Genomic DNA, 72,089 nt, shown 5'->3' on the forward strand with positions numbered 1-72,089 from the left:
CCTCTTTGTCATAATGTTGTCTATCATCACCTTAGGTTTGGGTGAATGGACATCACCAGACAATTGCAGTGACAGGAAATTATTTTAAATTATTGGATTTTGAGATTGCTCCAGTACTGTAAAATGATTTAATGTGTAAACAGCATGGGCCACTTTGCTTTGTGTGACTTCACCACACATTCCCTCTTTCAGTTTTTCTAACATACGTTTAAAGTGCCATGTGCCCTTTCTACAATGGCCTGTCCAGTTGCTTCTCAGGGAATACCAGTTTGGTGGGCCACACCCCAGAACTGTAAAAATTGTTTCATTTTATGTGATGTGTATGCAGGTCCATTATCTGTTTTTATATCACGAGGGATACCCAAAGCAGCAAAGGCTAATTGCTAATGTGCAATGGCATCCCGACCTTTCTCTCCTGAATGTCCTGATGCCCATACGGCAGAAGGAAAGGTATCAATTGATGCATGCATATATTTTAATTTTCAGAATTTTTGAATATGTGTGACATCAGTTTGCCATATTTGTAGTACTTTTAATCCTCAGGGATTAACCCTCATCTGTAATGGAGCAGTGTGACCCTGGCAATCAGCATATGTGTTTACTATGCTGTGAGCCTCTGTGGTGAAAAGCAGAAATTGTCTCTGTAGGGCTTGAATGCCTTGGTGGAAGAAGGCATCTGATGCCTTTGCCTGAGCCAGCATCTGGCCATGGTGCTGTCCAGACAGGCCCAGACAGATGGTCTGCTCTTGCATTGTCCTCTGTAATAGAACCTGGGAGATAGGTATGACTTCTGATATGGACGATGTAATAAGGACAAGATCTGTTGTGGCACACTATTGAATAGTGTGCCACAACATTTTAGCAAGCCAAATAATGGTGTGTTGTTAACTTCCTTTAATAGAGCTCCGTCCATTTTTTTGCGTTGTATCTGGTAGCCAATGGTAGCGTTGCTAGGTGATGCAGGCGAAGGAGAACACACTGCCCCTTCTTGGGTGCAGTGTTCCATGAGTTGAGCAAACACACCCATAAACAATAATTGGCTTGGTGGACCAGTCAGACCTGGATTTTCAGAACAGGATCTTTTCCTTTCCCCGGTGGTCTTGCTTTCATGATGATCAAGAGGCAAAATATGAGGGAAGTTTCAGACAGACACTCACAACAGGATAAGCTTAAATGAGATAACCAATTCTGGTTTTCTCAGGGATAGTCATGGGTGGAGTGGGGGTGGAAACCATAGCATACATTTGTCCCATAAAGTCTGAGTCAATAACACCAGGGTTCACATAGATACCTTGCATCGTAGCAGGAGACCTTCCAATCAATTAAGCGCACTTAATCTTTTCCCAATAGGTCCTCGAGGTTCAAGAGGACTCTTATGCACCTTTGGGTTGCATATGGTTACTGTGTTGGATGTGAATACATCCACTCCAGCTGCTCCTCAAGTTCTTAGTGTGTGCTGGTCATATAAGCCTGCACAGGAAGGCAATGAGAAGCTTTTGTTTTTGCACTGAGTCTTTTGTTTCCCTGGTCTTTGGAAGAATATCCGTTTTAGCATTAAATTTTTATCTCCATTGTTTAGCCACATGACCACATTTTCCACACTGATTGCAATTTATATTTATATTCCTGTGTCTGGGAATTGTCCCTGTTGAGATGGTTTTACAGGAACAATTTGATTTCAAATGGGCTTATGGTTCATATCTACAATACTGAAGTGACACTTACAGCAGCTGCTATTGAATTGCCTAATAAGGTCATACCGTAGGAATAAGAACCTACTTTAGCACAGGCATTTATTAATTCATTTAGTGATGGATTTCCATTGGTTAGTAGTTCTGATTTTTCTTCAGTCCTCGCTGGCGTTATCTTTTACCGCTTGTAAAATTAGGTGATTTCCGATCTTTACATTAACAATTTGTTTCTCCATTGCATCTTGCAAACTCTCAATAAACTGCAGATATGGTTCGTTAACTCTCTTCTTAATCTTTGAATATGTTTGGGTTGGATTTGCCATATTTGCTACTTTAAATAAAGTACTCAATTCCTTGACCTGTGCTAGAACCAGTTGCTGCAGCCTAGCCTGGAGTCATGGATCACCCACTGGTGGCAGCTTAGAAGTTGTGAGATCCCTGCCTCATAAGGTAGATCTTCAGTACGGAAATCTAGATTTTTCAAATGCTGTTTTTCCACTCTGCTTTTCCATGCCAATTCAAAAACCATATATTGGATCTTTGAAAACATTAATTTCACGAGCTGCTTTATATCAAATATATATCTGTTGTTAAGAAATGTACCATATTAGCAATAGCAGGTGATCCTAAACTGTGTTTGGTAATGAGCTGGTGCAGCTCAGCAAGAACTGGCCACTGGAAAGGGGTGTATTTGTTTAGAGCAGTTCTGCTGCCTCTTATTATGAGGAAAACTGCTAATCTCCCATACTCCATTTCCTAGCCCCTGGACACAGGCACGTCAATGAGTTCTGCCCCTTCAAAGTCCCTGTTGACAATAGGATTGAGGAAGGTTTTTGGCAGTAAGACAAGGGTGGTGTTATCATGGTGTCTCACAGAGGACACTTTGTAAGCATCCCTTGCTGGTGTACATTCAAGGGGCCAGCTCCAGCTCCAGTGAACTCTTGGCAGCAGCAGCATCAATTTGGGGGTTGCCAGACTCCAGCTCCAGTGAACTCTTGGCAGTGGCAGCATCAGTTTGGGGGTTGCCAGACTCTCTGCTGCTTCCAGGCATGACATTTGTTTGGGACTCGGTATTAGGTTCTGTTTTGTCGGGCCAGGGTTTTATGAGCCTTCAAAAGGGAATCTAATACACCCAAGGATAGCTTAGCTATTACCTTTGGAGGCGCAGAATGAGCAGGATGGCTTCTGCTGCAGTGTTTGAAACAGAAAGGTTTAATAAAAGGCAAAATAATAAACAGAAAATCCGAGCCAGGTACAGAGGTCTGCTCCTGCTAGAAAACATGTTCACAAAAGCCTCATGGTCCTTTTGTTCTCTTCTTTTCTACCTTATGGCTCAGGCGGGACTTTTTGGCTTCTATCCAATTAGATGACCTCAAGGTTTTAGTGAAGTCTCTGGGGTCCTATAAGGTGGTTTTTCACCTGATCGTTGGGAGAAACTTCTGGGCTTCTTTCCTTTTTTGGGGGGACAAAGGCTAGCTTTGCCACTCTGTCATTAGGGGGCATTCTCCTACATTCCTACAACTCGGGTCTGGGAGGAAGCAGTTCTGGTGTACTCGGGGTCTGTGCAGGCACTGTTAGAACTGTAAAGTGCTCCATCACCATGGGAATCGTGTGGCCAGCACAACCAAGTGCTGCCTCAGAATCCCCACTTGTGACAGCCACAGAGCATGGCTCAGCGGCAGGCAGGGCTTGGTGGCAGTCACACACCTGGCAACAGCCAGTGACAGGCACCGTGTCGCCGCAGTTGATAGCAGGGCATGGAACGGCAGATACGGCTTGATTGTAGCCAGGCATCCTGCAGCAGCGAGGGGTCTCACTGGCAACAGAGAGACTTGGGCAGATTTATAGTGGCCAAGAATAGTTCCACAGCCAGGCAGGGCAGGGTCCCACAGTTCCACAGGGGCGGGGCAGGGTCTTGCTGCGGCTAGGTACAGATGTAGGGGTGTTTTCAGGCACAGCAAAGCACGGAGAGGTAGCTCTGCCACAGGCAGAGACAGATACAGGGATTTTAACCAGTGCATCATGGTACAGAGGAGCTGGAATCTTGCAGGGGCCAGGCACCGTTTCTGTTATCTCAGCCAAGGCAGCAGGGCATGGCAGAGCGGCAGCAACCCCTGCTTTGCGGCCAGGCACAATCCCACAGAGACAAGGCATCTTGCAGTGGTGGTGGTTAGGTGCCCTGCAGTGGCTGCAGCAGTGATGAACCTCCCCGCCGCTACCAAGCACCACTTCTGGGGTCAGCAGGGTACAGCAGAGTGGCAGAGTGCCTGTTCAACAGGGCTTTGTAGCATGGCATCTCTATGCCCTCTGAATTGGCAGCCACGCACTCTGCTGACAACACGCACTGCTCTTTGGTGGTTATGAAGGTTTCTGCCAGCACAGCAGAACAAGGGGCAGTAGTGCACAGTGTGGGAAAGTGGCCAGTTGTTTCAGAGGTCTTGGCAGCTCCAGCAGGGCACCTAGCGGCTGTAGAATGCCCATTTAACACAGCATGGATGCTTGGGGCGGTTCCACTGACAGCCCCAGGGATCCTGGTCCTGGAGGGATCCTGCTCCCTGGGTATGTCACCCTCACTTGGGGAGGCGCCATGGCTCTGCCCGTAGGCCTACTGGCACGTTGTGCTTTCTGGACCCACCCTTTTCTTTTGTTCACCCAGCACAGCATCTGCCTACCCCACTGCCTTCCTCAGTGCCCTGCTTTTGCCATTTGCCTCGGTGGACAGTGCCAGCTGAAACCCCTCTGTCGTCCTCACCACCCATTCGGTCCGCAACAGTTTTATCATGTTCATTACGAGTCTCCAAGGTTTAATAACATAAATGGCAGAGTCATCTCCTGTAGAGGCAGCTGTGAGGACATGTTGGCCAGCCTGCTCCAAAGTTTATAAATTTAGAGCGGCCTGTTCTGACATGTCCAGTCCCTGGCTCTCACACCATGTCATTAGGGCTAATAAAGCCCGTTCCTCTTACTTTTCAAATATTTTCTTTAAAATAGGAGTCCATGCCTTCAGGAGGGGGTCCTCTGGTGTTGAAACCCCTGCTCCCATGCTGGTGGTGTCTTCCACTTACAAAGAGAAAAAAGTGAAAGAAAAAATAAAGGGAGGTCCTGACCAATCATGGCTCTATATGCCATTCTTTGCAGCCCAAAGGCTGTGGGCAACTCTTCTTGGTTGCCCCACAGTGCTGTGAGCGCGGCTCTTTGCAGCTCGAAGGCTGTGGGCAACTCTTCCTTGTTGCCCCGTCTGTCTCCCCACTCCATTGGTGGCAGCTGTTGTGATCATGTTGGGGTCCACCAATTGTCACAGTTTTGGAGACAGATACATGACAAGACACACTGTGTTCATGTGTGGGAGGTGGCAACGGGGAGGACAGAGATAGAATGCCATGGGAAGATATCATTGTGTAGACTAGGGTGAGAGATTCCCCATGATCCTTTTTTTGCCCATGTAAATGTATGTCTAGCAATTGGTTGCTGTTCCTCCGCTGGTTCCAGAAACTTCTACCCCTCCTGTTCCCCCATTGGCCCTCCCCAAGATACCACTCCCCTCCCCTCCCTCATTGGTTGTCATTGGGTCACCCCATCCCAGCTCCTCCCTTCTTCCCCCAATCCCATTGGCTCGTTTGTACCCTAACTCCTCCTACCTTCCCCCAGTTATATGCCCTGGCTCCTCCCCTGTTCCTGGCTTCCCGCCTTGGTTGCCTTCAGCAGAGGTTCTGCTCCTGTCTGCTCTCCTCACCCTTACCCCATCCAGATCCTCAGAGATTCCTTCAATAAACCCTGCTGGACCTACCAAGTGAAGAGTCTTCCTGTCTGTCTGGTCAGGCTTTATTTACATCCGGGCTCGAGTGCTAGGTGGGCTGAGGGAGCTGGTCATCTGGATCTAGAGGGGATCGCTCTTGGGAAGGTGGTCACCCCAACAACACCTGCCCAGGGGTTCCCACATGCATGCAGCAACAGCTCACTTTATTGAGATCTTACTTCCTTATATGCCTAAGAAACCCATGAGGTTAATCCTCTTTGGCTGAGCCAGTTACATCCTTGTCAACCTGAGTCCCCAACAGCTTGGTCCTGCTCTTACCAGTTGAATTATATAAGTAAGGTAATAATGTAATTGATCACACATTTCCATTATAAATTTGTAATTATTTACAGTTTGAGGCCTACAGGCCAGCTGTAGGCCACCACAACAGCTAGCTAATCAAAATACAGAAAAGAACTAAAAGAGAAATCTTCTGTCCATGGAGAACCAGTCAATCATACATCCAGAGGTCTGTTAACTTACTTTCCCTGATTGGCCTGTCACACAGGGGATCATCAAGTGTGGACTCTGAGTGTCAAAGCTGTGGGTAACTTTGGTATTGTTCATCTCATAAAGGAAGAGCTGACTCTCAGCACTGAGACCCTTTAAGGAGCAGGCAGAATAATATACAAATTAAACAGGTGGTGTGTTGTCGGGACCCAGGACATCTCTGGATGCCCTGGATGTCTCAAAGCCCTGGCAGGGGCTCGGAGACCCTGGCAGGAAGCCAAAGACACCTGGAAATTCGATCTTAATTCATGGAGCAAATTGCCAACCTTACATGAAGAACTACAGGTCACAAAAGTTTAAGTAGCATAGTAATAGGAATCACAGGGTGAAGGGAAAAATTTTGGAGCACTGTACAGAGGGGTTTTGTATGTTGTACAGGGGGGTTTGCAATTCTGTACATGGGGGTCAGGAGTTCTAAGATGGAGGAATTTGGGCATGCCCTGTCCTTCTTCTTTCTTCTCCTTGGCATCCATGTTCAGGATGATGTTGGCATGTGTGCATTGGTTCATAGAGAAAGTGCACTTGCCAACAAGGGCAGAAAGTATTGGAAATTAAAGGTAAATATCTAATATGTAGTTTTCACTATAAAAGAGACAACCGCCCCCTGGGCGGGGGAGAGTGCCCTTGGCTGTCTTGCTGATCAGACCTCGGCTGGACAGACAGAAAAACTTTGTAGATAAGAAACAATAAACTTAACTGAAGACCGAAAAGCAAGAGTCCAGACTCCTTCTCCAGAACCACTTTTTCCCGTGCTGGGGCAGAGACAAGTAACAGCCGACCCTGGCAGTGTGTGGGCATCATTATGGTTTGCCCAAACATCAGGAATTATCAAGTGAGCAGTGGATTGCTGTTAGTTGTAGTGTTAGTTCCAACTCCTCCCATAGTAAATAATGGGGAGCCTTCTATCGCCATTGCTTCAAAGTAATATTCGGCTTATGCTAGCAAAGGCTCTTTTAGTATTACTTCTTCCTCTTGTTACTTCTACTTGGCATGTTAATCAGCCAAAACCAAATATATGGATAACTTTAGCCCATTTAACAAGACAAGATACTTTATACTTGGCTATGGCCACTCCCAAAAACCCATTTTCTACTTGTCTTGTTGGGTTAACTTTAGATACATGGCCACATATCCCTTCAGCTCATGTTCTTAATTTTAAAAATCATGCCAATGCCTGGGATCAATGCATTCCATATCTCCCTCACGCAACCTTTGAGCCCTATGAATTAGAATTTTTGGGATCTGTAAAAATGGACTTCTGTCTTAAATTTAATTATTCTGGGGCCAACCAATCTAAAGAATGGGATGTTTCTTTGAGGCAACCCATACTCAGAAATAAAACTGACTGGTATAATTACACTTCCACCACCATCTCTCACTCTACTAATGATCCATTATCATTACCAGAAGCGGTGGTTTTTATTTCTGGAGACAGAGCACGGGCTGGTATTCTGTTGCCTATTAAGGGAGGCCCCTGCAGTCTAGGATGACTCTCGCTGTTAGTACCCAACACATCCATGATTTCACAACATACACTTCCACAGAGAGAGAAATACAGTATTCATGTATTTACCCCTGATTTCAATAATAACCTCTGACTTTTGTCAGAGTGACTTTCGGTCCCTAACGTGGTGTTGGGCTGCCTCCTTCTTTGTTCCAGAAGTAGTATCCAGAAAGGCACTGGGATTGTTAAACAGACTAGGCTGCTGGTTAGCTCACCAATCTAATGTTACTTCACCAAGATTCCACCAATCAGTGAGTGGATCCAAATCCCACCAATCCTGGACCTAAAAGATGTTATAAAAAGGGGAGTTTTACAGTTGGGCGGGGTTCTTTCTCTTCCATGGGCAGTGGGATCAGTTTGCGGGAGACAGAACCGAGTGTGTTTGTAACATGTTGATATCTTTGAGCTGTTGTGAGGGGGTTCAAGCTTATCTTGGACCCTCCGTTCCTTACGGCTTATTTCTAAATAAACAAGAGCCTTTTTCATTTTTCTTCAAAATCTGGCCTTGTTCATTCTTAACATCTTTTGGGGCCTCAGCTGGGATAGGCCACACCCCGAAACAGTCAGGGGTAGCCCAGAAGAGAGAGACATGACCAGTCACCTTTTTGGCTGCCAGAGATTTGACTACGTCGGACCGTGGAAGGCAACGCGCCTATTCCTGAAGCCGGAAGGAACTCAACAGCTCAAAAAGGTAAGCCCTCAGGGATTGCGTTATCCCTGAGTAACGCAAATGGTGTTTAAGGCATAAGGCTTGCAAAGTGAGTGTGAATGAGATGGGAGCTGTAAATACAGATCCCTAAAGTGAGTGCGGACCTCCCAGTACTCCCAGGTTCCGGACGTCTGCGAGGGGGCCGGCCGGGAATGGAGGGAAGTGCATGTTGTTACTGAGTGAGTGTACGTCTATGGACCCCTGGGAGTAGGGAAGACAGGGAGTACCCTACCTATAGCTGCCCTTACCCGCGCAAGCTCCCGCTCCTCCAGAGATTGGAGGCTCCTAGGGGTGCTTTAGTCATTGGCCCGAGCTGTTCCCCCTCAAACTAGGACTCCAGTTGAAGGGGGTCATAGAGGGGGGCACATCCGATACCCCAAGCTAGGATCCCAGCAGAAGGGGGTTGTAGGAGTATCTGGGGGTGTTAGTGGGGCGGACTTGCCCACTGAGGGGTAGAGCTCTGACTGCTAGCTAAAACCACCTGGAGGGCTGTTACTCAGGGATAGACTGAGGGTAGTCTAACCCCTGGGAAACTAGGACCTTGGGGGGTGGGAGAAAATACTCTCACATGGAGATCACTTGGTAGGGTGGCCACCGTGTGGGGGAGTTCCCCCTTTTCGAGGCTGGAGAAAGGGAGGGTGCCAACCCAAGGGGAGTAGGGCCCCCTCGAACTAGGACCCCAGTTGACCCTCCTAGTTGACCCCTGGAAGGGGGTCATAGATGGGAAGTAGGCTCACCCTGAGCTAGAATGCCAGCTAAAGGGGGTCATAGGGGTAGCTGAAAAGTCTTCGCAGCAGCGGTGACCCACAGAGGGGAGGTGGGCTGGCAGCTGTGGAAGGGCCCGTCCAGTCACTAGGACTGGAAGGGAGGTTAGAACCAGCCCAAGTTAGGGTGGATTTTTCTTTTTGTCAGTTGACATCAGATCATCTAGGGCATGAGGTTCGGGGGTGAGGGCGAACCAAAAGTCCCCCGACCGCTCCTTAGACATTTTGTGTTATAGGCCGAATGGTTGCCACTTTGAGGTTTTGTTGTGTGGCGCTTTGAGTGACAGGCCAAGTGGCAGCCATTTTGAGTTTTTGTGGTGTGGTGCTTTGAGTGACAGGCTGTGGAGCAGCCATTTTAGTGACAAATCATTATTATTATTATTACTATTATCATTAGTTGCGGTAAAAAGTGTCTTAGTTCTTGTAATCGCCATCTTTAGTTAAACTCTTAATCGCTAATCCCCTATCCTTAATACTCTTTAATATTTAATTTCTCCTTGAACAAACTATTTTATTTCTTTACTTAATTTTTTTTATTTAGTTTTCCACATTATGTAAAAGCTTAAATATTTTTAATCTGACATATTTATTTTATTCTTCCATCTCCACCATTTTTTTATTACTTTAAATCCATAATCTTTATTTCTTGAAATCCACCATCTTTATTCCATTTCCCGCAACCCAACATACTTACTTTATTTCTTTAAAAATTCGCCATCTTTATTTCAATTCCCACATTCCGCCATTTTAATTTATCACTTTACATCCACCATCTTTACCTTGTTTCCCACACACTGCCATATTTATTTTATTTCTTTAAAATCTGCCATCTTTGCTCTGATTCCCATGCTCTGCCATATATAATTTCTTTAAAGTAAGTACTTTTGTTTTTGTTTCTCACACTATTTCTTTGAGATAAGTCATATTAATTTCATTAAATTTCCATCTCTATCCTGTTTTATAATACTTACTTTTATTGATTAATATTATTTAGGCAATTCCACTCCTATAACAGTATTAGTTGAATTTGAAGAAAGTAAATTGCTTCTTAATATCTGAAAATATGGGAAAGTGTGCCAGAAAGAATACTATTAAGAAGGGGAAAGGAAAGGAAACTTTTAAGAGAATACCACTTAGCAGCCCAACATTAGGAAAAATGTTGGATAATTGGGATGCTAATGAGGACATAAAGAATTTGGATAAAATAAAGATTATAATGAGATTATAAGAGATATGGCCCAAAGGGAGTATAGCAGAGGGACCTGTCTATTGGCCTTGGTATGGAACAGAAGAAAGATGCTTATGGGTAGCCTTAAACAGAGATGCTAATGCCAGAGTAGAACCTTGTGAACAAGAAATTAAATATGCTAAATGTTGGTTAGAGAAAGTAAAACAGGAAGAGAAAATAAAAGTATATGAAGTTTCTAAAGAAAGAGAGAAAGAAGTAAATAAGTTACCAGAGAGGAGGTGGGATGTGGTGTTGAGTGTTTTAAAAGTATAGTTGATGTTATTATGAAAATTAGTTATTCTTTGTTAGTATAAGAAATGGTTTGTCCCTTTTTCCCCCCATGTAAACCCCTCATGATGGTTTGTCCCAAAGTTGTTTTTCCCCTGTTTTTCCTCCCACTGGTCTACCCATCAAAATGAGTAGTCCCTTGTTCCTCCCCTCATGCCCTTATATGGTTATGTCAATCCCCATGGTGCTGCCTCCTGCCTCGGTCTGTCATGGTAACCCCCCCTCCTTTTTTTGAGAGACTTCCATGTCAGTCATCCCCAATCTAGCTGCTGATTTGTCCTTAAGGCTTCCTCCCCCCTCCATGTAACTCTCATTGGTCCCTTTGTATTATGCAATTCTCCCTCTGCCTTCACCTATTGGTTCCCTCATGTCTCCACCCCCCCATGCCCACTCTCTTCAGAAGAGCTGGCCAGACTCTTCTCCCCTGACACTTGTCCCTAGACCCTCCTCGGAATGAAGTTTCCTTGGAACCTACACACACTTCCGTCTTGCATTCCTTTGTCTTGTGACCTCATACCCCATGCCAGCCTGCGTCACCCACATCGCAGCTGTCACCGCTACCTGGGCAGTCTCGGTGAGAGCCCGGGAGTGGACAGTCTTGTAGCACTCCTCTGTGATCATCCAGGGAGCAGCTAGCCGCCGCCCCTTCGCTCCAAGTGACCGCAGCGTGAGAGAGCTACAGTGGGATCCATTAGAACACCTTCCTCCTCCTCCCCCTCCAGATCCTATAGACTGTCTTCCATAGCCTCCTCCTCTAACTCCTCCCACAAATGGTCTACCTCTTCCTCCTCCAGAATTGTACCCCAAAATACTGATACTAGATGAGGGCGTAAGATAAACTACAACATCAATTCCCATATGGGTGACAAGATCGCCTCAACCCTTGGATGCAAGTTATCATGTCATTGTTATGCCTTCCTCTGTGTCATCTCCCCTCCCACTAATATCCGAATCTACGCACTCAAGTTCTCCTTCAGTTTTACAAAGTGCCTCTAGTTCTACGAGTACCGTAACACCAGCCACCAGCATTGCTCAAAGTATCCCTACCCCAATTATGGCTCCTAAAACTTTTCAATATCTCCCTCTTTATTTTTCCCCCATATTTCAACCCATACCTCCAAATACCTCTTCCCCTGTTTTTGGTCCCAGAACAATAGAAAATATTCCCTTTTATTCCCAATATCCTAAAAATCAGATACAGGAGGAACATTTAACAACAAGGGGCCGAGAAGATAAGACAGTTTGCTGCTGCAAAAATAAGGAGGAAAATAAATTAAAGTAAGAAAATGAACATGCAAAGGGTCACACTTATAACACCAGGTTTCAGGCAAAGAAAATTCAAGAAAATCTTGAAAAGACTGAAAGGTTATTTCCTCTGAGAGAAGTACCTGTGGGGGGAGCTAGGGGAGGCATTGGATTTGTAAATGCACCATTAACAGCATCTGAAGTTAGAAATTTTAAAAAAGAAATTAAACCCCAATTAGAAGATCCCATAGGTATCTCACAACAGCTGGATCAATTCCTAGGACCCAATATCTATATGTGGGAAGAATTAAACTCAATCCTAGAAATAGTGTTTTCCTCAGAGAAGATACAAATTATTAGAGCAGCAGGGATGAAGATCTGGGAGGGGGAGAATCGAGGTGGCCCTAGGGGAGAAGACAAAATGCCACTTAATATGCCTAACTGGAATCCAAATCAGGAAGAAGGAAGGAAAAGTATGAAGCAGTACAGAACTTTGATAATAAGAGGAATACAAGAAGCAGTACCCAGAACAAACAATGCAAGATTAGCATTTGATAGCCAACAAGAAAGAGAGGAGTCACTGAGCGCTTGGCTGAAAAGGTTAAAAAGGAACTTTCAATTATATTCAAGTGTGGATCTGGACAGTCCAGATTGACAGGTGTTAGTTAAAATACAATTTGTAACAAAAGCATGGGTTGACATCCGGAGGAAGTTAGAAAAGTTAGACAACTGGCAGGAAAAAGGAATGAACTAATTATTAAGAAAGGCACAAAAAGTATATTTAAGGAGGGGTGAAGAAAAGACAAGGACAAAAGCGAAAATCATGGTGGCAGTAACAAGGGAAAGTGCAGGATTTGGAAGTAACGAATCAACTGGAGGAGGAAGAGACAGGTATAATGGGCCAAGAGGAAGTGAATTCAGAGGGGCGGGAACAAGAGAAAGTGCAGGATTTGGAAGTAATTAATTAACTGGAGGGAAAAGATAGATATGTTGGACCTAGAGGAAATGAATTTAAAAGTCATTTATTGGAAACAGCGATCATACTATAGACAGTAGAACATCGTGGATGGAAGGAAGACCACCTTGGGCGGAGATTACATGTTTTTATTGTGGAGAGAAGGGACACACAAGAAATTTCTGTAAAAAGAGAAAGATAGATGAAACTATATCACAGGAACAAGACACACTAGAAAGAAGATTAAAAGGGGATGATTAGGGGTGTTGGGGGCTCTATGCTCTGAGGGACGGAATAGGTCATCAAAAAGAGCCCTGGTAAACTTAGAAATTGGCCCTCAGAGCGAAGAAACTGAATTTTTAGTAGATACTGGGGCAGACCGATCAAGTGTTGCAAAAATCCCTAAAGGATGTAAATTGAGTAATAGGACCTGCAAAGTGAGAGGTGCTGGAAATAAACCCTTTGAAGTACCTATTATTGAAGATGTAACAATAAAAGGAAGTTTCAGGGAAGGCTGTACTGATTTACTACATATGCCAGAACTAGATTCTAATCTTCTAGGTTGGGACTTACAAGTTCAACTAAAAATAGGAGTAGCACCCGAAGGAAAACATATAGTGGCAAAAATGATGGTGTTGAGAGAAGAAGATGAGAGAGGAATTGATCCAAAGGTGTGGGCAGAGGAAGGAGGACATGGATTGTTAGACATTACACCTATTGAAATTAAAATGAAACCAGACCTTTCTCCAATTAGGGCAAAGCAATATCCAATTTCAGTAAAAGGAAAACAAGGACTAAAACCAGTCATTAAAAATCTGATAAAGGAAGGCATATTAGAACCATGTATGTCTCCAAACACTCCTATCTTACCTATTAAGAAACCAGATGGTACATATCGTTTGGTTCAAGAGCTACAAGAAGTAAACAAGTAGACATGATATCCAGTAGTTGCCAACCCATACAATTTATTGAGTAAGGTACCATCAAGACATGCATGGTTTAGCGTCATAGATTTAAAAGATGCGTTTTGGTCATGCCCACTGAGAAAGAAAGTAGAAAATGGTTTGCTTTTGAGTGGGAAGATGAGGAGACTGGGAGGAAACAACAACTACAATGGACAAGGTTGCCACAAGGATTTACAGAGTCACCAAATTTATTTGGACAAACCCTAGAAGAGATAATGAAACAATTTAAACCCGAAGGTACTTCCCAAGTTCTACAGTCTGTAGATGATATGTTAATCTCTGGAGAACAAAAAGAGGAGGTACAGAAAACAACAGTTAACTTGTTAGACTTCCTGGGAGAAAAAGGGTTAAAAGTATCGAAGAGAAAATCACAATTTGTTGAATCTGAAGTAAAATATTTAAGACACTTAATTGGAAAAGGATACAAAAAATTAGACGCTGATCAAATTCAAGAGATACTATCATTACCAGCACCTAAAACAAAAACTGACGTGAGAAAATTACTTGGACTGATTGGATACTGTAAATTATGGATAGATGGTCACACAAAACTGGTCAAATTTCTATATAATAAATTGGTTGAGGATCAGCTTATCAATTGGAGTAAAGATGATAGGAAAGTAGAGGAACTAAAAGAGAAATTGGCCAGCGCTCCAGTTCTAAGTTTGCCAGACTTAAACAGACTGTTTGAATTGTTTGTGAATGTTGAGGATGGGATAGCTTATGGAGTTATAGTACAAGACCGGTGTGGAGTGCGAAAACCCATTGCCTGTATTTCAAAACTACTCGACCCAGTTGTCAGAGGTTGGCCTACCTGTCTCCAGGTGGTAGCTGCAACGGTAATTCTTGTTGAAGAAGGCTACAAGTTAACCTTAGGTAACAAGATTAAAGTGTATACCCCCCATGATTTAAAAAGTATATTAAGCAAAAGAGCATGCCAGTGGATCTCAGACAGCAGACTTTTAAAGTATGAACTAATTTTAAACAATAGCGAAAATATAGAACTGTCTACAACAAGAATACAAAACCCTGCTCAGTTTTTGTATGGGGAACCAAAGGAGGAACTGGAACATCACTGCCTTGAGACTATAGATTTGCAAATGAAAGTCAGAGAGGACTTACTAGAACAACCTTTACTAGAAGGTGATGTACTTTTTATAGACAGATCATCTTGAGTGATTGATGGGAAATGAGCATCAGGGTATGCTGTGGTAGATGGTCGTACAATGACAGTTGTAGAAAAAGGAAAACTTCCTATAAACTGGTCTGCATAGTGCTGTGAGATTTATGCATTATTGAAAGGATTAAAGTGGCTTGACAAGAAAAGTGGAACCATCTATACAGACTCAAAATATGCTTATGGGGTAGTCCACACTTTTGGTAGAATCTGGGCAGACAGAGGATTTGTTAATTCAAAGGGAAAAACCTTGATTAATGAAGGCTTTATAAGAGCAGTCTTAGAAGCTTTAAGAGGATCTAAGGAAATTGCCATTGTACATATAAAAGGACATCAAAAAGGGGACAGTAAAGAAATAAAAGGAAATAATTTGGCTGATCTTACAGCAAAAAGAACTGCTTTGGAAGACCCAGAAAAGATCTTTAAGTTAAATGAAATAGGAGATGGGAAGGAGGAGGATAAAGAAATGGAAGAAATTTCTATATTTGATGAAAAATAGCAAGAGGAGCTACAAAAATATGCAGCAATCCAAAATGAAACAGGAAAATGGGAAATGCCAGATGGTAGACAAGTACTAAAGAGGGCATTAACCAGAAAGATACTGGGAGACCTACATGCCTCAACTCATTGGGGCTCAAGCTTTGCATGACCATTTTATTAGAACCTATGTATGTATTGGAGTATGGGAAATTGCAAGAATAATAACTAGATATTGCATGATATGTCAAAGAATAAATAGAAAAGTAATGAGGAGACTGCCTCAAGGGGGAAGGGGGTTACCAAAAAGACCATTCCAATGTAGACAAATAGATTTTACAGAACTGCCACAAGTACAGAGATACAAGTATATATTAGTAATAACAGACCATCTGACCCACTGGGTAGAGGCATATCCAACAACAAGAGAAACTGCAGAGACTGTAAGCAAGATTATATTAAAACAAATCATACCCAGATATGGAATAATTGATAATATTGATTCAGACAGAGGTCCTCATTTTACAGCTAAAATAATGCAACAACTAGTAGATGCCTTAAATATCACCTGGAAATTTCATACACCCTGGAGACCCCAAAGCTCTGGAAGGGTGGAAAGAATGAATCAAACGCTTAATAATACACTCACAAAATTAACAGAAGAAACAAAAATGAATTGGCTGAAATGTCTCCCTCTGGCACTATTGAGAAAAAGAACTAGACCAAGAGCAGACGTAGGAGTTTCAACATATGAGATGATGTTTGGCTTACCGTTTTTAACAACTTTGGGAAATGCAGGAACATTTGAAGAAGGAGAAATGGTTGTGAGAAAATACATAAAGACCATCACCAGCACTTTAGAAGAATTAAGAATTAAGGGATACCTTCCTCAAACTACTCCTATTGATTTCAAAATTCATAAATTCCAGCCCGGTGACTGGGTATTAATCAAAGCCTGGAAAGAACAACCCTTGATCCCAAAATGGGAGGGTCCTTTTCAAGTGTTATTGACCACCAAGACTGCCATATGAACACAAGAATGAGGGTGGACACATGTAACCTGAGTAAAACGGCCGGTTTCTGCACCTAAGGAACTATCTCCAACTTTAGCTAAATCAAAGAAGACCTCAGACATATCATCGGAAGACACATAAGTTATAAGTCCTGGAATTGTTATGTAAATATTTAAGTGAAAGTCATTAATATGCTTTCAATGAAATTAACATTTGGTGGGGAAAAATGTAAATTGTAGAAATATATGTTATTCTCTGGTATCTCTTGTTACAGATCTGAAGATCCAAGAAAAAGATAGAGCATTCTCCCACGCATCTAGCAATCTGGCCCTAAAAAGGACAGAAGAAATGAGTTGATACAAAAGAGAAAGTAAACTCCTGTAACAGTAACTGGTAAGAATAACATGTTGATAAATAAGAGAGGAAAAAGAGGGAGGCAAGACCGGATCAAGTTAGTTACACTCTTGCCACAAAGACTCGCTGATTCTCTACAGAAAGGAGACATGATTGGGAGAGTGGCCTGTACCAGACCCTCATTCATATGTATCCTCCTACTTATGATCATCGATAAAGGAGAGATGATACTGTGTGAAAAGTGTTATTACCCATTATATGCAGGAGAATCTCAGACTGCCGTCCTCAGAACACACACTAACCTGAGTCCTAATTGTATCAACTTTTTGTCAGTAACAACTTGTATGGAGGATGGAAAAACATATTGGCTATTCGAAAATATAGGAAATTTTAAACAGAAATTGTTGGGAAAATGCCCTATGAAGGAGAAGTGGATCTGTTCTGAAAGAAAACCTATTGAAGGACAAGTAAAACATGAGACTTATGAAACAGATTTCATAAAAGAAAAAGAGATAAAGGGAATAATTAAAAAGGGACCAAAATTCCCAACCCTGGGAGGGAAAAACCTGTTGCTTGATTTAGCACAGAAAATGAGTAATGAATTTAACATCTCTAATTGTTGGATTTGTGGGAACCCTCGTAAGACTGAAATCTGGCCATGGGAGGGGATTCCTATGAGTCGACAGGATATACTCAGGATTTTAGATAAAGAAGGATCCAAATGGGACAACAGACCTGAGGAAGAAGTATGGAACCTGAGGTCCGAGATGATCAGTGAGGAATGTCTTTGGAGAACATTCAGAATATATCATGTATTTGGGTGAGATCCATTGCAAAAATTATTTAGTTTTAAATAGCACACATCAGTAGTGGATCCCTACGTGTCCACATTTATATTGGTCGAGGTCCAAAAGATCACAGTGCTCATATATAGAGAGAGAAAAATTGTATGAGTGTCCCACATGAGAGCCCAATCCATTCCAGGATAAACCCCAAACTGCGAAATTTTGGAATAAAACCAACTATAAATTAGAAAGCCAACCTCAATTTTGGAGAGCCCCAAAAAGTATATATTGGCTGTGCGGAAAAATGGCATATCTAGTTCTGCCGAGAGGATGGACTGGGAGTTGTACCTTAGGCATAATAAGACTATCTTTTTTCCTCCTCCCCAGGATAGAACGGTACCATTTGGGAGTGCCGCTTTATAATGAGTTGGTTCGGAGAAAGACAGACATATCTATAGGGGGCACTCAACAATGGGGAGAGGAGGAGTGGCCACCACAATGTATTATTGCCACTTATGGTCCAGCCACTTGGGCCCAAGGTGGGTCATGGGGATATAGGACACCAATTTATATGCTAAATATAATCATCAGATTACAAGCTCTATTAGAGATTATTTCTAACCAATCTACATTAACAATAGATCTCCTTAATGCACAATCAAGAGATTGTGCAAATGAGAACAATGATTTACCGGCTAGCCTTAGACTATCTCTTAGCTGAAGAAGGAGGAGTATGTGGAAAATTTAACTCATCAGAATGCTGCACAGAAATAGATGACCATAGCAAAGTGATCACGAATATAACAACCAACATCAGAAAATTAACCCATGTCCCTGTTCAAAGATGGACCTCAGTATTACAAACTGATTGGGGAAATTGTTGGAATAATCTCCTGAAGGGTGATTGGTGGAAGAAAGAATTAATTATCTTAGGTGGTACTCTAATAAGTATTGTTTTTCTTCCCTGTATGATCCCATGCCTCATCAGGGTCGTCACGAGAACTGTAATCAACTCCCTCAAGCTCAGTCTTAAAACTGGAGGAAAGGATAGAAACGCTAAGGGCATTTTATTACTACAAGAGCAAGAAGTTGAAGCAAACCAAGAGATACAGACTGCTGAATCAGCTATAGAAACGTACAAGAGATACCAAAAATTAAGACAATTATATACGGTTGAAGAAGAAACTGTTTAAAGATGGTTTAAAGGACTGAAGAAGAAAACTGTTAAAAGACTGTTTGAAAACTAAAGACTGAATGTGTTGATGTGGGCTAAAGCCCAATCAAAGTTTTAGAGGGGGGAGTTGTCATGAGTTTGGTCCTATTAGTTCTGGGGAGAATGGGGAGTTACTTGTTGTAAAGGGAAAGGGCGTCCAGGACTTGGTGAAGACACGAGATAAAAGAGGTGAGGAGTGATTGGGCTAGGGCACCAACCAATCATTCGACGCCCTGAAGGAATGACTGGCCCAGAATGAACCTCGCTAAAGACCAATCAGAGCACCTAGATTCCACCAGTCAGTGCGTGGATCCAAACCCCACCAATCCTGGACCAAAGGGAGTTATAAAAAGGGGGCTTTTCAGTCAGGCGGGCTTCTTCTTTCTGTTTCGTGAATGGTGGGATCGGTTCACAAGGAAGAGAACCCAATGTGTTCGTAGCACGTTGCTATTTTTGAGCTGTCGTGAGGAGGTTTAAGCTTATCTTGGATCCTCCATTCCTTTCATCTTGTTTTTAAATAAACGAGAGCCTTTTTCAATTTTTCTTGAAATCTGGCCTCATTCATTCATCACACAGGTCAAGTTGACAGCAACTGAAAGAGGGTGTCACTTCACGCTTCCTGCCCTTTCTTCCCTGGTTTCCAGCACTTCTCCCTTAATCATATTCAGACAAACAGCCTGGTACCATCTGTACCAGGAAGAGACAGCCCATCTGTCAGCAATACAGTCAGCAGCACTCCTGCACAAACAAGGGTCCAATGTACCTGCAAGCTGCCTCCTCTGACAGCAGCAGCCAGAAGCTGACAGCTTCTGCAACAGACAGCAACAGCCACCTACTGCTTGTTCAAACTGCTCAGGGCATCCACATTGAGCAGGGTACAGCTACAGATGTTCAGAGCTGCAGGAGTGCACCACACCACCATGAAGCCTGTGTTGCAGGTGTGAAGGACAAGAACGAGATCCCTATGCATGACATCCCTCACAAGAACTACATATGGAACCAGAGAACTGGCCGGAATCCAGCAGAACAGTGCAACTGGGCAGACAGCATGGCTTCATCAGCTTCCCTGGGCAGAGATGCAGGGACATGGCACTGGACAGAGCAATATTGTTAAATGCAACCTCAATAGCAGGTCTCTGCTGGCGCACCACAAGACTGCAAAGGATCTGAGCGTTGTGTCCAAGAGAGAGCCTTCACAGGACATTTTTCACACTTTCCCCTTCATAATTCTTGCACTTCACTCCTTTTTCTCACACCTTTGCCTTAGTGTTTCTCATGCTTTCCCCCTACTTTTTTCACACCTTCCCTCTCACATTTCTTACACTTCCCCCATCACATTTCATTGCCCTTTTCTGTCCTCAGTTTCCCATTCTTTCCTCTCTCACATTTCCAACACTTTCCTCTCACGTTGTCTCACTTTGCCCTTCACACTGGCAGCCCTTTTTCTGCCTTCACCACCCTTTCTCCTTGTATTTCTCACACACTTCCGCTCATCTTTCTTTCCTGTGACTTTCCGTGTCACATTTCTTGCCATTTCCTCTCCTAAGGCTTCCCATCCTTTCCCACTTTACATTGTCCAGCCTTTCCCTTCACCCTTCTCCCACTCTGCCCGTCACATTTCCTACCCTCTTTTTCCCTCATGTTTCCCACATTTGTCCCCTCACACTTCTCAAAATTTCCCCAAGTTTCTCATACTTTTTTCATCGTGTTTCATGCTCTTTTCCTCTCCCATTTCCTGACCTTCTTGTCCTCCCATGTTTCTTACTCTTTCCTCATGTTTCCTGCCCTTTTCTCCCCTCATGCTTTCCTCCCTTTTTTCACTCCTGTGTCCTGCCTTGTCCTGTCCCCCTCACACTTCCTCCTTTTTAAATAAGTGCCAGATGACGTTACAAATTGCCTTGTGTTTCTCTGTGTATACAGAACAAAGCTGCAACACTGCATTAATGAACCTATTATCTATTAATCATTTAAACATACAACAACACTGCTCCAGGGCAGAAAGACACAGGGTCTTGGGCAGGATGGCCCCAGGGTGGTTCTGGGGACAGCAACCCCAGGAGGCTGAGGCCAGGACAGCAGCAGCTGCAAGGAGCACTGGGAGGCACCGCCTCTCTGGGACAGCATCCAGGCTGGCATAGCATCAGCCCCTGTATGGCAGGTCTCACACTGGTCCTGGTGGCTGTAAGTGGGGACATCTTGCCCAGGTGGGGCTGACACAAATACTCCAAAGTCATATTGCTTACAGTACCTCAGCTGGATCAAGAAAAACTGAGTTGCATTGTTTAAACTTTTAAAAACCGTAAACAAGTTGCCTAACCAAGGCAAGAGGCAGGGCAAGCCAGTAGGGCAGGAGACAATGCTTGAGTCCTGTTCTCAGGTAATGTGATGGTGAATGGAAAAAGTAAGGTCGGGGAAATTCCCCAAACCAGACCATTTCCCAAACTGCATGTGCATGCTCCACTTTAAGGTGTACAGCTCTGCATATGTAAATGGCTTCTGAGAAGCAGAGAATTCTGGGAATTTAAATATCATGTATGCTTTGTAACCAATAATTTTGGAACTTCGCATGTGTTGTAAGCTCAGGAGCAGTGTCCACCACAACTGACACCTGCTTCCTAATACTCAAATTACAGTGTTAGAGAGTTTTATTCTTCCTGGCATTTTAGTGACATGACAGGTCGTTTCTCACGTTTTGGTTTCCCAGACTGGGATTTGGAAATGTTTCTTTGCTGTATTACACTGCTTCTTCCTTGTACATAACATGAGTTGCCATCTTATTCATTTTATTCTAAGAAATGGGAATAAGAGTGTTCAGATGAGCATTCAGATGTTCTGTTGGTATCATCCTACAGAGATGCCAAGCCTCAGGCAGCAGACACAGTGAAGTGGGGAAGGGCCTGTTTGTTGGGGGACTCCAAGGTGACAAGCTGACACTATGGCAGGAACTGGTTCCTGAATGGGTCATGACCTTTGCAGCCTCTCCATCTGACCCAGCCTGGGGTTGCCTGAGGAAAACTGGCCAGTCACGGCTGCTACTGCACATGGCACTGGCTGGGCATTTCCTGGACAAGATCACAAGGGTTGTGGAGCCATGGGACCACTATCCCCTCAGGAGCTTCCCAGCCAGAGCCTGTACTGTGGTAAAGTAAGATAGAAAACATCTCATGGGTCAGGATGGTGGCAGTTTTTTAAAAGAAATGCAAAGGTCACGTGTGCAAAGAAGAAAACCACTGCCAAAAGGGCTGATGTCCCTGTGAGTCCCAATACTCCCTCCAACCCCACTGGGACACTGGGAACATGGGAGACAAGGGCAGTGTTTGGAACATGGGGATCAGGAGTCCTGGTGGGTCCCTATGAGGACACAGGGACAAGGGAGCTGGTGGATCCCCATGGAGACAAAGAACTAGGGGGGTTGGTTGGTCCTTCATGAGGATGTAGGGACAAGGATGGCTGGTGGATCCCCGTGGGGACATGGAACTGGGGGCAGAAGGGCAGGATGCCTGTGTGAGGAATGGTGCCCCTAGCCATTGGGAGGCTTCACCCCAGAGATTTTTCTGTAATGTCACAATCACGGCTATAAGCCCTGTTTTGAGGCATGAAAAAACAGAAGAGCAGCATGCCTAGGTGTTGGGCACATGTATCTTGGTCTTTGAGCTGAATAGAGTTGTTTCTGAGCTCAGGAGCACCTGAGCATCAGCTCCAAGCCTCACCAGGACTTGGCAGTCTTCAGCAGGCACCAGATGAGGAGGGGCCAGTGCAAGGAGCATCTGAGGGAAATTTAAACAGCTCCAGGAAGTCCGAGTGACCTGAAGTGAGGTGAACAGGAGTGCATAACCCAGAGCATGGCATGGAATGGCAGTGAGGGCCTGGCATGGCAGCTTGCACAGCAGTTCACCTAGGCAGGGCAGGCAGTGCGGCAAGCAGGAAGGATTCCTCTGTGATCATCTGAGAGCAGCCAATAGAGTCAGCAACAGACTCAGTGGGTGGTAAGGAAGAGCACGAAGATATCCTTTCATCCCCAATCTTACTAGCATACCAGTTATGGTACTGACATACCAATCCTCTGTGGATTCCTTCCAACTCAGAATATTTTGTGATTCTGCATGTCACCACATGCGGATGGATGGCATCAGGGACTGCAATGGGCTGCGGGGAGATCTGATAGCATACAAGGGGGACCCTATGGGACTGACAGTGGCTGTGAAGCTTGGAAGTCTGTATGTGGCTCAAATATGGGGTGCCAGCTGAGTTTGGGGAGACACAGGGGACCAGGGGAGCCATATAAGAGCAAGGGGACATATGCCGGGGCTAGCAATGACCTTTGGGTTCAGTGTATCCCCTCGAGTCACCACATCCTCCACACCTCCGATGCCATCAAAGCCATTTCCTTGTTTAACTTAATTTTCAGGAGTGTGACTCCATATTGATCCATCATCAACTGATGGGAGCTCAGCCACAAGGCCAGGTGTGGGGTATCCCACCAGCAGCTGTCACCCCAATTCTGTTTAAGCGCTATGGGCAAGGATTAAAGTTCAGGAGCAGACAGGGAAGAGCATGGGGGGTGTCCCAAAATAGGAATTGTGGAGCTTCCAGGGTGAGTAGGAGACTCAGTGGGTGGCAGGAGTGTTGGACTGGCGGTGTGCCCAGGTTGAGTAGTAGGTGTGTCTGAGGTTTCTGCAGTGGTAGAGGCATTTTCTAATGCATCTCTGCACTGCAATGCATGCAGTGTGGGGTGCATTAGATGGCACTCCATGGACTGTGGAGTAGGGCATCATTCCGCTCATGAAGACTGAGGCACGATTCAGAACACTGCATGTGTGAGGTTTCTGGTGCTGAGGATGCTGGGACATTTGGAGTGCCTGGGAGCTAAGGGCTGGGGCCTAGGCGCCTGCTGGGTCCAGAGATGGGTGATGGGAGCTGACTGGGTCCTGATGGGAGCTAAAGGGAGCTGAAAGAAGCACCAGGGTCCAGGGTTGCATGACAGAAGCCGGGCAGGTCCAGGACTGTTGGTGGATGCTGGCAATATCCTAGGCTGAGTGATAGCTGGAGGGTCTGGGGCTGCAGTGAAGTCCAGAGTTGGTGATGGGACCTGAAGTGGGAAGTTCACATTTTATGACCCTTCTTCAGTCATATTTTCACTTTTCTCTTCATATTCTCCACAATTTTCCCCTATGTTTCTCACAATTTTCTTCTCACATATCCCAACCTTTTCCCCCTACATTTTCTAGGCCTTTTTCTTTCCTCATGTTTCTCACAATTTGCTCCTCCTGTTTCCTGCCCTCTTCTTCCTTCACATTTCCCTCCCTTTTTTACCTCATGTTTCCTGTCCTTTTCCTCACACATTCCCCACTTTTTAAATAACCTGACAGATTGCAGAAGCAGCAGCCTGCTTGGGCCATCCTGACCTTGATTAACAGCTCTTCTTCCATGGGACAGTACATACCAAAGGATCAAATACAGCCATAAATACCTGCACTTTGACATACAGCTCTGAAAACTGGGCTGTGAATGTCTGTGGGATGAATTTTAAGAGCTAGAAACATCAGCTCTACTCTTCTTTATCTTGTGTGGTTCCTTTCTCTCTCCTACCAGCTTACTGTGTAATTGATCCTAAAACTAGTACACAAAAGAAACATATAAATACTCAAGTGTGTTTAATAAAGACAATTCTGCTTGATGACAAAGTGGTGGTCTGTTATTCTCAATTGCTACACAAACAAAGTTAAAAACTGGCTTTGGTATCTTTGTACATACTGGGCATCATGAAGCCATCTCAGGGCTCTGCCTCTGGCCAAGGCAGCCACTTCCATCCCATGCTTCCACCTTCCTACAGGTGGACCTGAGGCAGATGCAGTTGAACCACAGGCAGAAGCAAGCAACACTGCAAGGCACCAATAGCCAGGTTTTATCTCTCTGTGGGGGCAGGGTGCCAGGGAGCATCACATCGATGTATGGATACCGAGGGAAATAGGACTGAACATCTTCCCACCCCAAGGAACTGCTGACAGGCAGGCAGGAGGAGCAAGCAGGAGCAAGGGCCACAGTCCGGCAGCCTCTCTCCTCAGATTCTCTTGCAAATGAACAGCCTAGTGCAGTGTGTCACTGCCTTGTCCTGGAGTGACACTGGAAGAGACAGCCCATCTGCCAGCAATACAGGTGGCAGCACTTCTGTACACACAAGCTGCCTCCTCTGACAGCAGAATCCAGTAGCTGACTGCTTCTGCCAGGGGCAGGAGAACAGCCATCACCATGACCAGCAACAGCCATCTATTTGTCTCCATTGCCCAGGGCATCCACACTGAGCAGAGCACAACCACAGATAATTCAGAGATTGAGGGCTGCACCATACCATTACTGCAACAGCCTATGCCGCAGGTGCGAACGACAAGAACCGGATCCCTATGCATGACATCCCTCACAAGAAATGCATGTGGAGCCAGAGACAGAGAGACAAAGCAGAATGGTGAAACTGGGCACACAGCATGGCTTCATCAGCTTCCCTGGGCAGAGATGCACTGCACAGAGCAGCATCTGTCTCTGCTGGTATACCACAAGACTGCAAAGGATCTGAGCATTGTGTTCAAGACAGAGCCTTCACAGGAAGTGAAGATGAGAAGCCCAGTCTGTGCAGGGCACAGACTGCCTCTGCTCAGGAAAGCCAGACAAATTTTCCAAGATTTTGAAAAAATCATGTCATAAGAGGGTGCTAGAGCTTCTGGAACCAAATTTTCCAATCATGCCACCTTATCTGAGGAAGAGAAATAGTGGGAAAATTATGGATAGAAAAAGCTGTGCCAAGTGAAGACATCAAGGACAAAGAACTGTCTCAAAATGAAGGCAAAAGACCAAGAACTGGCTGAAAGGCAAGAAAACAATGAGAAAGATCTGTCTCAAGGTGAATACAGGAGATGATGAGTTGGCAACGTGAGAAAACTACAGTGATAAAGAACTGTCATAATGGGAACACAACAATGACAAAAACATGTCCCAAGAGAAAGATGGGAATGACAGATATCCCAAGGCAAACACAGGAGAGACAAAGACCTGTCCAAAAGGGAAGAGGACAATGACAAAAAAATTTACCGAGCAGGAAGATAACAAAGACATGTCCCAAGATGAAGGTCATTTTGACAAAGGCATGCCCTAGTAGGAAAATGAGAATGACAAAGAGGTCTCCCATGGGAAAGACGATGTCCTAACAGGAACAGGAGAAAGACCAAGACCTGTCTCAATAGGAAGGCAGCAATGACAAAGAGCTCTCCCAAAGGGAAGATGACAATGAAAAAAAAACTGTCTCATTGACAAAACAAGAAAGACCAAGATCTTTCCAAATCAAAAGATGATGTCAGCTACAGCACCTGGGACAACTCCTTGGGCCCAGTGAACAATAAGGACCCTCACACTGCTACCCAGAGGTCTCGCTGTCTCAGCAGCATGGTCACAGAGGTAGCAGGAGGCAGCTAGTGACCTGAGCACCTCTTTCCCCAGTGGGTGCCACAGCTGCTGAGCCAGTTCTGGTGAGAGCTCCTGAGGAAGGGGAGCACCATGCACCTCTTGCTGCTGAGGCAGAAGAGGCAGCAATAACAGCTTCTCTGGCCTTCAGTGTGCAGGTGACAGGTGCAGAGCCAGGCAGCTGCACTGCACAGCCCCTACTGCTCACCCAGTCTTTCACCTCACTTGTTGGAAGCCCATGCTCCCAGCAGGCAGTGGGCAGGGACAGTTGGAGAAATCAGTCCTGTTAGTGCCAAAGACCAAGGATGGAGCCTTTGCTAAGGAGGAGGAAGAGTGGAAAGACTGCATCAACTGAGATCTGTCCCTACAGGAAATCTACAGTGTCTAGGGTCTGTCCCAAGTGATAAAAGGTATCCCAAGAGAACAAGACCATGTACTTCTACAGAAAAGGGACTCTCTAATCCTGTCCCCTAGAGGCACAGGCATTTTGCTTGCATAGCCACATACCATTCCAAGCTTTGCCTTGCCAGATGGAAGCCTATGCCCTCAGCAAGCAGTGTGCTCTTTGCTGGCAACAGTCATCCCACTTCAGAAGGGCATTCCAGGCTCTGCACAGACTGTTCAATGGCTCTGTATGGTAGCACAAGGAGAGGACAGAGGATTAGCACCCTACTGCCAGGGCCAGGCTAGTCTCCAGAGATATAGGTGGCCCAGGACCTGTGCAGCATCCTGAGGGAGCCACACAGGCTAATTTTGCTGTGGGTATTTTGATAAAAGTTGATGACTTTGCAACCCAATTTCCTCCCATGTTTCCTGCCCACTCCCCCTCATATTTGCCATACTTCCCCCACACATACTTCTTGCATTTTGCCCATACTGTTTCCTTGCCCTTTCTTCTCCTCAGATATCCTGACATTTTTCCCCTCATGCTTCTCAATTTTCCCCTCACGATTTCTGTCCTAATTCCAGTCATGTTTCCCACTCTGCCTGTCACGTTTCCTGCCCTTTCTCCTCTCATGCTTTGCTCCAACCACATCACCCTCACATTTCCTGCTTCTTTAAATAGCTGGTAAACGGGGGTACAAACTGTCTTGTTTCTTCCCGTGCACAGAGCAAAGCTGCAATACTGCATTAATGGACTAATCTTCTATTAACAGTCATCTAAACATATACCTCACAGTGGAGACCCCCGCCTGCCCCGCGCTGCTCCGGCCCAGAGAGACACCGTGCCTCGGATAGGCCAGCCCCAGGACGCCCAGGAGAGGTGTCGGGAACAGCAGGCACGGCCGGCCAGGGCTTTGGCCGGAAAGTCCGCGGGGAGCGGCGGGAGGCACCACCTCCTCGGAGCAACGGCCTCGGCCGCCATCTTCTGCCTGGCGCCAGCCGTTGCGGCGCGGACCCGCTCAGTCCCGACCGCTGCTCCTGGGTGCGCGCTTTCTGGGAGAAGCAGACGCTCTTTTCTGTCTCCGTAGGGATCTGGCTGCTAGCGGGGACCACCCCCGCTAGCAGCCAGCCGGCAGCAGAGACGTCCCCACTCTTGCAGCCCCCACTCCTTGTCTCCCTCCCTCACGGGATAGCCGTGCCTTCCACGCCCGTTCCGGTTTGGCGGCGCACGGGGATTGGCTTTGCAATCCCGGCGACCGGAAGCGGGACATTTGAACGGTAACGGACTCTCTCGGCTGCTCCGCTGTGGCGTCTCTGCCTCGGGAAGGAGAAACACTCGGGACGGCTCCTGCCGGCAGCGCCCCAAGAAACGGGGTGGGATTCGAGGGTCTTCTGGCCGCTGCGATTCGGGATCGCGGCGCTCCCGCGCCTTTCGCCGGGGAGCCGTGACAGGTCTGTAGGAACAGCAGCCGCTCCGCCTTCCCCGGGGGCTGCTGCTGAGTCGGTTCTTGTGCCCGAAAGCATGCATGAGCGCAATCTGCGGTCTCCCCTTGCAGGTGCTGAGAAGAGCTGCCGGCGTCCTACGAGTTGCAGAATGGCCGGAGATGACTATGAGGAAATTCTCAAGTACTATGAATTACACGGAACAGTCGGCACAGGTGGGCTCAGTCTGTGAATGTAAACAAGTGTATGTGATGTGTCCACTCACCTCTATGTTTATCTGAGAGATTAACTGTTATTTCAGAGGCCGTGGCTCATGTTTTCTCGGTGTATTTTGCGGGCCACAACTGTGGAAATGTAACTGGAAGGCAGCAATTGGTTCTTCCTCTAGCAATGATGCAACATGCTGTGCATATGGTATTTGCTTCAGGGCGACTGAGATCACGGTGAGAAAGCTTGTCACCATGCAAAGATTTATACATTTCTGTTTCAAATTCTAGGTGGGTTTGCAAAGGTAAAACTTGCACGACATCGTCTCACTGGTGAAAAAGTTGCAATAAAAATCATGGACAAGCTTGCTTTACAGGTAATCAAAAGATACTTCAGAGGTGGTAATGTGCTGCTCTTATGGAGCTCTCAGGAGCACGGGTGCAACCTCTCAATGTCGGGTGGTGGTAGATGCTGTAAACTTGAAAGAATTTTAATGGCACCACAAATCCTGTGCCCTCGTGTGGAGAAGGCAATATTCTCTGCCTGTAAAACTGAGGCATATATTAAGTAACTAAATAAACTGCTGTGAGTCAAACAGAGTACTGATGAGAACAGTAGCAATGTATATCTGCCTCTTTGGGTTTTACTGACCAGTGTGTGAGGAGAGCAGGTGAGCTGTGACAGAGCTGGTGCTGGTTTGAGTTTGGGCAGTTCTGATGTGTGGGCTTACTTTGAGGTACAAGCTGTCAAACTACTTGGCACTTTCATACCTTGCTGTTTTGATCTTTTAGGATGACTTGCCTCGTGTTAAATTAGAAATCGATGCCATGAAGGACTTGAGTCACCAGCACATTTGCCGGTTGTATCATGTGATTGAGACACCCAAGAAAATATTCATGGTTTTAGAGGTAAGGAATGGTGTTTCTGCTAAGGCAGAAATCTCTGGGTTTAGCCATAGCAGTAGATGGCAGAGTCCAAATGAAACAATTCTTAGAAAATCATCTGAATGATAAGTGTGTCCGAGGTGCTGTAGCTTTAAAATTAAGCTGATCATGTGTTCTGTCTCTTTGTATGAGCCAATTTCACTATTTGCATTAAACAAACTGACTAAGTCCCACCTCACACTCCAAAAAACAGCACCAGCAGGATATGTGGGACCTGAGAAGTGCCACCGAGTTGTCACGTCTTGGGCAGCTTCTGTCACCTGTGCTGGTAGTGTGATACGGCTGTGGCAAGCATCAGGCAAGAGTTGGGCTCTTGGTCTTGTTGGATCTGTTGCACTGGCCTGGGGCATGCCTGGGTACTGCTGGGATTAAGCAGAGGGAAGGAAAGAAAACAGTGCCTTCCTGCTGTCCAGTGCCTTTGTTCATGTTTACATTTCATGACTGTATCCCAAATGTACTCTTTTTTTTCCTGCTTTCATGCAGTACTGTCCTGGAGGAGAGCTGTTTGATTACATAATTTCTAAGGACCACCTTTCCGAGGAGGAAGCTCGTGTATTTTTTCGGCAGATCGTTTCAGCAATTGCATATGTGCACAGTCAGGGATATGCCCACAGAGATCTCAAACCAGTAAGTCTGAACAGTAGTTGAATTTGCAAAAATAATAATGAACACCCACTTTTATTTCTCTGAATGGAGCTGGTGTGAGTTGTCTTCTCTGTTCTCCTGTGCTTAGAGCTCTTTAGTTAACATTTGCTGAAAGAGCATTATTTCTACTTATTGCTTTGTTCCTCAACTGAGCTTGATGTAGCTGTATCTGGGGAAGGAGCTTTCTCTGGAAGAGAAGCAGAATAGTGCACTCTAGTTGAGAGTGCAGCAGAGACAGATTTGATTTTGACTGCTGGTTAGGCATTTTCGCTATCCCTTTTATTCCAGCCCATACCCAGGGAGAGTTATGGTTTGTGTCTATTGTGCAAACTGTTCTGTTCTGACATTCAAAGGAAAATGTTACTCCCCCAGTGTAAACAAGTAAGGATGGAGGAGGGATGTGCCACAAAACTGATCCTGTGGCTTTGCTATCACCACAAGAATTAAGCATGGGCTTAGGGAATGGAAGCCTTGAGACTATGTCTCCTAGAAGGGGTTAGAAGTTTGCATGTTCAGAGACACTGATAACTGAGAAAAACAAATTCTTTGGGTGCAACTCTTTTACTACACAGCTCATTAAATCCTTGTCTCCAAAGAGCTTCTCTCCAAGCAAAGCCTTCTGTGTCCCTCTTGGTAAGATTAGAATTGTAGCTGGAGACATGATGGATTCATAGGATTGTGAGATAACTTGGTTAGGAATTGACTTCTAGTGGCTTCTGCTTTTATCTCCTGTTTAAAACAGTGTCAGACCAAACTTCTTCATCCAGGCACATCTTGGACCTTTCCCTAGGATGAGGCACCGTAATCTTACTGGGAAACGTCTTAGGCTCTTCACTTACTTTTTTATGAGAGGCATTTTCTTAGTACCAGTCTGAATGTCTCCTGAAGCTTGTTGACTGTCATCCCACCTTGTGCTTCTCTGGAGGGGCTGGTGCTGTCTCTATGCCCCCTTTGTAGGAACGAAAAGGCTGCCGTGAGGTCTCCACTGAAGCTTTGTCACCTACAGGCTGAAAAACTATCTCTCTCTCAGCGTCCTCATGGAAAAAGTGCTCCAGCACCTTGGACAAGCTGGTTTCCATCCACAGACTTTACCTCAGTTTGCTGTCTTTCCTGTGCTAGAGGGTGGGCAGAAACTGAATATGCTGTTCTCAGTGTGATGAACAGAGGGCAAGTGGCTTCCCCCACTTTGCCAGCTCTGCTTCTTTTCACACCATCTGGGATATCTGGCTGCATTTTCTGACAGGGCAGGCTGCTGCCTCACAGTTTTTGCTTTCTGTGTAGCAGTCCCCTAGGCCTCTCTGAGCAGGTAGGAGCTTGTATTCCCTATCTGGGATATAGGATATATTCATTAGTAACAGACCAAAATCTCCAGAGGAGAGCTTCAAGTAAATTATGGCTGGTAATGGCAAGAAGAAATAGGGTGAAAGAAAGTGTGGTTTCTTGGATACCTGGCATTATGTAAGAATTCATTACCACTTTCTCTTTTACTAGGAAAATTTGCTGATTGACGAGGAACATAACCTGAAGCTGATAGACTTTGGACTTTGCGCAAAACCAAAGGTAAGGGTGTCAGTTGCTATCACAGCAGAGCTTAATCAGCTACAATGCATACATAAAAGTTGGAGGCGTGACTTCAGGGTGCAGTGCAGAGCCTTGCCCTGAATTCGAACTGTTGGTATAGTTGTCCCGCTGCTAATTGCTTAGTAGAGCCACGCCAGTGTGAGAGTTTTTTTGTGCAGAATATCAGTTTTCCTCCTCTTGCACTTCAACTTTCATCCCAATATAAGGAACAGATTGCCTTGTGTGTAGAGCATCTACTCCCACAAAGGCTTGCACTGTAAAGCTTATGTAGGTGTCCATTTGCCCCTGATAATTTTCAATGGCACTTGTCATTTTCATACAATTTGTTCATGTGTGGAGATTGTGGATCAAATCAGATAGGTTCCCCTTACTCTTACAAAGCCTGTGGATCCACATGATGGTACTAAGTTAACAAGTTTAAAGTTCATTTCTGTGTTGCTGCTCTGTTTGTCATCTTCGCATATGAGATGGGTGCTGGGAAAAAGGAACTTCATGGAAAGAAGATCTTACTGATCCAAAGTCTGCAGATTGCTTTAGCAATCAAGTTAAAGCACCTTGCAGGAAATTGGGAGTATTAGACCACCATCTTGGTGGTACAATGTGTTCTCACTCTGATCTGCTTAAAGCAAAGCCCAGGCTAAGGAATAACATATTTTTAATATGGAAGCATTTTAGTGGTTCTTCATGAAGTTATTGCCTTAAATATTGATATAAATATCCAACCAGTCTCATGCCCAGTAGCTCTTGGATTACTGATTCCCAAGTTCCATCTATTTTTTTTCTGCTCACAAAGGGAAATATTCCTATCACAGGAGAAGCTGCAGAAAAGGCTGCTGGGAGAACATGTGAAGGAGCAGCTTGGAGTCTTGAACATTTATGGGAGTCTCCTGGTTTTGGACAGTTTTTGCCTGGTGAAGCTATATATTATACCAAAGCAAAATGTTAGGTATATAGACGGCATTGGAAAATGAAGCCTCTGAGGCCTCTAATATGTTGTTGCTAGAAGACACCATTTGTGCTACAGCCAATGCTTCTTTGTCATCAGTTTTGTCTTATTCTAGGGTGGCCTTGATTACCATCTGAACACCTGCTGTGGAAGCCTAGCTTATGCAGCACCAGAGCTGATCCAGGGCAAAGCATACATTGGCTCAGAGGTAAGTGATACAATTGTGGGTTAGGGTATTTTTTTTCCGTGCACACCATGTATTTAAAGCTGGTGGGATTCTGATATACTCCCTTGGTGTCTTTCTTCTCTGTCATGTTGCCTCAGTGGCAGTCAAAAGCTGTGTGACTGAGAGCAGTCACAGCCTGGAATAGTTCCTGACCACAGATTCTGCACCTGGCTTCTTCATCTCTGATTTATCCTTCACTGTCCTCGGGTGTTGCTCTACAAAAAGTAACTGCCTTCCACCACATTATTCCAAGCAGCAAATTGTTATGTTAATTTTCCAAGTCTTGTGGCAAATTTCGATGCAATCTTAGTTTCTTGTGTACTTTGCCTTTGAAGTCTTCTATGAAAACTTTTTACTGTGCTCTTTTTACTGTGCAGTGTAGTAAAATTAAAGAGAACAAAAACTGTAGCATTTATTCATCTTTGATTCCATGTCCAGAACATTGGGATCTGCTACATGCTTTGTCAATCCATTAAAAATGCTGCAATTTCAATCTCCTCAAACTTCCTAACTGTCTGTGCTGTTGGATGGAGTCAGTCTTTTTTCCCTTTACCTCCTTTGCACCACTGTCCCTGACCTCTAAGTCTTGCTTTCTTTTAGTTTTTCACAAAGTCAGTGCTTCTCAGACCTCCTTTATCTTTATGACTGAATTGGGAGTTGCAGTATGAGGCACATAGACCTTGTCATGTCTATACAGAAAATAAATGGTGGAGCTTTAAATCTGAGTGTTACTGTACTGACTGCTGTCATAATCATGAACACTTTTGAGTACAAAATCCCTTCAGATGAATTTGATTTCCTTTTTGTCAGTGAATCCCTTGAAGGTTGAAGGTAATGCAGCAATGTGGTGACCTAAGGAAAAGGGTAATGGTTTTACTAGTGCTCTAGTTTCAATGAATTGAAAATTGTGTGCTTTCACTTGGACTGTAAGAGTTCTGTCCAGGGTTAAGGAACATGCTTTCCACAAGTTTCATGTGAGCTTTGCCAAAAGAAGTCAATATGCTCAGTCTCTAAGCCATTTTAAACAGATGAGGTTTGTGAACTCTCACTTTTATGTTTTAGGCAGATATTTGGAGTATGGGAGTACTGCTGTATGCTCTGCTGTGTGGCTTTCTCCCCTTTGATGATGATAATGTCATGGCTGTCTACAGGAAGATCATGGTGGGTATTGATGATACTAGAATACATGAAGAACAGGAATCACAAAGCATTATGGGAAACTTTTACTTTCTGATTTGAGCAAAAAAGGCTTATCTGCTGAATTTTGTTATGCTTTGCTTCTCTTTTGATCAGCATTTTAAGGATTGGTTTCTGTTTTCCCTCAGCCTGTGCAGTACTCTAGCTTGGTCCTATGATACAGTAGAAAAGTGAGTTTCAGGAAAAGCATTTTCTTGCTAGTGGGCTGGACTTTTGTATCGGAGTGTTCATCTGTCTTCTCCCTAAAAATTACTAAAAATACTCTTCTTGAATGTTGGCCACTCTCATGTCTAAGAAAAGCAGGATTCTGCATCTGCTATTGTACTTTCGTTTTCCAAAAGGAGTTGAATAAATATTAAACAGTATAATTAAGTTATTGATTATTTCCCTGTAAACTCCTCTTGATGTGGCTAAACAGCTGTTGTTCCTCATCACACATGCACCTCTGCCAGTCACTTCTGAGCTGCCATAAAAATCTGTGTTGATGAAGCTTGGTCTGAGTAGGATGATGAACAGCGGTGCAGAGTAATGGCTTTGTATTCCTCTACCTCATTCTCCTCTCACCAAAAGTTCTATATGTCTTTAAAAAGACATCAAAAAAACCCTTGAGAGTATTCAAGGACCACTTTGGCAGAGAGCAACTGACACTGGTTTGCACAGGAAATGTTTTCAAAGTGCATAACAGTCTGATCTCTATGAAGCACCTGATTATTTCAACAGAGTGTATTTTAATCTGAAATTGGAGTACACTTGAATACCTTGAGAGAAGAAAGTACTTTGACTAGGAAGCTTAGTTTGAGTTATTGAAAAGAACTTTAAAAAATAAAGAAAAAGGAAAAAACAAGCCAAGACTACCTAATCCAAAGAGATTGTGTAAAGGTGCTAATGTTCAGCTGAGATGCCAGTAAAATTACACGACTTCCCAACTCATATAGTTGTAGAATATCTTGATTTGGAAGACAGCAACTCCCTGTTCTTTGCGGGACTACCTAAACTAAACCATGTGATTAGGAGATCAGGAGTCTTGTCCAAATAATGCTAGCAAGCACTTAGTTTCTCAGTGAAGTTCCTATGAAGTGTAAACAACATGGTTGTTGAGCTGCTTTTCCCTCTCTATTTGTGGTGTGAACTGTGTTGTCTACCCAGGTCAGAGCACATTGAGAACATGTCTACTTGTAAGCATGCTGTCATAGGATGACGAAACCCTTTTTGATGCTCATTACACCAAGATGCAGAACCTGGTAAATGATACAGCTGCTTAAGGCACCCACTGAGCTGAGAACTCAGATGTGAAATGGAGATCTTAATTAAGAGTATCAAAAATTATTCTGTGTAGTTACCATTATCCAGCCTGGACAGGAACTATGAACTGAGTTGTTTTGAGCAGCTCAGTGTCTGCCACTGGAATGTGTTGAAGTGAGCTGAAACTACAAATGAAGTTTTAAAGCTTAGTCTGGGAGCAGTCAAAAACTAGTCATGTCGCAGGTGTTAAGATGCATACTTGCTATTTCCACTCTGAATTTGTTTTAATTTTATGTGGTTGTAAATTGAAAATTATTTCAAATGAGGACAACCAATATTATGGAATTAGTTTCACACATTTTAAATCCTGAAATTTATTGTAATTTCATCTCAAACCTGTTGCTCCAAGTCAAATCTGCTGCTTGAATTTAATTAAAATCATATGCCTTACATGCAGTGTTAATTCCCTGGACTGTTCTCTTCATTTGTGAATCAGTGGCTTGACTTTTTGACTGAAAAATTAAGCTGTGGTATAACTACTGTAAAAAAAGAATTACTTCTGGTATGACCTTGTGTGCCTGGCAGATATCATAACCTATTTACCATTCAGTATTGCCCACAGTACGAGATGGGAATTGCTCTTTGTTATGTTCTGTGGCATTATACTAAAGCCAAAATGTAGATTACCTGTGTTACTTAGTTTCATAGTAAAGCTGTGTTGAAAAACAACCTATAGAACAATTCATTAATAACTTACTTGTAGTGTCTGTAAAGATGTAACTTAAAGTCTTTAATCTGTAATGTCAACGCAATACATACTGTACTTAGAAATGTGGCTGCATATAATACCAACTGATTTGTTATTAAGGCATTTGTCTGTAGAAAGAAAACTTCCATTACGAAATGATAGTTATGTTACTTGACAATGTACTGATTTTTATTTTTTTATTTTTGTACTGATTTTTATTTTTCTCTCAGTTTTCATTCAGAAATAAATGATTCTTAGTGGTGACTTTGGTTTGGTTTCTAGCTACTGTTAGACCTCACATCTGGGAGTTGTTTTGTTTTTCCAATATTCTTCTAAACAAAAATTAAAGAAAAACAACTGTAAATAATAACTTATTTTTTTTTGTATCTTGAAAAAAATCTCACTTGCTAGATCTGTAACCTTTCTCCTGTCTGCTATATGAGATTGAAAGTTTAGCATTAGATGTAACCTATTCAAAAAAGAATATCCTAATACTGAGGATAGTGTAATTTCACTGTCTGAAAAGTAGTGATTTTAGGGAATCTTCACATTGCGAAGTGCTAATATAATCCAGTATGTTTGTACTTCTAGAACTTCAGTACTAGGCTGATAGGATGAACCAAGGCAATGGAGAAAGGAGCAGGTTAGCTGCAAAAGTGGGTAGAAATGGGCACAAGCAGAGTGGACAAAAACTGCAGCTGGTGATTCAAACATGGCATTTTCCGTACTAATGCTGCTGGGTTCTAGTACTACCATGACATTTATGCAAGTAATTCTTTAAACTAAATTCACATCTTCCTGCTGTTCTTTTTTTACAAAGTACAGATATCACTATTGTCCAAATAATTTAGTAGCTCCTTTTGAGGCTCAGTTAGTTCTAAATCCTCTTCTTTTTTTGCAGAGAGGAAAATACAGTACTCCAAACTGGCTCTCTCCTAGCAGTACACTGCTCCTTGACCAAATGCTGCAGGTAAAGATTATTGTTTCTGTTCAATAAGTGCATAAAGTACTGTTTAGTTGGTTCAAAATATTACATCAATGAAATATTTTAAAAACATTATGTGTTTAAATAAGAAGTTAAATTCTTACAATTTTTTGAAGAAAATATTACCATTGCCTTCAGCAAAAAAATCTTTGGGACAAATGTTTGATTTCAAAAATAATTAACAAAGTTTACATGATTTAACAAAGTCTTCAAACAGCATGCATTTGGTTCTTCATCATGTGCTATAAAAGCAAGAGTTGTTTTGTAGCCCAAACATATGTTTGGGCTACACCTGAGGAATATAGCCAACGCTGCATATCCCCGAGATCTATTGTAGCTGTAGGTTCCATAACTGCTCTTCACAGCTAAGATCTTCCTTTTGTGAAGCTCTGAAAAAGTATTGGTCTCTGGTTTTGTCCCTAACCACCCTAACATTCTGTGTGGAAGATCGTTTCTTCTCTTTTTGTCCACAATTGAAATATCACTTTGATTTTTATGGCATACCAGGTCAACCCAAAGAAGCGGATTACAGTCCAACATCTATTAAGTCACCCTTGGCTCATGCAAGGCTTTTCTGATACTGTTCAGTGGCAAAGTAAATACCCAGTAAGTACTTTAGTCAGATAGATACTAAAGCATTTAATGTAATATTTGCTGGCTTACTAACATCCTCGTGCATGGTGCATGGTTTAAAATTGTTTGTTACAAGATGAACTTTGAGATGATTGTGGTTCTTTTCCGATTCTTTTAGCTGTCAAAATATTATTACTTCGTCTTGATTTGTCTTGAGAAAAAATTTCAAATGTGTTTTCCTTATATTCTGCAGCTGAATATGCAGAATAACTGAATTCTCATCAAAAAATGAAGTACCTCCACATATGAATGACCAACTCCTTCCCTAGGCTGATTCATCAGTACTTTCTTTAATGTGTAAAACACAAATATGTTGAAGGTCATGCTGGATGTGGTTATGGTTTATCTTGTATGTAGTCCTGAATGAAAATTGGAATTTTCCAAAATTCCAATGAAATTAAATGAAATTAAAAATTTTCCAATTTTTAATTGGAAAAGTAAAACTTCATTGAAAGAATATTCGTCCTGTCTCTCTGTCACTTGTTTTACTTATGTGAGAGATGAAGACAGTATGGAGAGGGAAAAAGCGAAAATAATCTGGCTGTCAGCAGAAGGTGCTGCGAAGTTCCTGCATGTTGACAGCCAATGTTTCCCATTGCCACCAGATGCCACTGTTACCCTAGATAAAGACAGTTTGACTGTGCTCACACCGTCAGTGCAACCTGGCTGTGGTAGAGATGGTCATAGCTTGTAGCTTTGGATAATTATAGGCAGATGAAAGCATACCTTCCATTCTAGTAAAAATCTTACTGGCTTTTGGGTGGCTTATTTGAATTTATAAACTATCACCTGTGAGGATTAAGGCTGTGATGTTGTTGAAGTTGTATGACTTTTTCAGTCTGTTTCCTACAATGTTTAGCTGTGATGCTAAACATTTGGAATACAAGGTGTAAAATCATCTATTGACTATTGACTCAGCCCACTGGGTTTCACAATAGTGTCACTGTCAGGTATGGATTATGGGGTAAATTGAAAACCTCACATTTCAATATCCATTGTTGTTGCAGCTGGGAGATCTTGATGAGGACTGTGTAACAGAGCTTTCTGTCTTTCATGAGCAGAGCAGGGAGACTATATTGCAATTAATAAAAGAGGTAAGAAGTTTATGTCAGTAATTTACAGTAATTAAGTGCAGTAATAGAGTAAATAAATGTACTCTGTTATCAGACCAATCCTTACATATTCCAAAGTATGACATTTTACATATATTTCAGATTTAAGGAGGCTCTGCAGAACTTTAGAATCTGGCTGTAGCTTGTAACTACAAGCTACTGGTTCAGAAGTTCAATTTTATTTGTTTCTTGTACTCCTTTAATTGTGATCTTCATATTTCCTAAATCTTACCACTAGGGTAAAATCCTTCTGAATCTCTGAAAGTCAGAAGAGACTTGTAGAAATTTATAGTTTAACAACAGATACCATTTGCTGGGTTAACTCTTTGCTTTGAAATTGTTCATTAAAAAGTAGGAAAAAAAATCAACAACATCCAGGCAGTCTACAAAATACAGGGGCTTTTTGAGTTGCTAGTCACTAGCTAGATTTTTAAAAATAGTGAGTATGTTTAGTCATTTTTGATCACAAATGACAAATGTTTAACTGAATACTTCTGGAAAAATTGTGCAAATGTTAGCAGTAACATTGCAGGCTGTTAAAAAGACTTAAAGCATAATGTAAACTCCAGCTTTTACCTGAATCTGAAAATTCTGTATTACAACTGAATTTTCTGCTTCTTTGTACTTCTTAGCAGTGACAATAGTTTTGGCTTTTTGAAAACACTTGGATTTTCCACATAACTGTAGCAGAAACAGACTTTTAAAATGTGTGTGATACTTATAACAGGCTTGTGGAGTTAATTCTCTTTGTTCCTTAGTTAGAGCAAATAATCAGAATAACCTGTTTAGAGAGGGGAAATAAGTTCCAAATAAGTTTGTGATATTTGCATAGTCCTTTCCTGGAAGACTTCTAATCCCTTATAAGTTATTCAAACTAACTACACTATACTGCAAACCCGCCAAAAGTGGTGTCTGTGTTCCTCACACACACAGAGTTGCTGAAAATCATGCAAAAAGTTGGCAGTTAGGAAAGAAGGGGCGTTTGGAGTTACTTCCAAAAATTCATACTGTTGTTGAAGTATTGCATAAACCGAATTACTAGGTTTGCATTTCCTTCAGTAGATAGATCTTCACTCCAGCATTTCCATGCTACTGCCTGAACTACAAACTAACTTGCAAAGAACAACCAACATAGTGCCTTTTTCTTGATTTCAGGCATGTAATGCAAGTCACTTAAAGTCTGAAATTACAGTTATGTGTAATTAAGGGTTGCATATCAGGTAGAAAAACTTGTAGATACATAGAAATACTCAGAAGGCTGAGTATTTGACTTGCAATGTTTCCAATGAGATTAAAATACTTTTTCTTTCTTTTTCTTTCTCCATGACCCCACAGTGGAAATATGACCACATGTCAGCAACATACCTCTTACTTCTATCCAAGAAGACTCGTGGCAAGCGTGTTCGTTTAAGGTTTCCATGTCGAACAGAGCATGCCAGTACCGTGATGTCGACAGTCCTTGAGGTAAACTTGAGTTCAGCAGGACAGCATCTTGCTTAAAATCCAGGTCTGCATTGACAAAGCTCTGCCTGGGGAGACATTCTGGTGCTCTAAACATCAGGAAGAGAGCATAAGTCTGAGTATAGCTCAACTGGTTAGAGCATGGTGGTAATAACACCACAGTGGTTTTGATCCTTGTACAGCTATTCTGGTTTGAAAGCAGAATCAGTGAGATACTCCAAGTCAGAAATACAATTTATTAGGAAAAGGGGGGAAAAAATCAAACAAACCATAATGCATGCAATAATACAAAAGAAAAACCACTGACAGAGTCAGAATACAACCTGACACCCTGTTGGTCAGGGTGTTTGTTGGTAGCAGTCCAGTTGGATTGGTGCCTGCAGTCCTTCTAGAGTGCCAGATGTGGTTCTGTTGGAGCAGTGATCCTGAAGAAGGGTGTAGTCCTCTTCGGAAGATCCAGTGGAAAAGGCAGCCTTTCTTCTGGGAATCCAGTGGAAGGACTGCTTGTTGTGTCCCAAAACCCCAGATTATATCCAGAAGGGGATATAATGATGCTCCCTGCGCGGAGCATCTCACAAAGTGTTATCATCATTCTATTAGTCATGCGGTGGGTCCATTCAACAGAAAATGGCTCCTGGAGAGAGTTGTCTCTGACTCATGTGGAAAGGTGTTGTTGGGCCCATTAACAGGAGATAAGGAAAAAACAATGCCCCTCCTGGTTTCAACAGCTCTTGAGGATGGGAATAGAATACATCTGTATATTGTAACCTAGGACAACAGCCCATTCACTTGAGTTGGACTTGGTGATCTTTGAGGGTCGCTTCCATTTCAAAATATTCTGTGAACTACACAGTCAGCCAAAGTCTTGGGCATTAAAGAGTTCAGTCTCATTAACATGATTTAGCAAGCTAGGCTGCTTCTCTGGATTGGCTTTACTATAATAGTCATCTGTGAGGATTTGATGCATCAAGTATCACACAGAATCCCTCTTTGCTAATGAGCTCAAGTCCCCTCTTTTGTGGCCTCGATGATTCCACATCTTGTTCTGTGATGACTAACTGCACTCTGTTTGTCTTTGTTTTTTTCTGCCTTGAGGGTTGCATTTGGTAAGGAAAATCTTTTGCTACCTCATGATATGTCACCTGGGCAGTGTTCTCTGAGATGACATAGGCACTGTGGGAGCTGGTGATCAAATCAGAGGGAGTCATCCCTTTCTCATCTGTTTCACTTGAGAACATAATCCTATACAGGAAGCTGTTTACTTTGAGTAAAGTAAATGTGTTGCTGCTGTTTTTCTGATTATTGGGATTCTGAAGTAGTTTTGTATCTTAGGGAAATTTCTATTCCTGTAGTTTGGTAGTGATAGGGCCTTTCAGAAGGTGGCTAGAGTTGCTAAATTCCTTGTAATGTTGTATATAATACACAAATATATGTGACATCAGCCATACTAGTCTATTCAACAAATTCCAAAGCATTCAGTGGAGTTGCAGACTTGTATAAGCTGTTTCCCCTTGAGATACAACATCTGTGAAATGGTCTGAGTATGCTTTCTGTGTTAGCAGCAAGCACTCAGAATAAACACTTTGTGTATCTGATTCAGTTGCGTGTAAATCATTTCAGTTCACCCATACAGCTTTTTTGCTATGAGAATTCTAGGACTACTAGAGCTGCATAATAGATCATGAATTGCAAGTTTTCCTGAATATACATAATGTGATTTCCATGGTCATGGTGGGTTAGCCTTCTACACTCTGATGATTAAGGTGGTGGTGTGCTAGGTTCAGTTGTGCTGAACTGTGAAGCTACTTCATCTCTAGTAATGTCCAAGGTAAATTGGCAAACGCTAATAATTAACATCTGCATTATGCCTTCCCAGATGATGGTGAAATTCATGTCTACACAATGCAGCAATCCGTTAGTCCTCCTGCAGTGCTCAGAACACATTTAACTTGCCTACGCATAGCTCCCAGGTGAACATCAACTGAATTTGCTAAAACACCCAGCTAGCAAAACTCTCTAGCTGGACCTGATCTAATGTGAAGACAACCAAGCAAACAGAACCTTTTACTTAGCCATTTCTGAATTTGGTGGCACAAGCTTGTATGTAATACTGCTTGACTTCAAGCAGTTTAATGCAAAAGAATATTGCAAAATAGTCACTGTGCCATGAATTACATCTAGAACACAGCAGCTGAGGTATCCTAATCATGCATTCATGTTTAACGGAATGTGCTTTCAACTCAGTATCAGCTTCTTGTAGTTAGCAAACCTCTGGTCAGGGCTTTTCAGTAAGGCATCATATAAGCTCTAGAGTTTATCAGACAGCTCTCTATTCCAGTAGTAATGAGAGATCTGCTCATTGTGATATCCTTGATCATGGGGCCACAGAAACTTTCCTACCAGCAGAACATAGGTTACTAAAATGTCATCCATTCCAGCTTTTTTATAATGGTGTCCATTTCAGCCAAAGACTGACAATTTGAAATGACTGTGTATAGTTTCACTGTAATGGTATGAAGCAAGTCCTTGGGAAGAGCTTCCTGTAAGTAACAAAACTATGTTAGAGAGTAAGGATGCTTTGATGTATACCTGCTTGTATGTGATGTGAACCATGAAGGTTAGCAACCTTGGCTGAAGTTACGAATCCCTTGATTTAATAACTGACAGCTTTTGGGGAGGGCAGAGCTAGCCATCAGATGAGGGGTTTCAAATGCTAGTTCCAATTAGTATTGTGGATTCAGTAGTCATATGTTTTGGATATATGTGTTTACCTTTATCCAGCCCCTTTTAAACATTACTCCATTCTTCTCTTGGACTCTTTCCAAATTATTACTAGGACTTCTGATAAAAAGAGGTTGTGACCCAAGCCTTGAACTCAAAGATGGCTATTTCTGTGAGTTGCTTCTCTTCATGACACCAGTCAAGAAAGATGATTTGGCAATGATGCTTTGAGAATAGTTTCACATCTGTTTTTGATACAAATGACAAATCTACAACAACATTAAAGTCATATTATAAAACCTAGGTTGCCATCATGGGAACTTTCATTATTAGGAACTGATTTAGACTTTAATGGTACTCTTTTCTGATGAAATCTTACTTTTAAGTGTACAGTGGAATCTCAACTGAATATTTCTTTTCAGTATGAAAAAACTGTGATGTGTGAAAATATGCCAGAGTGCAGTGAAGTGCCATGGGCATTTGTATTAATGGAATTTACGGACACAGCTTCACTGTTTAAAGAATCTCCATTAGAAAAATTTGGTATAAATACTCATGGATTGAAGCAGGTGTTTGATACAGTGTTCTTAATCCAAAATATCTTATTTTCATTCTAAATAAAAATTAGTGGATATGGAAATATTTGGTAGACCCTAGCCTAGTGGAGTTACAAATGGACTAAAGAAGTTTTTTAAATATATAGGTGAACATACATTTTGCCTTCCTCTAGCTGTAGGTAATTTGACTAAAACTTGAGCTTTGATCATCTAGAAAATGAGTAAATAAGGATTTTAAAACCAAATGGGAAAAATAATGTGCAACAAACAAGGTCTCAGACCTATGCTAGAGTTGGACAAGTCTCTGAAGAAGTGCAGCCTCTTTATATTGGACAGGAAAATCAAATGAAGCAATGAAAATTTTACAATTAAACCAAATGGAAATTCCTAGCTGTGCTTAGGTGAGCTGGTGAGGAATAGCCTTAAATGTGCAAGCTAAAGAATTTAGAAGAGCTGGTAAAGAAGCGGCAAATTACTTGCAAACCTTATAAGCAAGTTGTAGAGGGAATCAGAAGTATTGAAGAGTTTTTAAGCATTGCTCTATAGTCAAGCATTGTATGATATTTTTACCCTGCTTCAGGATTTCCGTGTCTGTAAAGTTCCTGAATGTGATCAGAATACAACAAAGGATGGCTTTTTTCTTTTTGTTACATCTCTTGTAGCATTCAAGGCCTGATGCCCAACTGGAGGATACGGAATTCACACTGTCAACTCCAGTGAACAGAAAAGTGGCATCAAAGAAGCATAAAAACAAAGAGAATGTTGAGACAGTGTCAGCTTTAAGAAATGAAACGCCCTTTGCGCTTCCTGCTCCTAAGACTCCTCTTGCAAAGAGTCAGATTGAGACACAGGTACAAGCCGTTCCCCTTCAGGCACCTGCTTTCAAAGGTATGTAGAACGTAACTAATGAAAGCTTAGAATATGTATGTTGCTTGGGAATCAGTGAAACTCAAATATAAGCACAATATTTCTTCATCCAATACATCTATGAAACACTTATGCAACACCCAGTTTGTTCTAGTACATCTGGTAGGGTGCTGCAAGAGTCTTAACCATCCATCAGGGCATGTTGCATTGCTGCTCACAATTATCAAGTGTGAGCCCCTTTTGGTATACCCTAACAAGGAGCCAAGCACTCCATTGTTGTTAAAGTTTGCACCTGGTTCAACTTTTCCATGAAGGTTGAGATTGCAGTTTCCTCAACACTGTTTTTCCTTTGTGATTATCTTGAGTGAAAATAAAAGCGTACTTTTAAAAATTAAAGCATACTGCTTTCATTGCTTGTTCTAAGAGAAATCTAGCTTTTGGATTTCTTATGGTTGCATATCTGCATTTTCACAGGGGGAGTCCAGTATAGCAGTGAAAATGCTTCTGTGAACAAGATGCAGGTGTTGCAGCTATGCAATAGACCACAGAAATCTGTATAAATTTTGTCAGCTTTTCTGAGTTACCAGAACTTTCTGTCATCAGTCTGTCTAGTCATCTACATATCCCATATGTTCATTACCATTTCATTCAATGATTACCATTATAGTTTTGGTGTTGATACTGTAAATGCTAGCTCTCACCTTCAAATGCCAAAGGAGACGCATTTCAGGTGCTAAGGAGCATTGGTTCAGGAACAGTAAGTCTTTGCAGGCTGATCTGAGGAATAAGGGATTTTGAACATACTGCTATTTAATGAGATCATTTATAAAGAACAGCAATACAAAAACTAGTTTATGAGTTTGCCTTAAGATTGTACATAACTTATAAGTCTGACATCTGTGTATGTCTAAAAATAAAAAAGATACTATCCAAAATGGGAAATGTAGAAACACTTCTAGCTCATTTATTTATTGACGTTTCTGAGGATTAAAGAAAGTTAATTCTTCACTGTGTTGAAAGATCTTTGATTCAGGAAATAGAGAAGTGGAAGTGGAAGAATGATATTCACTGGAAATTTTGAGGTTGTTTGTCTGGAGCCAGGTGCAATTCCATAGAGAGCTGAAACTTTGAACATTGAAGTTGGGTTTAATTGTGACAACTTCTTTGCTGACTGTTTCACTTGGTGTTTTCTCCTGCGCATTTAAAACCATGCTCTGCATACACTGACTTTTTACACTCTTGTGTGGCATGTACATTGTATATTACACATGATTATGTAAACTTACACCCTTCATATAAGGCGAACGGATCACTGAAGAACACAACTAGTCAATGCAGTGGATTGCTCCATATTTATTCATAGACCAGCAGCAGAGCAAGAAACCAATTCTAAGTCCTCAAATTTCTAATATTGAACTGCAATGGTTACTCCTAAGGTTTGACTTGTAGAGTATTTTCCCTGGGGAAATCAGTCACAGTTTTAATTTATAGAGTAGAGGTAGTATTAAAAACATATTTTATAATTCCCAAAATATAGACCTGAGATAGAAAAGGGGATCTGGTGTTAGAACTAAGTTGTTAATTATGAGAAATCGTCAGTGAAGAAAAGAAAATCATTTTACACAAAGACATATCTAGTTTGGCTTGGACATTTTCTTTCAGAGAGCCAGTTCACTGCAGTCACTCCAATTAGGAAACCTGCCAACCCAACAAATGCAGATGAATTGTCAGCAGCTGAGATTCTTCCTGAAGGAAGGTAAGTGTCCAGTTGTTTGTGTACATTCCTGATTAAGAGCAGGTCTACCTTAATCCATGTGCTGCCTGGGAAGCCCTGTTACAACAGCAAGCTGCTGTTCCTATTCTTTTGGTAAAAACCTTTCTAAAACCTCTTTTTACAGTCACTAGAAAATAATGAAGGTAGAAAAAAGTTTTAAAATTATGCAACTCAATACCATCTATTTTTCATAATGTACGTGCCTTCTTATTCCAGGTCTCCAAAGGACTGCAATTTCTAGATACATCTCTGGGTTTAAACTTCAACAGACTTACAAACAGAAACTCCTGTAATACATTGCACTTAATTTCATTTTCTTTGTTCTGTCATGTCTGCTGATATTTTAGTGACATCTTTGAAATAATAGTTTTTCAACACGGAGGGAAAAATAACATTAATTTGTTCATGTAACAGGTGTCAGTCAGTGGAATTAGATCTCAACCTTGCAGATGTGGATAGCAGCCAAAAGAAGAGAAAAGCCAAAATATTTGGAAGTCTTGAAAGAGGCCTAGATAAAGTGATCACAATGCTTACACCAAGCAAGAAGAAACGATGCACTAGAGACTGTCCAAGGAAACTTAAGGTATGGTTGCCGCAAAGGTCTTGCATAAAGGAGGTATTATTACAATATTAAGAAATTATATTAGTTATGTATTAATTGTTATCTTACAGTAATTATGATTGAAAACATCCAGTAGCTTCAGCAACAGTTTTGTGAAAGCTTCTGTGACCTGTCTTGCCTGAATTCTACAGTCAAGTGTTCTTACAGTATTGCTGATAACAAGACAGTGCCCCAGTTACCACATTCAGTTATCTGTTAGTCTGGCTTCAGGCAACAGATCCAGGGAGGTGTTTGGCCCTTGTTGCTTGTAGCCCATCTAAACCAAATATGAAGGAAGCAGCATGGTTTGAAAGGAGCCCTACTGGCCAATTTTTAATCATGTTATTTGTATAGACATGACTCACTAAAAGCCTTTTCTCATTCTACTGGAGAAAAGGCACGAAGTGTGCCCAGGTTAATGGCCTGTGCACAGGTGGGTGAATAAGAAGAGACAGTTAACAGGCTGTGCTGAACTAGGGGGCTGAAATGGACATAGTTGTGGCTTCAGAACCATCCACCTACAATGGAGACCATTGAGCAGGAGACACGTTGAGCCCTTGTGACCCACAAAAACAGTGCTCCAATTCCATTCCACATGGCAACATTCAGAGTGAAAGCACATATGTGGTGCTTTAAAGGTTTTAGATGTCCACAGGCAAGGTTACCATAAAAAGAAACATTGAGTACTTGCAGTGGGCAACTCTCTGTTAAAGGGCACAGAGACACCCATCTGCTGGCTTCATAAAGAGTGACAGGAAGTTTGCTGGCTACCAGACACTAGGATCCATTCCTTTGAAACCTGCTTTAGGGGACCCTGACTTGACAAGGGGATTGCATGATCTCCAGAGGTCCCTTCCAACCCTAGTGATTCTGTATACATCATTCAAATGCAACTTATATACTTCAGAAGCTATACAAGAAAAAAATTGTACTTGAATATTTAGGCAACATGTTTGAAAAACATAATAACCATGAAAGAGGGCAGGTTGTTTATCGAGGCATAAACAGTTGTGTAGAAGCCAATGATGTGCCCCTTCAACTGACTGGCTGCTGGAATACCTACTACACACTGAGAACTGTCTGTCAATCATGCATGTTCAGGACAAGATGTTGGGCTACAAACCTGACCAGCCGCTCAGACAGGAGTCTAGACTGTGCAAATAATCCAGGAAGCTAGATATTCTTTCTCTAAATGCCTTTAGTCTCCTGCCTCAGTTTCTCATGTCTATAGTCTATGCATGTCTAGAGACACTGTGCTACAGTATGGCAAGACAGTGTTACAGCAATTATGTCAGAGAGTTGCATACCTTTAAATCCATATAAGGACCATAGGAAGCACTCTTCTACTGACTTTGCATCCTCAATCTATGTGTATTTTTCAAGCTTTTTTTCAATCTTTTCTTCTCTTGGCTGCTTATGTGATGTCAGAAGCCAGATATAGGACATTTTGGTATGTTACCATTGTCATACTCTTCCTCCCAATATGTCTGGGCATCTGCTAATTGTTCAAGAGGTGATTTAGTGCACAAGATCGTTAAATGAAATACTAGATGTGATTAAAACCGCCTATAACAGTAAATTGAAAAGTAGTAAGTAACTTCTTTACACGTTAAAAGTTGCCTGGTGTATGTCCTGCTTCTTATCATCAGAGGCACTCTGTTTCAGCTTTTGGCCATTTCCCAGCTCTGGACCATACAGCAGGATGATAGTTTTGGGATATTGAAGCATTTGTCACCATGGTTAGCTGTTCTGAAACTTAGTGAAAACTTTTTGCAATGTCTTCAGTTTTAGGAGAGAGATTTTTTTTTTTTTAATTCCTTGTTTTAACAAGGCGATGTTACTTTCAATGTTACTTTTAGGCACACTGTAACATTACTACCACTCATCTGCTGAATCCAGATGAACTGTTGAATGAAATAATCATTGTTCTTTCAAAGAAGCATGTGGAATATGTTCAGAAGGGGTAAGTGTAAAATATGATTAGTTCAACGTGTATTTGCCTAAATGGTTGCTAGTCCAGTCCTTAAAAAGCAAAGTATTAAAACTTGGTTTCTTGACGCTATTGTAAAATAATCTTTATAGAAAGTGTACAAAGCACTAAACAAATGTATGCAATAAAACATGCCCAAACAGTGCAAAACTATGTTTAGTGTGTTATAGCAGAGCTCTTTCACCAACAGATATAAACCAATAGTAGCAGGGTAACATTTATGAAAAAATCACATCAACAGCTCATGTGAAATTTTAAATACCAAAAGTTCTTTTAGGTACAGTCACATAAACACATGGGACAATTTTGGAAAATAGTGTAGATACCTTTTAACTCTCATTCTTGGCAGATAAAAGACATTAGCCTTTTAGGCAAGAGGTCAGTCTGTTTTAAAAGGTGTGCAGAAGCCACACAGCTTTTTGTGGATTATTTGAATTTGTACTGTTTACTAGCTATGCTAAGCTACTGATTGGTTCAATTGGTTCTTACTTTTGATCAAACTGAAAGACTATTTCCTCAGTTCCCAATGCATGAAATAACCATTATGCTTGCTTTTCAATATGCATTTTCTCAAATTCTTGAGTATTTCAGTGTTGGGTAGTGCTAGAACATCAGAGTATACATCAACCTCTGATGTATTTCCAAACTCATAATATGAAAGGATACTGGATTGCACAGCAGCACCTGCTTCCATTGTAATAATTCAAGATCTGTATTCAGTTTTTCCTATTTTCACAGTGGCTGAGCTGCAGCCAACAGAGAGGAGAGTGTTCTTGTTTAGAAAAAACATGGGAACTTTCCATTGTTCCAGCTCTGAGGAGAAGGGCCTTTGGCTAGCAGGGGCTCTTGTGGCATTGTAGGACATTGGTGCTGCATATTGGTTCTAGGGCATAATAATAAATATGGTGCCCTGAAACCACAGTATTTACAAAGCTCTCAGATGACTAAATTGTGGACTGTTTCACAATATTCTGAACAGCAATGGGGTATTTTATTTAAAGTGCTTCTATTGATGTAAAATAGCATTGCAAAACAAATATAAAATGTTTCTGCTTTCCTTCTTTACAGTTATACCCTGAAATGTCAAACACGGTCAGATTTTGGCAAAGTAACTATGGAGTTTGAGTTAGAAGTATGTCAGCTCACTAAGCCTGAAGCAGTGGGTATCCGACGACAACGGCTTAAAGGTGATGCCTGGGTCTACAAGAGGCTGATAGAAGACATCTTATCTAGCTGCCAAGTGTGAGTGGCAGAGTCTTTTATCACGATGTTTTAGAAAGGTCTTTTCAGACAAGTAATTCTTTATCACCGTCACAGCTATATGTGAAAAATCTGTCATCTTGGGTTTTTAACCTCTCCTTGTACATATTCCTTCTGTATGCTTCCTTTAATATTAGGTTTTAATAAATATTCTGCAACTGCAACTTTTCTGAAACAAAATTCTGTAAGCCATTCCCTTGCTTATGTACTTTTAACATATCCGGGTTTAAAAAGTGGTGGTTTTATGTGCTGAAGCTTATTGTGGGATGTCTTCAGTTATCAAGTGCATGGTGCACAGTAATAGTCATTTGCATAATTCTCTTCCTGTCTCTGCTTAAGTAGGATTTATTGAGATCATTAACTAAGTCACAGCTGTGGTTCCTAGAGTTCCACTATATGCTCAGTGTTGTACAAAATAGGCTGGGCTTCAGTAAATGTGAAGTCAAGAGTGCTAGGATTTAAACTGATCCCTTATAAAGCATTGTGCTATCATGTTATGAAGCCTCAGTGATGCTTAACAAGCCTGTGCGCTTTCTCATGCTCTTGTGTTAACATGATGATAGGAGGATCTCTGAAGAACACCACCACCTTTGAACTGTTCTGAATAGAGAAGGCATTTGTCAGTCAACTGTCTACAAGGAATTCAGTGACGCCTTTAAGATAACTTAAGCACCAGAAATAAAACTAGAAATACTCAGAACAAAGCAAGAACATCTAAGAGTTGGTTGGGGGGTTGCTATCATATCTTAAAAACAGATGCGTATCTCCTTATGCTTGTGCCAGGTGTTATGTGGAGTGTTTAATTCTGCCTTTAGTTCTGCTACATCAGAAACCACACCAGGCCAATCCCAAGCAGCAGCAGCAGGAAGACACACGTTGAAGCCTTTCTCTATGCAATGACATTCAGTAATACATAGACAAGTTGACAGTGTACTGAAGCTTTTTCTTAAATAGGAGTTAGCCGCCATTTGCTGCATGTAAACCCCCCATTACTCCTCCCTAAATAAAGCTTGAGGCACATCCACCAAAGAGTTTAGTGGGCGAGAGGGCTGAGCATTGCTGGAAGCTTGTATTGAGATATGTGAGATCTGGCTGCTAATGAAAGCTGTCTGCTTGTTCTCTATGACCATTACCTCAGCAACTGGAGGGTTATTTTGTCTGTATCAAGATAGAAACATTCATCTATTTTGTTTCCAATGCCAGCTTGTCCGGTTGCTGCTTTATAGACAGGTAAAGGAACAGGAACATTTATAGCAGATTTCAAGGAAAAGAAATGTTGGGAAGGAAGGAGAGCGAAGAGAGAACTGCTGCTCCTTTAAGTGTTTCTGGTCAGGAACATTTCAGGTGCAGAAGGGACTAGTAGGAAAAGCGGGACAACATGAACAATGACACAAACCCACTAGAGAGATGGTGAGAGAGGTAGTAATGATAGCCAGGGGTGGCTGGTCCCATTAATTAATAAGAGGGTGTGGAATGTTACCACTTTGGAAAGGTTATCTAATCAAGGACCTTGTCAGATGGGATACTAAGGAAAATTCGGGAAAGTCAGAAATTAAAACAGAGGGATGTAAATCTGACAGGCGTCCTTCAAGAGGAGTAGGACTTTATGGTTTTGATTCCCTTCAATTTGAAATATTTTATGTCTAGTCTGTGACAGAAAGACAACAAAACAACCCTGTCAATCACATCTAGTGCAGAGGCTCTGGGGAAACTGCATTAAAACAGAACTTTTCACTTAGTGAGGCTGGAATCTTGAAGGTCTAGAGTGTTGAGAGTGGTGGTGCAATGGTGCCAACTGATGGAGCAATGCACAGAGGTCAGCCTGGTGCTGACTATGCCTTCCCCAACCCAGGTCTGTACATATATTCCCCAGCAAATGAGAAACGACCAGCAAGAAAGTGGGAGGCCTCAGGTCTGGGCAGGGGTATCACATGGGCAGAGGGTGGGTGCTGGTTTTGAGGGGGACACAGAAGCCTGGAGTGTGCCCATTCAGCACTTGCACACTGCCACTGGGCCAGTGTGCAAGTGCTGAATGCTTGCAGTGAGCACCACACTGAACCAGATGGTGAGTAGGGGACCCATATGTGTCAGGGTCCAGAATAGGTTCTGGGGTACTCTTTACTACGCCTGTGCTGTAGTAGGCAACTATGCTCTTGACATCCATTAACTGCTAGTACTGAAGTGTGAATGGTGATGCCATTCCTCCTGTGCAGATGCCAGTGCGGATCTCATATGTAGTGCATGACTGGCACATGAATTAAAAATTTGTGTTGGTAAAAGCAGAGCTAGCTTATTTTTCTAATAAATAGGTACTTAAAGATTTACATCAGCACTTAAATACTTTCAGTATAATCAGCAGCAACGTGACACTCCTGTTTGGTTTCTGCATGCTGAAATTTGAATCCGCAAAATATCAGATATCCACTGGAAATCAGCTAAACTTTTGCTGGAGCAGCTGAGGTTTGTAGCTGATGTGTATCTGGAGTGCTGCAGTATCATGTGATCTCTGATTTTCCTTGCTTTCTTTTTCAATACAAACTTCTCCCCAAGAATTTAGCTTCTGCCTGGAATTTGATCAAAATTAAGAAAGGATAGAAGATGGAAGAGCTGTTAGAAGGAGGCATATTGATAGCAGTTTTGCTAATGAATAGCATGACATTTTAAATCACCAGTCACAGTCAAAAAGCGCAAAGACTGAAGAATTGAAACATTTACTTGCCTTTCCATTCCTTGAGTTTTAAATACAGGAATGACTACAGAAGTATCCTGTAATACCCCAACTGCCACTGCTCAAAAGCACATTCTCTGTGTGTAACTATCTTCTCCCCATGGTGACAAAACTGATGTTGTGAACAGACAAGAAGTAATTAGCATGTCTTGTTCATTCTTTTTAAGCTAAAGATCACTGATTTGATTCACATTGTCTTACAAGCTTTGATGTGTGAAATAAGGTTCTTCTTCATAGGCTACCATCCTGACTTTTTTTACTAATATTCCTTTCTGTGAATGCATAACATTTGGTGATAGGAATTAGAAAAGAGGCAAGAAACAGGAAGCATGTATGCCTTTTTTTTTAAAACCGAACGGCTGTTTCTACATCACTAATTTTTTCTTACTAACATTGCTGGAAATCTATTTCCACCTGACATCAGTACTGCCGGCCAGGTCTATGAAAAATCACAAACGGGACGGGACTGCTGAGGAATGCATCTTGAGTTGTTTGTTTTCCAGCATCAGTCTCATTACATGGTTATGACAATAGGAAGATGCCAGCAGCTTACATCCCCAGCAGCAGACCGAGAATTCAATGTTACAACTTACATTAAAATTTTTTTGACTAATCACGCAAATCAAAAGCATATTGACGATAGTTCTGTCTATCCAACTACTATAAGCACACGGTCTTTTTGTTAAAACATGCTTGCTTATTTTGGATATACTTGTTTGTAAGTCTTAAAATATAATGTACAGAGCTCCATTATCAAGCTTAGGACTTCCTAATATCTTGTTAGATATACTTTTCTGTAGCTTAGGGAGTTATTCTAGACAAGCGTTAATACATAGTCCATTGTTCTATTTGCCCTTACTTTCTACTTATATAATTTTTCTGCTGACAAATCTTATGGCTGCTGCTTAGCTCTAATCTCAGTTTTACAGTCTCTGAGGCCTGTCTTTTGCAACTTTCCCAAAACCTTCTGATTTTAAGGATTCCCACAATTCCCCCTCCCAAAAACAAAAGCAAGGATTAACAAATAAAGGAGCTATGTGGATGAGCAGAAGCATGGGTTGTGTGCCAAGCTTCTGGAAGCCTTTGCACAGACAAACACAGGGCCAGAAGGTTTGTCTTGTCAGCCTGCATTCGCTCACCTAGGTGGTATAATGTCATGAGTATCTGTCAGTCTTTAAAGCGTGCTTGCTTTGCTATTGCTAGGGATGTGTACTAATGTCAGTCCCTTGGAATTTCTTTTGGAATCTAAACTCCATTTACATTCATTATTGTCCTGGTTTGGGCTGGAATAGAGTTTATTGTACCAGGAGCTGGTACAATGCCGTGTTTTGGGTTTAGGAGGAGGATAACTTTGGTTACACATATATATTTTAGCTGTTGCTGGACATGCTTAACCTAAGTCAAGGGCTTTTCAGCTTCTCATGCTCTGATAGTGAGCAGTCCAGGGGGCACAAGGATTTGGGAGGGGGCACAGCCAGGGTAGCCAAGCCCAACTGACCCAAGGGATATCTCCAGCCATAGGGTGTCATTGTCAGCATTTCACCCTGAGGGGATGTTGTGGCTTGACACTGGCCAAATGCCAGGCATCCATAAAAGCCACTCTCACATCCTCCCCTGCTGCAGCTGGGCAGAGGAGAGAAAATTTAATGAAGGGTTCATGAGCTGAGATAAGGATCAGGAAAAAACACTACAAAGGCAAAATGGGCTGAATTTAGAAATATTAAGTGAATTTATTACTATCAAAATCAGTGCAGTAAAATGAGAAATAAAACAAGCCCTTAAAAATACCCTTTTCCCCCTAACACTTCCCTCCTTCCCACCAACAGTGAAGGGAGATGACATGGAGGTCAGCTCGTCACACAAGGTTTTCTTCTGCTTGGCTTAGGGAGAGAAGTCATTCCTCTGTGAGACCATGGTCTCCCTTCCCATAGGAGGCAGTTATCTGAGAATTTCTCCAGTGTGGGTCCCATCTCACAAGCAGCAGTCCTCCCAAAATGGCTGGAGGGACACTCTTCTGTGAGGTGCAGTCCTCCAAGGACAGGCTGCTCCAGTTTGGAAGCAGAGGTCCCTTCTCACCACCAGGTCTCCTACTGCATCACAGCCTCCTCTGGGCATCTACCTGCTCTGGCATGGACACCTTCTCCAAGAACTGCAGGTGGATCTGGGCATCCCTATGGGCTGCGGGTGGATCTGTACATCCCCCGTGGATCCCCATGGGCTGCAGCCACACAGTTGTTTCACCATGGTCATCACCATGGCCTGCAAAGGAATGTCGGCCAGGAGCCTGGAGTGCCTGGAGCACTCCTCCCCGTCCTTCTGCATTGACCTTGGTGTCTTCATGTTGTTCCTCTCACAGGTTCTCACCTTCTCTTCTATAGCTAGAATTAAAACTGCATCACCACCTTTGTTTTTGATTTCTTCTTAAATATGTTATTACAGAAGCGTTATCATTATCTCTTATTGGCTCAGCCTTGGCCAGCAGCATATCCATCCTCAGAGCCATCAGGAATTGTTTCTGCCAGACATGGTGGAAGCATCTAGCAATTTCACACAGAAGCCACCTCTGTGGCCCCCATGCTACCAAAATTAGGCCATGCAAAACCAACACAAAGAAATAAGAAGGGAGGGACAGCATTTGTATTCTTGAGTTCTGGTTAGGCATGAAGGAGTCTTGTCATGGCTGAGCACCTTCCTGCCCATGGAAAGGGGGGATTTAATCTCTTGATTTACTCTTGTGCTTTTTCTTTGTATAGTAAACTGTCCTGATCTCAAGCCAAGGGCTTTAACTTTTACCCTCCCATTTCTTTCCCCCATCTCACTGAGAGCAAGTGGCTGTATGAGCTGTCAGCTGTGATGAAATCATGGCAATTGTACATGAACATGGTCTTGACATTACCATTGTGCTTAAGTCTTATCTCTTGATGATGCTACCATTTGTCCAAGTATATGAGTCATTACAACTTATCAATGAATGATTTGTAAGACTGAATTTACCAAACTTTGGGGCCTTTTCTTGACTCTCCATTTCATCATCCCAGTGTTGAGGTGATCTTGGTTCATCTTGTTTTAAAAGAAGGTAGTCCCATTCTTGTAAGTCCCTGTATGGATTTCATGCAATAGCCACACTCCTTGTTGTTTTTCTACTGCTTCTAGTGCTTTGTGCTGTGGATATTCATGTTCTTTCTGGTGTACATGTTCTCTGTTTCTCCCTTCTGTTCCTATCCAATCATCTTCAATTTTGGGTCCATCATGACAAGAAAGATACGTGTCTGTTACTGAGGCAGCATCAGTGGCAGCTGACACAGGTCTAAGAGTGAGAGTTAGATTCATCTGTACAGGAGGGTACCTGATCTCAGGGCTACTCAAACAACAGCCACCTACCCCATCCAGACCTGGAAGCCCTTGGCAGCCAACGAGTAAAGAGGGGGCAGTGCCAGAAGCAGCAAGGGAGATTTAAGTGGTTCGAGGGAGTGCAGATGATCCAGAACAAGGAGAACAGGAGTGAGAAAATGGGAACGTGCCATGTCAGTTTCTGTGGATAGGATGAGCAGGATGCACTACTCTTCAGCTCTCTGTGAGCAGCCAATAGAGACAGGAAACAGACCAAATAGTTGATAAAGGACATAAAGACACCTTTTCAGCACCAGTCTTAATAGTGTATCCTCTCTCAAGTATAGTTTTGGCATGCCACAGAACTGCTGTAGTTTTGGTATGACCCTGTGGCTGCTGAAGTCACTGCACCAGCCATGTCAGAGGCCTCAAGACAGCCAGACCCACTGATGCTACATACAGCTCTCCGAGTCTCAGGTTATCAGGAGTGCTGGATGCCTCTCTGTGAGGCTCAATGATTCCTTTTTCTGGTGTTGTTGATGTGCTGCATCACCAGATGAAAAAACAATGAAAGGAAGTGAATACATAGTATCTAAGAGAATGAGAGACTGATGACTTCTCAGAGGTGCTACAGCCTAAGGGGTCCTGAACTTCTGTTTTAGTAAAGAGCCAGATGGATTCAGAACACTGTCATGTATCTAGTCAATGGTCTGTTGAACAGGAGAGCTGGAAGCTGGTCTCTGCCAGTTCTAGGAGAAAAGCTCCTCCTCCTGAAAACATTATGATGACCAGTAGGACTGGCACTTTTTGTAACAAGCAGGAAGGCCTGGAACCAAAAAGTCAATGGATGAGGTGTATGAAGGTACTTCTGGGATGGAGTGGGGCCAACTAGGGCAACACAATCTACCTCCGCATCACACCCTGATTTGTTAAGAGGAAAATAATAGTTCTCATTATTCCTTCTAAGAGGAACAGAGAGTTTGATATGGAGCCTAGACTCAATTTACAGAGAATTATACTGTTTCCCAGAAGGTCAATAAGGGGCATTACTGGAAAACTCTCCAGTCTACTAAGGCTCTCTGATTATTATCTGGTACTGGTTCTTCAAGTCAGCAGTGATGAGACAACAAAGAGAAGTCTGAGGGTAAAAGGATTTTCAGGACCTAGGGATGATTGGTTGAAGGATCAGGACCACAGATAATGTTTTCCATGGTCCTTTCAGTACCAAGGAATAATATTCAAAGAAACAATATTCAAAGGAGCAGGCAGATCCATCAGATCAACACTGGGCTTTGGGGCTGATATCATTAGAATAATGGTGGGTTTTTGACCATGGGATGGTCTATACAACACCTTGGAGGGCTGCATAGGCATAGGTCACAGCCAGCATGGTTTAATGAAAGTCCTGCTTATCAAATCTGATTCCTTTCCTTGACAAGGTAACCCACCTAGATGATAAAGGGAAGCCAGTAGAAAATAATTTTTTGGATTTCAGTAGACCTTTTGATACTGTGTAAAGAGACTTAAAGACCACCATTTCCTCAAACACTAAAATTGCTGAAGACTCTACTGTAGCAAACTGTGCAATCTGTCACCACCAAAACCCACTCCCCCATTTCCCTCCCCACCATTCCCCCTCCCCCTTTCTAGCCCACCCCAAATATACCTCCTGGATTCCTGGAATGTGGACTGTTAGTTAAACCACCTAATGGGAACTTGAGATAACACAAAGGTGACACTATTGTCCATTTATCTCAGGTCTGAGAAAAGGTAAACAAGTCTTTGGGAGACTGTATCCACAAGGAAAGTGCACTCAGCAGCTAGGGTGAAAATCATCTCTGACAGGTCTTGCAGGGGGATACCATAGCCCACTGATTAAAGCAAGAAACCCACTGAAATAAATGAAGAGGAAGACAGCATGGGACTAAGTAGAATTGGAAGAGAAAGAATAATTTAACTAATAGGACAACTGTGTAGTCAATTAATTTCTTTGTTGCTAAAATGTATAAATGGTGAGAAGTTTTGAGGAACCTCAGGATCCCTACCACTAAGAAGCCCAGGATGAAGAGGAATGCTGTCTGGATCCACAGGGATGGTGACTATCTTTCTACTTCATCTGTCTCTTTCTCTCGCTCTCTTTCTCTGCCCCCCTACTCACTTTTCTATTTTTTTAAATCTCTGTCTACCTCACGTTATTAAATAAAATCCGTACTATTGATGGTGTCGCTTGCACCTTAATTTGGGTAGAGGCATCTCCCTCTGATAATCAGATAGTAACATATTGCAGCTCAACATCTTCATAAACATCTTGGCTGCAGGACTCAAAGGGATGCAAAATAAGTTTGCACATGATTCAGTTACAGGCTCCCCAGAAAAGTAGTCATAGCACCAAGCCTGACAGAGTTCAAAAAGCATTTGGACAATGTTCTCAGGTACAGGTGTGATTCTTGGGACTGTCCTGTGCAGGGCTAGGAGCAGAGGGACTAAGTAGAATTGGAAGAGAAAGAATAATTTAACTAATAGGACAACTGTGTAGTCAATTAATTTCTTTGTTGCTAAAATGTATAAATGGTGAGAAGTTTTGAGGAACCTCAGGATCCCTACCACTAAGAAGCCCAGGATGAAGAGGAATGCTGTCTGGATCCACAGGGATGGTGACTATCTTTCTACTTCATCTGTCTCTTTCTCTCGCTCTCTTTCTCTGCCCCCCTACTCGCTTTTCTATTTTTTTAAATCGCTGTCTACCTCACGTTATTAAATAAAATCCGTACTATTGATGGTGTCGCTTGCACCTTAATTTGGGTAGAGGCATCTCCCTCTGATAATCAGATAGTAACATATTGCAGCTCAACATCTTCATAAACATCTTGGCTGCAGGACTCAAAGGGATGCAAAATAAGTTTGCACATGATTCAGTTACAGGCTCCCCAGAAAAGTAGTCATAGCACCAAGCCTGACAGAGTTCAAAAAGCATTTGGACAATGTTCTCAGGCACAGGTGTGATTCTTGGGACTGTCCTGTGCAGGGCTAGGAGCTGGACTTTGATAATCCTAGTGGGTTCCTTCCAACTTAGAATATTCTATAGATCTGCAGGATTGTGTCCACAAAAGGACAATGGAGCTGGGGAGAACTCTGATGAGGAGCAGCTGAGGGAGCTAGAGGGGTTCAGCCTGGAGAAAAAGAGGTTTGATGGGGACCTTTTTGTTTTCTACAACTCTCAGAAAGAAGGTTATAGAAAGGTGGGGTTGGACTTTACTCCCAGTCAACTAACTGCAGGATCAGAGGAAACGGCCTCAAGTGACAACAGGGGGGTTTTGGATGGGTATTATATAAAATTTCTTCACTGAAGTGGTGTTAGGTCACACATAGGGGGGTGAGGGGCAAGGAGACAGAGACCACTCACCCCAGATGTTCGTGTGGCACCAAGAGTTTTATCTCCCAACCCCTCCTTTATATAAGTAGTTTGAAAGACCCAGTCTGGATGCTCCCATTGGTTTGAATCCTGCCCCCTTCAGGTTCTGGCCAGTGAGGTGGCTGCAGCATTGGGAGATATTTGGTTGGCCAACACCCTTGTCAATCACTGTAACAGAGTGGTTGTCAAGCCTTGGCACAGGCTGCCCAGGATAGTCATGAAGTCACCATCCCTGAAAGTGTTCCAAAGATGTGTGGATATGGCACATGGGAACATGGGTTAGTGGGGATGCTGCATTAACCCTTTTATGTATTTGATCTTAGAGGTCTTTTCCAACCTTAATGATTGTGTAATTCTGTGATCTCTCACTTTGCATATTTCTGTAGTGCTTCTTACAGTTTGTGTCTAGGCCACTAATAAATATACTTAGCAAGAGTAGTCCCAGACAAATTATTGAAGAGCCTACCAGAAGTTCTACCCTCTTCAGCAGATGATCTTTAATCTTTCTTACTCCCTTATCTCATTAATTCATGGAGTGACCTCTGTCCTTCTGGCAATCACACTTCTTTTTTTTTTATCTATTGCAGTATGAAGTGTCTTTTGCCTTTTTCTTACAGATTACTAAGAAAACCAGTTCACAAAGCAGGACTGGAGTAATTTTGATGTCTTAAACTGTGATATGTTGATCTTATTTTGAGGAACAGAAAAGAGGGAACCCTCCCTGCTTTACCCCTACCCTACCAGTTCACATGTTTAAATTATTTTTCCATTCAAATCTTGATGTGCATATCCTTTTTAAAAAACTGTGCGTTAAAATTAAAACAAGGAAGATATGTTTCATAGAGACTGTCATTCTTGTTGGTTTTCTTTGCCTCTTTCCTTCAGAACTTGTCTAACTGGATGGCTTTGCAGAAAAGTAGATGGTTCAGATGCAAGGGGCAGAAGAACTCAAATGAGAAATTGCAGCTGGTTCGCTTTAAGATAGAAGCATCTGCATAATATAAGTAGACAAAAATAGAATTAAATTTTGAGAAGGAAGAATCAAAATATGTTTGCATATTGAAGTTAAGCTAATTATTGAGCTCATAAAGTGAGTTTTGGTGTAGATGCAATGCAAAGGAAAACCACACAGACTTGGCTATCCAGGCTTGGTCAGGGTTGAGGCTATTAGTCTGGTTGTTTGCCTTTTGTTTTACTAAATTAAAGTCAATATACTAACTGAAGGAATTACAATACTGATATATGAAATTTATGAAAATAACAAGTTGAAAAAACAACTGGGAATGCTATATGGAAAGTTATTTCAATGTCTAAATGCAGCCAATTTTTTGTTGGGAGAGATAGATAATAAAATTTTAGTTGTTTCATAATAATGTATTTGGTAGTAGGTGCTGGTCCCTAAAGCTTTAAGTTTGAGAGCTGTAATAGCAAACAGGCTTCAAAAAAGTTTTGCATTAAACTCTCTTGTTCCTACAGTCTGCTGAATGCTTGGGATATGTTTCCCATGACCTCAGAACACATCTTTACATTCACATCTGACAGTTGCCATCCATCCCACACACCACATCCCACCCTTCTGCAGGTGCAGGCATTGCATGAAACTGCACAGCACAGTGATCTGTTAATGATGGTGCAAGAAGAAACACCCCACTGACAAGTCTCTAGCTGGGCATGAGAGGTATGAAGGCACTTACAGACAGGATGTGTTCCTTTTCATTTCTGAGCATCGGAGCAGGAAGGAGATTCTTCCCTTTAGGTGTGAAGGTAGCTGCACTGCTCAGAGCATCAGGTCAAGGGAGAGTATTTCCCCCACAGCTGATGTCCTACCTACAGCACTGGGAGTCAGAATGAGTGAGCTGCAAGTTCTTAGTGTTTCTCTGGAATCCAGGTACAGAGGTGGTGAGTGAAGCAAGCAAAACACATTGTCCTGTTCTTTATGAAAACTGCCTAGTACACCCAGCACAGCAGGTGGTGCTCCCAGATCCCAAGTACCTCCTGAATTGTAAAAGCCATTCAAGCTCACCTGAAGGCTGTCTTTGGCTTGGTGAATGGGTACATTTTGATCAGTCAGATCTTAAAGTAGATTTGAATAAAGCAACTCAGTAAAAACCTCTATTTCTGAAAACATGTTTTGCAGTGGTTAAACCTTAAAGCTCAATCACTAAGCTAAAATCTCAAAACATAAAGAGTAAGCCAGCTTTCCCTACATCAGAGATATTGGATAGACCATAGTGACTTATTTTGCATATTCTAGGTGAATGAGGGATAATTGTACATTTCGACAGCACCGTTGTAGTTTGTTAATAAAGTATGAAGCATCATTCACACAGGCACGCGTCAGGTTAGAAAAATATACCTGGCAGACTTTTATTTATTTTTATCAGTCAACTCTGGTTAAACCATGTAGACTTGGACACCTTGTGAACTGTTTCTTTGATTTAATATGGGTGCTGCACTTCACTAGGGAAAATAAACTCATCTACTGCCATTTTTTGGTTTTATCATATTAGTGTTTTGGCAAAGAATTTATTCAGTTTCCAATACTTAGTTATTTATGTGCTACTAACTAGCTTTGCTACATTCCCTAGAGGAAAGTGCATTAAAACTCTTAATGTGACACCACATATTTTTAGTAGACTAGGAAATAGTTGCAATTTTAATTTAAATTGAAATGACTGTGTAATGGCTGGACAAATCACTCTCCAATCCCTAGAGTTCTTAATTGTAATTCTCCATTGTTTCCATGCATAAATTTTCTTTTTAAGTGCTCATTCTGAAATACTAATTTTTTTGAATGTATTATATTCATTTAATAGTTTTTTTATGGTTAGCAACTTCATGATTAAACTTAAACGTTAAATATAAAAAGTGGAAATAATATGCCTAATCAAGTGTTGGGAAAATAAACTGTGTTTGTATCTTTAGATGACAATAATTTAAGGACCTTCTCTTTGAGGAAGGAAAGGGAAGGGGAAGAATTTTCTACTGGGAGTAACGGGCAGAATTCATTGTGTTTCTGCAGCAGAGAAGCAATAATCATAATGAGAAATTCTTCTTTAGCCCTTCCTACTTCCTTGAGTCATCATCACAAGAAAATAACCATTTACTCCTCAAAATAACCAATATGTCCTCAAAAAGAAATGAAGTCATTTATATGTTGCATCAACAACATTCTGATTTGCTTTGGGCTGGGCAGAACCAGAGGTAGCTCTTACTTCCTGGGAGCTGGGCAGCTGTCCTAGTCCTAGGCCTTCACAGAAAGCTGTCACAAAGTCTTACCTCATCTTCCAAAGTCCATCTAAGACATACAGCTGCCGAGCCCTGTCCTTGGCATTAGCTCTTGGGGTGTTTGCTGTCATCATTAATCACAAACCTAGAGATGCAGACTGTTGCCTTTCTCTACTCTTAGTACTACTCTTTTGCTATAGCAAATTTTCCTTCCACTCAACCTCCTGCCTCACAGCTTTGTGGCCCTTCTTATCTGTATCACCTTCTTTGTCCTCCTCCCTGCCTGTTCCACCAGTTTCTCCTTTCTTCCAGAACTCTTGTGCCTTCACAGTTCATGACAGCTCTGAGGTCCTTTGTCTCCCACTCAAAGCCTTCCTATGAAGGATGCTCTTGGCCTGCCTTCCCCAAGGGCTCATTACATCCCAAAATCTCTCCAGGTCCTTGGCTGCTTCTCATGGATTACAGTTTTCTGTCTCTCCTTCCTGTCCACTCCCCTCATCCAGGCTTGAGTTTTCTGAAGTGATTGCCACTTTTCCTGAAGGCAGTACAGAAAAATGAGTTAACAACCATCCTTTCTAGGACAAAATTCTCCCTTTTATCTGATGGTAAAAGGAGAAAAATCTGTCATGGACAAACTTTTGGCTTCAACAGCAAGATGAGGTTAAACCTTCAGACTACATCACAATCCCAAGAAAGAACTATGATTCATAAGAAACTCTGTAAAGAAAACTAAATACCCCAAAATATCCTACAGGAGACAATTCCCATGTCACATTGCTGATGCCAAGCAATATTCATAGAATTAAAAAAACCTTCAGGTTGGAAGAGACCTTTAATAACCATCTAATCCAACACCCCTGCAATGAGCAACAACAACTTCAAAAGCTTTCTTTTTGATATAAATGTGATATGTGATATTTTATGATGCTTATAAAATCATATGTGAACACTTGTCTATCCCAATCAGGAGGGAGCTTGCTCATACATGTGGGAGAGCTGTTCATTTCAGGGGATTTGGACAAAGTAATCTTTAATATCCCTTCAGCTCAAACTGTTCTGTGATTCTATGATTTTATGAAGGCCAGTGGTATTTGCAAGCTGAGATACAGTAGCAGGCTTGGGACCTCCAGCACTGGAAATTATCTTGAACTCTACCAGGCCTTCTCCTGGATTGCAGGAACTGGATGTCCCCATAAAGGTCTGGCCAGGGAGAGAATTCCCTACGTTTAAACTCAGAGAAGGTCCCTATCCACACCAGACAGTACACTCATGGTGCTCAGGAAACACCAGGGAAGTTTTAAGGGGTTTCATGAGGCTGAGAAGCAATATAGGAAGCAAGCACTGAGAATGACATGATTCGGTAAAGTTGGCCCTAATAAGAAAAAGCAATAAACATTTTCCCAAGAAGATAAATTATTCAGATTTACCTTATAAAATGGTGCTAGCAATGGTGAAAATCAAATTTTTGTTTGCAATTTGAAATTCTCTATAAGACCCATAAACTATCTGGGAAAGGAAGAAGCAGAGGAAAATATTCAGCCTTGCTCCAGTGTTTCTTTTCAGGGTTTCAGCTTCACAAGCCAGCTAGGAAAATGTAGCTGAGTTGCTGGATGTGCTGACCTCGAGTGCTGGCAAAGGGAAATTTAGGTAGGATAAAGGAGAGCTCCCAAATGGGAAACAGTAAAGTGGCTTCCTGCTGTTGGTAGCAATATCTTCATTTTGAAACATGGAGATCTGCACTCAAATCTTCTAAACTCTCTCTATATCACTGTGCAGCAATACTTTACAGCCTCCTCATGCAAATGATCAGGGTAATACAGGTTTTCTTTTAATTAAAAGCTCAGCAGCTAGGAACTCATCCATTTTTAATTAATTGCATAGTAATAGATTTTCTGTTTTGTTTAACTTGTGGGATAAAAGAGAGTTTTAACATTGGGATCTGGGCTGGTTAGATAAAATCCTGTTCAGTACACACTTACAGGAAAAAAAAAAAAACAACCTGTGATGTGTGAATTCTGAAAGGCCAACTGTAAACCTGTATATTTCTAGCTGAACCTGCTTATACCATAATCCTTTAGATACAGACTGTGACCAGATCTGAGACTAAGTAGACCTAGACTTCTCTGGAAAGCTCAGACAAAGAGAGAGTCTCACCAAGGCTTGTGACTCAACAGGAGAGACTGTGACTCAATGATACTGTAATCTATTGCAATAGATGAGTTACTATTGTTATGAGTTGTTATTTAGATACTTTTTTAGATAGTTTTATGTAGATATCAGTAATACTTAGATACTCTACTAGCAATAAATTTAATCATAATCATCCCCAAATTGTGTCCCACTTCTCATGCATGGCTAAGAGCCTCCCCATAGCTGCTCAGCCACAGCACCACTACACAGACATACTCAGTTTTATAGAAATAGTTCTGTGACAGGTGTGTGTGGATAGAAAGGAAAGGACATTGCACTAAGAGGGGACCTGACAGGATGCTGGGGAATCCCAGCCTACTGCAGCACAGGAGTCAGATGAACAATGTCAGATGCAGAACCCCAAAGGGCAGCAGTGAGGCACAGATCCAGAGTAGGATGCTAGACCCAGGGGCAGTAGAGGCGACATTCCTCCTATGCTCTCCTGGGAGCTCATGGTACAGAGGGGGTGTTGCAGGCTTTCTCCTCAGGGGCTGGCAAGTGTTTTGGGAAAGACGGGAGAAGAAGGCAGTGTGCTGCAGTGGAAAGCAAGCTCCTGTTTTTCTGTCCATGCATGACCCTCTGCTCTCTGCCTTGGCAAGCACCAGCTTGCAATGAAAAGTCTTGTGCTGGGGAGAGCCTTGGTGGGGAAAGTACCTGAGACCAGGCAGCTTCTGCAGAGTGAACTGACCCTGAAGCAGAGCACTGAAAAGGGGCTAGCAGCCCCTCTGACAATGACAGTGCTTTGGGCCAAGTTGCAAGGGCTTTATGGAAGTGTGAATTTTAAGTCTGGAGAAGAGAACTGCAAATGCACTTAAGGTGCAGAGTGGGTCACTTCTGTACCCCAAATCCTGGAATCCTTGTTTCGTAATATTATGAGTCCACAGCCACACTAATGGCATGGGCTGCAACCAACTGAGCTTCCATAAGACTTTGGGAATAGGGCTCAGGCTCATGGATAATTTATCCCTGGAAGTGGTCAAGACCAGGTTGCATGGAGCTAGAAGCAAGCTGATCTAATAGAAGTTGTCCCTGCCCGTGATGGAAACATTGGAACAAAGTGATCTTTAATGTTCCTTTCAACACAAACTATTCTGTGATTATTTGATTAACCTTGGTTTACCTTTGATTACCTTGGTTAATCTTTGATTACCTTTTCATGAGTTTTCATGAGTAGGGAATGGTGAGCATTACCTGCATGCTCATCGCTGGGCCTCCAGTGATGTGGGAAATGACCAAGCAACATGGCAAGCTGTGGTAAAGGGCTGTGCAGATCGCTATACTACTCTGGTATGAAGCAATCACTCCTCGGCAGGGGTTTTCCTGTGACCTCTTCAGGACCAAGCCTGTCCTGCCCATGAGCTTCTCCATACATCTGGTCTGGGTGCTTAGTTTGCTGATCTCCTTTCCCTGTGAAAATTCAGCCAAGAGTCATCATAAATAATTCTCCTTGACTTTGTTTTCAGGGTCAGGGCAAATGTTTTGTTTAACCTGAAGCAAAATGCATATCTCGACTTCAAGAGATCTCCCTTAGAAAGCAGAGAGGTCATTTCAATGTAGTAGCAGGAGGAGAGAGGTCATTTCAATGTAACTTCTGGGGGATGTTGTAGTGTGCTTTTATACTTTGTAATAGTTTTGATTTTGTATCCCCTTATTTTCCCTAAATTATGTACCGCTTTTTGTACCCCCTTCCTCTACCTGTGTAATCATTCTCCTGTGTTGAGATCATTCCCCAAATCCCCACCCTGGCTCTCAGTCACTCAGCATCCCATCCCCTCTATCTAGAACTGTGATTAGTCCAAGGCCAGGGCTCAGCCCCCTAAGTATTATTTTATATGCCATCCCAAATATCCATCCCTAAGGTTTCATCCCTGGAGGGTCTTTACTGGTCAGCAAATGTATCTACCCTCAGTTTCCTCCCCCCCTTTAAATGTAACCTTGAGATTCCTTTTGTTTTACTCTGAGCAGGGCGCCCACTGAGGAGTGGGGCTCCCTCAGGAGCTCCAAATAAACCTTGGACTGGCTCCCTGCTGAGAGTCGGCCTTTTATCCTCTACCGATGTCTCCAGTGTCTCTTCTGCTGCAAAGGAGACTAGCCTACATGCCCTCGGTACCCTCGGGGCACCAGAGAGTGTCCCCCGCTGTCGGAAGCCCGCTCTGCAGCCTTGCAGCCTGTGTCGACTCTGGAGATGGCTTTGATGAGGGTGCAGTGGGCAGCAGTTCCCCCTCTTGGAGGTGCTGCTGTGACAGAGACCAACATATCACAACCTGCTGGGGATAGTGTCTCAGTCACTTGTCTTGCTTCCAAGTTGTGTGTCACTCTGTGTGTAGCTTTTTTCAATGTGCTGTGGCTTTGCAATTTTGACCAGTTTATATACGGTATAGTCAACTCTTCCTTTTTCCATCTCTTTTTCTGTGATTTTTTTTGCAACTACTTTATAAACTCAAGGACTGGTGTGGTACTTCTGCCCCTCTTTTTCTAAGTTGGAAATCTTGCTAAAAATGAGATACTGACACTCATGAATTATAAATCATTATTTAGTGGGAGATTATTTAATTAAAACCTTAGTAAAGAAATGGCTATCTTACTATACTCCTCCATGGATGTTCCATACTGGGATGATCCTATCACAATGAGATGGACTGAATAGACTTGTATGGCTGCTCTTACTGTTCTCCTTTTTTTGAGAGAAGTGAATCTATTCTTCAGGGGAATGGTTTCACTTAGAAAAGGTCATAGAGAAAAAGCTAGTTTCTTCTTAAAAAGACAAACCAAAGAACTTTTACAACTGTCTTGGTTTAGGGCAAATTTTGGAGGAAACTTCTGAAGTGGGGTCTCTTTAAAAAGCAAATCTAAGTGGCTCCTCCCCCAAAAGAAGGTCTGGGGAAAAAAAGATTTGGCAAAAGATTTCTTTGCAGAAAAGTGAAAAAAATATGCAAAGCATTTACTATCACAAAAAATGAAAAATATTAAATGATAAATCTTCGCGCCTCTCTGAAGGGATGACAAACTCAGAAAGTCTTCTTTGCGGGCTGCAGCTTGGCTCACTCAGTCTGTTATCAGTCTTTTTGGCATTGGAAAACTGCTGTGGCCTAGGCTAGGCTCCGGTGGGCTATAGGTGTGACCTCTCAGTGCTCTTCTGAGTTCTCAGTCTAGAGCAGGTTTGAACAGTTCTAAGAAAAAGAAAAACTATAATCTAGGGAACTTCTCTGCTTTAGCTAGCTAGAAACTAACTAAAAAACAAAGGAGAGTTCTCTCTGCTGTCTGTCTGTAGACAACATAGTCTAGGAGAATGATGCAGACTCTGTGCTTCTTCTCTTCCCCTCTTTGCTCGCAGAACCAGACTTAAAGGTACAAAGCTTATTTCTGGGCTAAACAGACAAATGGGGATACTAGCATCATAAAGTCATCCCAGGACATTAACACACACAAACACACACACACTCACCCCTTCCACCAACATGTAACAAGAGCATCCATTGAATTTTTGGTGTATCATATGGATTTGATTAAAGTTGTTTTCAAAGATTGTGTAAGGTAAATTCATTAAATCAAGTAGGGCTCAGGTGGTCATGGGCAGGTCACAATGGTCTCCGGGATGCTGCTGGCACGGCAAGGTTTATTAAAATGATAAAGTTACAAGAGGAGATGATCCTGCTTGCTATGTACAGAACAGAAAGGAAAAAAAAAAGGTTAATCAAAAAGTCATAATCATACAAATGAGCACAAGCTCATCCTGAAAAGCAATTACTTTTTATTTGTCCTATCAAATGTAAACAAAAAAAAATCACTTGCAAATACATCCTCTTTGGTGATTTTCATGTATTAAAACATTTTATGATAATTTAATCATAGAAAGGATCTTTAAGGATACGCCTTGTAAATAATTAGTAGAACTCCATTTAGCAGCAGTGTGCCAAACCTGTCCCCATGGATTGCAAGCACTGTGTTCTATTTTCTACAACCAGAGATCTGAATATCACTCTGGATGCAACTCCTCCAATATCAGCATCAAGCCCTCTGCTGAAGGAACTCAGCTAGGCTTCTGTCCCTTTTGAAGTTATGAGGGATTTGCATTTTACCTGTCATTTTGAACATTTAACATGTGAAAGCAAGCATCTTTACATGCTCTCTCAACACCTGACCGGTTGATTTACACTGCCTCCAAGGTGTGAGAGGTGTTGTTTGCCCATGCAAATGGTTTGAAATGGTCTTTTTGGTTCCAGGAGGTGTATGCAGGGAAGAGAGGATTTGAGCTTCAAAATATTGATAGAGAGATAAGATAAGGTCTGTTTGGGATAGCCCACCTCTCCAGACATGTCAGTTGTTGGGAAAGACAAAAACCTGGAACCCTCTTCAGTGTCTTAGGATTGAAAAATGCTCCTTCCCATTACAGCTATTGTTTGGCATGATACAGGAAGACAGGGCACATACCCACAGACCATGTTGTGGTGCACCAGTTTAGTTGTTCTCTTGCACTGGGTGATTGGGAATTTGCACAGAATAGTTTTATATTGCACTGTATAGCTTATGTTATATCGTGTGGTTTGTTACCCCATTTCCCCATCACAAGGTCTTTCCCTCACCTGTCCCGGTACCACCTGGTGGTCTCTCCCCTGGGTTACCCCTCCCATCACCACTCCTCACTGGTGTCCCATTGGCTGTGGACCTCTCCCTCTGTCCCCATCCCGGGGGGGTACAAAAGCTCCCTGCTGCTAGGGAAAGCCCTCTTTTCTCCTGTGGGTTTGTCCGCCTGATGTGTGTCTTCGAATAAAGGACAATGTTTCCCACATGGAGAAGAACGCTTCTCTAATTTTTTACCTTCATCTATGAATTATCATGTGGGCAAGGGTCCCTAGCTAGCCGGAGTGGACTCCAACAGCCCAGGCAATACAATTCTTCAAGACCATATATTGCAATGAGCCCTGCAAGGGGCTGTGCTGAACTGCTGTCCAGACACTGTCCAGACACGTTCAGTGTGTGTTTTTCTAAGTGTGCAAATTGAGACTTCTGGTTCCATCCTCACAGTGTCACACCTCTGGTAAGACCATCTCTGTTTAGCTGACTAATACAAATGCAACTCCAGTTATTACATCCTTCTCTTAGGAGGGCTTTTTCTTTATTTTCACTATGACTAGATGCCAACAAGCCAGAGAAGAACCTCGTGAAGTTCAAAGAAGTAAAAAGCTAAGTACTGCCCATGGGGAGGGATGACCCCACAACCCAGCTGGAAAGCAGATGGCACAAATAATATTAGGTGTCCTGCTGAACACAATGTTGAATCAGCAGAGAAGGCAATGGCATCCTGGGCAAGAATGTCTCCAGAAGGCTGAGGGACATGAGCTTTCCTTTTTACTCACTGCTGGTGAGACACATCTGGAGTGTTGTGTCCAGTATTGTGGCCTCCCGCAACCACAAAGGTGATGAAGAGATTGAAGCATCTCTTCTATGAGGACAGGCCGAGAGAGTTGGGACTATTCACCTTGGAGAAGAGCAAGCTCAGGAGGATCTTAACTATGTGTATAAATGATGGAAGGAAAGATGATGAGGAAACCAGGCTCTCTTCAGCAGTGCCAGTGACAGGAGCAGAGACCATGGGTACTGATGTAGGCACAGGAGATTCCTGCTGAATATCAGCAAACCTTCTTCTTTGAGAAGGTGACTGAGCATTATCCCAGTGGAGCTTCCATTTTGGAGATGTTTAAAACCCAACTGGGCTCAGTCTTGGTAGCCCTGCTTGAGCAAGTAGGTGGACTGAATGATCTCCAGGGTCCCTTCCAACCCCCAGCATTCTGAGATCCTGCCCTAAATTTTTATGGGAAGATCCATTCATAGAAACTTTTGCTTTTTTCTACCAGAGAAGTAAGCATGATGGATTGCTAAGGCAATGGAAAAACCCTGATGCAGACGTAGGTAGCTGAGTCTGCTGACCGAAAGAATATGTGGGCAATATTTGATAGCTCTATGAAAGCAGTGTTTTTTCCCTCTCAAAGTATTATTAACTATCATGAAAAACATGAAAATCTGGAACAGAACCCATGCTCCTCCATATGTGGTATTCCTGGGCACATAGATATGTATGTTGGAAAAATGGGACTGCTGACCTGTGTTGTGTATTGTTATTCTGGCCCTTATTTGGAGACTGCTCTAACTTTTTCAGGGAGGTGTAGTGTAAAATGGTTTCTATCCTCTGGCTGAGCTTGCCACAGCAAGCATACCTATTTCTTTCCGATGGTGTGAATGCGCTCATTTTTCTGTCTTCATTCTGCTGGTAAATGGAAGCTTGTTTTCTGTTTCAGCTAGCTATATTGGCACTGAACAGTGGATATGTCCCAAGCTATGGGGTTTTTTTCCTGGAAGTATTCTGTAGGTTCCCAGAAACTAAATTATTATTCTGCTCTGACACAGATAACTATGCATCAGGAGGCATGCACTTCAGTTACTAGCATTACCACATGCAGCTGCTGAAATCTTTCAAAAGCAGACCATAAAGCCCTTACAAAAGAGACTTCAGTTCAGGATAGCACCCTACACTGGTAGAGGACATATCAAATCTGCATTCATGTGTGGCTGTAAACATGTATAAAAAATTCTGTATTTGTTATTGTCATAGTTTAACATGGGAGGAATTTGGGGAAGTGAGTCAAAGGCTTTTTTGGTAACTGACAGTCTGTTGAACCACTGAGAAACTGAACACGCCTCTGTGAAAATACACATATTAAAGACGAAAAACAGCGGGAAGTTTCTCTTTTCGGTCGGCAGAGGTAACAAGGCCCGCCCCACCTGGGCCGGGCCAGGCCGGGCGGTCCTGCGGCGGCCGGGCCCCTTCTCCCTGCCCGGGCCGCGGGCCGCCCCCGCAGGCCCTGTTCTGGCCGGGCCGGGCCCCGGCAGCTCCCGGGCGGGAACGAGAGGCTGCCGAGCCCGGGCCCGAGCAGAGCTGGCCGCCGCTGGGAAGATCTTATCATCGCATCCCCTTCCCCGAGCGCGGCTGAGACCAGAGACCCCTGCGGCCCGTGCAGAGTGGCCCTGCGGCTGGAACTGAACACAGAGAAAAGTAAAGACCAGCCATGAAACCAATCTGACCATTTGAAGGGTCCAGGTTAACTCTTTCAGTACTTCAGTCCTCCCTCGAGTGAGAAAAGGAGCAGGATGCAAGCATACAACAACAACAACAACAACAACAACAACAACAACAACAACAACAACAACAACAACAACAACAACAACAACAACAACAACAACAACAACAACAACAACAACAACAACAACAACAACAACAACAACAACAACAACAAAAAAAAAAAAAAAAAAAAAGACCTCGGGGACAGTGAGAAAGAGGTTAAGTCCCAGATGAGAGGGAATGAGGAGATGCCTTGATCTTGGGGCTGAAATCCTCTTGTAAACTATGGAGAAAAGACTCTTTTTTCCTACAATGCATGAAAATATGGGGAGATTAAAGTGTTCAAATTACAGATATCAAGTAAAAGCCTCCATAGTAAAGTAGATGTTAAAGTAGCTGTAATCCCCTAAGAAGTTTGTACAGAGAAAAGGAGT

At 42.5% G+C, this 72,089-nt stretch overlaps 1 protein-coding gene and 1 long non-coding RNA gene across 2 annotated transcripts; one reads left to right on the forward strand and one right to left on the reverse strand.

Moving 5' to 3' along the window:
- Positions 1-22,324: 22,324 nt before the first annotated feature.
- On the reverse strand, positions 22,325-27,403 carry LOC120501770. Its single transcript, XR_005627398.1, has 3 exons — positions 27,300-27,403; positions 26,634-26,756; positions 22,325-23,763 (listed from the first exon to the last, which is right to left on the reverse strand). It is a non-coding gene; the product is annotated as an uncharacterized LOC120501770 (long non-coding RNA).
- MELK (maternal embryonic leucine zipper kinase) lies at positions 27,005-50,508 on the forward strand. The gene is made up of 17 exons (XM_039708443.1): positions 27,005-27,962; positions 28,067-28,168; positions 28,451-28,536; positions 28,952-29,068; positions 29,588-29,731; positions 31,241-31,309; positions 32,392-32,484; positions 33,565-33,663; positions 36,591-36,659; positions 37,182-37,280; positions 38,315-38,401; positions 39,755-39,883; positions 43,821-44,046; positions 45,688-45,781; positions 46,214-46,382; positions 48,260-48,363; positions 49,459-50,508. Exons 2-17 carry the CDS (start codon positions 28,105-28,107, stop codon positions 49,634-49,636), a joined length of 1,827 nt encoding a protein of 608 aa, XP_039564377.1. The 5' UTR covers positions 27,005-27,962; positions 28,067-28,104; the 3' UTR covers positions 49,637-50,508.
- Positions 50,509-72,089: the final 21,581 nt, after the last annotated feature.

The sequence above is a fragment of the Passer montanus genome, unplaced genomic scaffold (assembly GCF_014805655.1).
Source record: "Passer montanus isolate IOZ18808 unplaced genomic scaffold, ASM1480565v1 scaffold201, whole genome shotgun sequence".
NCBI lineage: Eukaryota > Metazoa > Chordata > Aves > Passeriformes > Passeridae > Passer > Passer montanus.

Coding starts and splice junctions, on each gene's coding strand:
- MELK (XM_039708443.1), top strand. CDS start 28,105: ATGGCCGGAGATGACTATGAGGAAATTCTCAAGTACTATGAATTACAC. Junction 28,537..28,951: donor TGGACAAGCTTGCTTTACAG/GTAATCAAAAGA, acceptor TTGATCTTTTAG/GATGACTTGCCTCGTGTTAA. Junction 45,782..46,213: donor GAGATTCTTCCTGAAGGAAG/GTAAGTGTCCAG, acceptor TTCATGTAACAG/GTGTCAGTCAGTGGAATTAG.